This window comes from Callorhinus ursinus, unplaced genomic scaffold (assembly GCF_003265705.2).
Source record: "Callorhinus ursinus isolate GAN/ISIS: 27379988/994484 unplaced genomic scaffold, GSC_fseal_2.0 scaffold2, whole genome shotgun sequence".
NCBI classification, from domain to species: Eukaryota; Metazoa; Chordata; class Mammalia; order Carnivora; family Otariidae; genus Callorhinus; species Callorhinus ursinus.
This window is the reverse complement of record NW_027397064.1, coordinates 77227449-77299537: the sequence shown is the minus strand read 5'-3', so window position 1 is coordinate 77299537 and position 72089 is coordinate 77227449. Positions and strand designations below refer to the sequence as shown.

At 39.4% G+C, this 72089-nt stretch overlaps 1 protein-coding gene and 1 pseudogene across 1 annotated transcript; one reads left to right on the top strand and one right to left on the bottom strand.

Moving 5' to 3' along the window:
* The first annotated feature begins 7095 nt into the window (after positions 1-7095).
* LOC112811767 (actin-related protein 2/3 complex subunit 3 pseudogene) lies at positions 7096-7804 on the top strand (annotated as a pseudogene).
* Positions 7805-30157: 22353 nt separating this feature from the next.
* RND3 (Rho family GTPase 3) lies at positions 30158-49882 on the bottom strand. Its single transcript, XM_025856068.2, has 5 exons — positions 49474-49882; positions 48905-48992; positions 37393-37502; positions 33602-33736; positions 30158-32186 (listed from the first exon to the last, which is right to left on the bottom strand). Exons 1-5 carry the CDS (start codon positions 49621-49623, stop codon positions 31935-31937), a joined length of 735 nt encoding a protein of 244 aa, XP_025711853.1. The 5' UTR covers positions 49624-49882; the 3' UTR covers positions 30158-31934.
* Positions 49883-72089: the final 22207 nt, after the last annotated feature.

Here is a 72089-nt window from a genome sequence, read left to right as displayed (position 1 = left end):
AACAATCCTCTCTTACCAGTTCAAATTACACCTCCAGATATCCTCCCCACCCCACCACCTCCCGTCCCACAGAGACAGCCCCTTGATCAGACTTCCTTGCAGAATCAGAATCAATGCCTCAGGTTTTGCCATATTTTGCCTTCTAACCTATTTCTAGCAACACAATATTAATATTTGGGAATGTTTTCTTTCAGTTTATTCAAGAGGTTTTGTTCATGGTGTTTTTCCAGCTGACTGATTCCAAGTATCCCCTAGCTGTAATTTTTGTAGATGTACCCTACTTTCTCTACTCCATCCTCTGTCCAGCAACTTTGGGCTATAGTGGGTATTATTATTCTTATAGGAGTAAAAAATTATGCTTTGTTCCTGCTCCTCCTCCCTATTTTCAAGATCTGCCAACAGTCTGTGCTGCTAACTATAAAACACGACTCAAGATATTTGCATTTTATACCCAAGGACTTGAGCAGTAGGGCTTTTCCACAGCGAACATGGACAGTCACCAAGTTCTCTAAGACATCCTTATTCACGACTTTATTAAAGTCACCATTGTGTCCAAATCAATTATTTGTAAGAAAGTGGACAATTTTTTAAAGAATGGCACTTTAAAGAACTCCAATATTGTTTTCTTAAAAATAATTTACTACACATCTATCACTGAGAGTAACACCAAATCGATTTTTTAGCATTATCTGAACTACAGTATACTGATGATTGTACCATACTGGTGTAAGAATGCCCTAATCAGGAAGAGCATTGAGAGTTAATACATTACTATGCTCCAGAATTTGGAGCCATATTTGGCCTGGCTCCAGTGATTAGTCTTAACCACCACTCTTGTGGGTTCTCTGGCTTATAAAAAAATGTCAAAGCACGATACAACTTTAATAAGACAGTGTGGGCAGCCATATTAATAGACAAATACATCAGTGGACTAGAAAGTAGATTCCAAAAGGACATTAATGTCTCTGAGCAAATTTGTGTATAATAATGGAAAGGAAAAAATGAAGTATTCAATAAATAAGGTTGGGAGAACAGAATGCTTTGGAGGGAGAATAAATTGTAAATAAGTAAAAAAATCTCACTTCAAATAATATACAAAGATAATTTTTGGATGAATTAAAAAAAACTAAGTGTAAAACACCAAAACTATAAAAAAGCAATAGAAATAATGCAGAATTATTAAAATACGATTGTACTTTCATTTACATTTTATACACTATTATTCAAGCATGAAAAATAAGGTTTATCTATGTGTGCTAATATGGAAAGACATCTATATTAATTAAAAATAATTTTCTGATAATATAAACAAGTATTAATTCCGTTTATGTAATGTATGTGTGAATATATCAACACATACACACACACACACATTCATGCACACACACACACACACACACACACACACAGAAATAGGTGAGGAAGGATAAATAACCATCACTGCTAACACGAGACCGGTGAGGAAAGAGTTTGTGGGTGAATGGGAAATTATCTCTTTTTCATTTATATTTTCCTCTATTGCCTATTTTGTATTATTTTGTTTTTAAAGATTACGCTGAAACTTCAAGTCTTTACCCCTTCAAATAAAAAATATGATATTTGATAGTTTTATGCTGATGAAATGAGACAAGGATAACGTCATCAATTACTTCCAAAAGTCCCTCCTGTGTCATTAGGTGAACAATCATTTCTGCCCTGCCTTTGAGCAAAACCTACTAATTCGTCTCCTCCTGCAGTGCAGTGCCCATTACTCCCTCCAATCAGTCCTCACAGAGAAGACACGTGGAGATCAAGCACTCCAACCCCACGCTGGGTCACCTTCCATGTCACTTCTGCCGATTCCCCTATCTAAATTGCTGTCATGTTTTAAAACACTCTGTGGTTTCTCTAGTATCACATAGCACACTTCATTTACTATCTGCTTCACTACTCTGTTAGCATCATGAGGACAGGGGCCAGGTCTGTTTTGTTCCATACAAAAACTTCATCATCTAGCACAACGCCTGGCATGAAGTTGGTAACTAGATAATAAGTTAAATATTGAATGCATGAATGAATGAATTGCAAGAATGAGTGAATTGCCTGAATAAGCAAATATGAATTACATGAACGAATGAACAGACTATTCAAGACAGATACCATGAATTACAAAGTAGATCCACCAAGGAGAAAATAGAAGCCATTAATATCATTTTCACACAACCAGAAGGGGATTTAAACACACGTGCCCAGAGAAGAAGCAGTCAATGAATAAACACAATCTCCTGATTTTCTTAGAGTCTATTTGAACAAGAAGCATGCCAAGAAGTGCTAAATGACGAAGGTCAGATTTGTTATTTACAAAGCTGCCTTCATTTTCCAGCTGTATTTCAGGTCAGGACTGGCAAGATAACAGAATACCCAGAGGAGATCTTCTTTGATTCCATAAATGAATGTTCTAAAAGAAACATACTGGTGAAAGACACAGCCCTTCAGAACCTGGAAGGAGCATAATGCAGGGCTGGCCTGAGGGAGGGAAAAAATCAATAGCTTTAACAGTGAATGAGACCAGCTTCTTTATAGCTAATGTTGGCAAAGGGGAAACCCTAGGGGGTACTGATATTGGCACTGTCTCCATTAATTTCCTCTGGCTCTGCTTGATAGCAGATACCAGCAGGGTCGGGGATGCAGCAGGGTTAGCCAAGCCGGAGAGGGGTAAGAGGGGAAGCCCAGCTGGCTTGCAGAGATGATTTCCCCCTGCATCGTTCCCTCTGCTCAGCCACTGGAAGCCCATGGGGCATCCACCAGGCAAGAGCCTGACCCTGGGAACATTAATTATATTCCTGAATCGAAATTAGGCCTTGAGTCATAAGCTTTCTCTTCACCAGCCGTTGTATTCTAGCCACAGAATGGAAAAGAAATCACAAGGTTTTTAAAATTAAGATTTTACCATGGAGGCTCAATCTTCTCAAACCGTGGAAAGAACGCCTAGGCATGGCCCTTTTCAATCTGATTGGTTAATGATAGATGAAGGTTTTAAAACTAAACTTCTACCCTATCACAGGGGTCTGTGTTCTCAAGAAAAGGAGAATGGTTTCCCATGACAGTATCCATTCATCAAAATCAATAGCCATAAAGGCAATTTTTTGTTTTGTTTTGGTTTTAAGTTAAGGGTGGAGAAACCATCTGGAAAGAGAAATTTGACTCTTCAGAAAGGAAAAATCCTCAGCCCAGGATCCAAACGAAATAATCCCTTTACAGGGAAAGGAAAATCTTTTTCTAAAAAAAAAAAAAAACGAAAACAAGAAAATAATATCATCTAACCCTTTAGCCTCTGGTATAGTCTTACTATTTGGGGTTTGTGTGTTTGTCTGTTTGTTTGTTTGTTAAATATAGACAATTACTTTAGATCCCATGCTCTCCTTTCTAACTTTAATTATGGCACTGTTCTAAAATCACATAGTTGAGAATGGTGCTCTGATCCATCTCTTCTTGGTCCTCCTTCTGTAAATAAAAAATGTCTATGACCATGCCTTTCTCATCATTCTAAAAATAACTACTTTGCCCCAATTTAGAGTATAGTCTGAATATGACATTTATTGATTCACCTATAGATTTTAGTATTTATTTTGTATATGCTAGAAGCAAACTACAATTACAGAAAATTAACTTAGAGTAAGTTTAACTATACCCTTGTAGTATTTAAACATAATTTAAGATGAGAGGAAATAAGATTACCTTGACATGAGAGAGGAAATACCCTGTTTTCTCATTTTCTAGCATATAATAGGAAATATAAGATCTAATTACAAATCAGCATTCCCTCATTTTACTATTTATAGAACAAAAATTATGACTATTCATGCTACTTCAGTATGGTTCTGTGCCAACATCTCCTATGGTTTCTCCGATTTTTTGCAGTCACTTGTAGAGGACAAAGTGAAACTTGGGAAATCGGCCTGGTCTCAGTCCCCAGAACCACAGACACCTGCCTCACCAAAGCTGAGAATCCTTGAGCTGCAGTTCTCCGCCTGTGATCGCTGCTGATGGCAAGGGACTTTGAGCTCTACCTGGCTTAGGGGAAGTAATTGCAAAAATCAGTCAAATAATTCCCATTCATTTATCATTCCCTCACAACTGCATTCTATCATTTTTTGTTAAAGTGCAGAGCAAAAGCTCACATGGCCTGAGAGGAGGCAGGATAGTGCGGTCTTGAAACTGCTTGGCAATCGAGCAGGTTCAGTTCAAATACCAAGTTCACAACACATTAGCTGAAAAACTTTGTACAAGGTATTTCTCTTCTTTGAGCCTCCCCATCAGTCTTTTCTTCTTTGAGCTTCCCCTTCTGGAATCTAATTTAAAGGGTTGAAATAATGTATATAAAGCATTTGGCACATACATACAATGATGGTTATTTTTAACATGTTTGTTTTTTAAAGTACCATGAAAGATAGAAACAATAAATATTTTCTAACAACAAAAAAATAAAAATCCCTTTCATTTTCTTATGAATGGAGTTGGCCAGATGACCATTGGTTGGTTAATCTAGACATTAAATGGAAGCATTAGCACATTTTTTCCTAAGGCATTTGTGGTTGATTGGTAATGACTGGTTTAAATAATTCTTTCTAATAAAATAATCTGTGACTCTATGTTATAGAATTTGAAGAAATTACCCTTCATTCATGTGATAAAACTGGTAAGACCTGCATCTTCAGAAAAAGTCTAGTCTAAACTATAGGTTTTTTCTACCCATCTCTATAAGGAGATAGGTCATCATCCATCCAGATACCTTCAGATTCTCATTCCTTGATTCATAAATGCTTGTATGCATTCATTCAGTAAATATTTGTACTTTCATGAGAGAAAAGATCCTCAAATTTCCTGAAATACAAGTAACATAAAAAAACTTGAGAGAAGTGGTATCTAAGGGTAATTATCTTACTGTTGTTTCAAGAATTCGTATTTATTTTTCCTTCATTGCACAATAAAAACATATTTGTTGAAGGGCACATTAGAAATAGCAAAATTTTAAGGTCATTCATCCTACTGTCCAAATTTAACTACTATTAAGGATTAATAGCAACCATTGACTTTAGTCACTATGTATAATATGTATGCCTGTATTGGTTTCTTAAATGATATCATATAGTTTGGAAACTCATTTTCCTTAAGAAATATAAATCATTAAGACTCCTTCAGTCACAAATGACAGGATACTTAATGCCATCTGACTTAAAAGAGGAAAGTTATTGGCTTTTGTACTAAAAGGTTGATAGATTGAGACATGGCTTAATCTAGTGTAATCATTTGACACTTTAGACATCTCTGTGAGGTATATCGGCATACCTTGTTTTGGTGAGCTTTCCTTTATTCCACTTCGCAGATACTATGTTTTTTACAGATTGTGGCGACCCTCCATCAAGCAAGTATGTCAGTGTCATTTTTCCAACAGCATTTGCTAACTTTATGTCTTTGTGTCACATTTTGGTAATTCTCACAATATTTCAATTTTTTTCATTATTTATTTGTTATGGTGATCTTTGATAAATGACCTTTGATGTACTATCATAATTGTTTGGGGCCCCCCTGAGCCATGCCCATATAAGACAGTGAACTTAATTGATAAATGTGTGTATTCTGAGTGCTCCACTGACTGGCCATTCCCTCATCTCTCTCCCTCTCCTTGGGCCTCCCTATTCCCTGAGACACAATAGTATTGAAATTAGACCAATTAATAACCCCACAATGGCCCCTTTCACTGTTCAAGTGAAAGGAAGAGTTGTGTATCTTTCACACTAAGTTAAAAGCGAAAGATGATGAAGCTTAGTGAAGAAGGCATGTTGAAAGCCAAGACAGGCTGAAAGCTAGGCCTTTTATGTCAGTTAGCCAAGTTGTGACTGCGAAGGAAAAGTTCTTGGAGGAAATTAAAAGTGCTACTCCGGTGAACACACTAATAATAAGAAAGGGAAATAGCCTCATCGCTGATATGAAGAAAGTTTTAGTGGTCTAGCTAGATCAAACCAGAGACTACATTCCCTTAAGCTGAAGCCTAATCCAGAGCAAAACCTCAACTTTCTTCAGTTCTATGAAGGCTGAGAAAGGTGAAGAAGCTGCAGAAGAAATTTTGAAGCTAGCGGAGGTTGGTTCATGAGGTTTAAGGAAAGCAGCGCCTCCATACCATGAAAGTAAAAGGTGAAGCAGCAAGTGTTGATATCAAAGCTGCCTCAAGTTCTCCAGAAGTTCTAGCTAAAATAATCCGTGAACGTGGCTACAATAAACAACAGGTTTTCACTGTAGATGAAATAGCCTTATATTGGGAAAAGATGCCATCTAGGACTTTCATACCTAGAGAGGAGAAGTCAGTGCCTGGCTTCAAAGGACAGGCTGACTCTTGTTCGGGGCTAATGCCGCTAGTGACTTTAAGTTGAATCCAGTGCTCACTGACCATTCTGAAAATCTAGGGCCCCTATGACTTATGCTAACTCTTGCCTATGCTCTAAAATTGTACGAATAAAGCCAGGATGACAACACATCTGTTTATAATATGGTTTACTGAATACTTTAAGCCCATTGTTGAGATCAACTGCTCAGAAAAAAAAGATTCCTCTCAAAATATTACTGCTCATTGACGATGGTCACCCACGAGTGCTAATGGAGATGTACAACAAGATTAATGTTGTTTTCATGACTGCTAACATGACTTACATTCTGCAGCACATGGATCAAGGGGTAATTTCTACTTTCAAGTCTCATTTTTCACGAAATATATTTGGTAAGGCTATAGCTGCCATAGATAGTGATTCGTCTGGTGGAACTGGGCAAAGTAAATTGAAAACCTTCTGGAAAGAATTCACCATTCTAGATGCCGTTGAGAACATTTGTGATTCATGGGAAGAGGTCAAAATATCAACATGAATAGGAGCTTGGAAGAAGTGGATTCCAGCCCTCATGGATGACGTTGAGGGGTTTGAGACCTTGGTGAAGGAAGTAACTGCAGATGGCTTGGAAATAGCAAGAGAACCAGAAATAGAAGTGGAGCCTGAAGATATGACTGAATGGCTGTGATCTCATGATAAAAACTTAACAAAATGAGAAGTTGCCTCTTGAACCCCAACCTCCTCGTCTGGCTTGAAACACTGGCGCCGCCAAGATGCCGGCTTACCACTCTTCTCTCATGGACCCTGACACCAAACTCATTGGAAACATGGCACTGTTGCCTATCAGAAGTCAGTTCAAAGGACCTGCCCCTAGAGAGACAAAAGATACAGATATTGTGGATGAAGCCATCTATTACTTTAAGGCCAATGTCTTCTTCAAAAACTATGAGATTAAGAATGAAGCTGATAGAACCTTGATATATATAACTCTGTACATTTCTGAGTGTCTAAAGAAACTCCAAAAGTGCAATTCCAAAAGCCAAGGTGAAAAAGAAACGTATACACTGGGAATCACTAATTTTCCCATTCCTGGAGAGCCTGGTTTTCCACTTACTGCAATTTATGCCAAACCTGCAAACAAACAGGAAGATGAGGTGATGAGGGCCTACTTACAGCAGCTGAGACAAGAGACTGGACTGAGACTTTGTGAGAAAGTTTTTGACCCTCAGAATGATAAACCTAGCAAGTGGTGGACTTGCTTTGTGAAGAGACAGTTCATGAACAAGAGTCTTTCAGGACCTGGACAGTGAAAGGAGCCTGAGCAGACACTTTCCACAGCCGTGGGCAGCATTTTACAGCAAGGTGTACACAGTTATTTGCCTTTATTTGATAAAGTTTTATACAGAAGAGAGAAGAGAGCATGTCTTCATTTGAAGAGCTCTTTTACCAAGAATTTGGGGTGGGGAGGGAAGAATGGGTGATTTGAAATTTTCTGCAGTATTAAGCTGGTGCTTAATAAAAATAAGTAAGAATAAAGAAATTTCTAACATTCCATGTCAAAAAAAAAAAAAGAAGTTGCCTCTTATGGATACACAAAGAAAGGGTTTTTTTTTTTTTTAAAGATTTTATTTATTTATTCATGAGAGACACAGAGAGAGAGAGAGCGAGAGAGAGGCAGAGGGAGAAGCAGGCTCCCAAGGAGCAAGGAGCCCGATGCGGGACTCGATCCCAGGACTCTGGGATCATGACCTGAGCCGAGGGCAGACGCTTAACCATCTGAGCCACCCAGGCGCCCAAGAAAGGGTTTGTTTTTGTTTTTATTTTTGTTTTGTTGTTTCTGAGATGGAATCTACTCCTAGTGAAAATATTGTGAAGACTGTTAAAAATGACAACAAAAGCTTTAGAATATTACATCCACTTGGTTGATAAAGTAGTGGCAGGATTTGAGAGGACTGACTCCAATTTTGAAAGAAGTTCTGCTATAGGTAAACGGCTATCAAACAGTCACATGCTACAGAGAAATCATTTGTGAAAGGAAGAATCAATGAATGAAGCAAACTTCATTTTCTTATTTTAAGAAATTGCCCCAACCACCTCAGCCCTCTGCAACCACCACCCTGATCAGTCAGAAGCTGTCATCATCGAGGCCAAGACCTTCCACCAGCAAAAAGGATTATGACTCTCTAAAAACTCAGACGGTGGTTAGTATTTTTTAACAATAAAGTATTTTTAAACTAAGGTATGTATATATATTTTTAGACATCATACTATTGTACACTTATAGACTATGGTCTAGTGTAAACATAACTTTCATATGCAATGGTAAAACAAAACATTCACTTGAGTTTATTGCAGTGGTCTGGAACTGAACCCACAATATCTCCAAGGTGAATGTTTTGTTTTACCAGTGCATATGAAGATATCCAGTGCATATGAAGATATCCACTATGTAATACAAGTACATATGTTCATGTGTGATTAAAATAGATATCGTTATGTATCAAAAAATGTGCTTTTATAACTTTTGGGGGGGAAGTACTCTATTTTTAGATATTTCATGATTTATTTAATCAATTTCCTATTGTTGAATGTATGCAGTAAGTATAAAATAGTGATTACAAAGACCAACTCAAAAACTAGCTGGTTCACTTTGGACAAGTTATCTAACTTCAGTGATCTCATCTGTAAAATGAATATAATAATGGAATCAATGTAATGAAGTTATTTTAAGTTTGAAGTGAATAAATTCATGTAAATTATTCAGAGCAGTTCCTGGCATGTAGTAAGTATTTAATAAAGGGTGATGATATTACTACTACTACTATTACTTCTTGATGTCAAAGTAAAGAATATATTTCCATATAGGAGATAAGAACTTGAGCACATTGTTCCTATCTTCTTTTCCTCTTTATGTATAGAAGCCTAGATTTAGAATCTATAATACTGTTAATAGATTTGCAATCTATATTAGTGTTATTATGGTTTTAATCTTTATCTTACAATTCGTTCACATACTTTGAAAATATTTTGACATTTGCAATTTGTTTTGTAGCTAAACCTACAGCTATGTGTGTTTAGAATGCTTCAGTGTTGACAACCAGCACTACTTTATACCATAATCTCTCAGCCGCTCATTTTATTTTCTTTCTCAATGTATATATTTAAGAAATGTTTTTCAAGATATATAGGTGTTACATGTTCTGTGCCTACTCATATTTGAGTATGCATTTCTGATTTTGTTACACATAAAAAAACAAGTTGACTGAGTATGGAATTCTTAAAATTATTTCCTTTCAAAGTCTTGTGGATTTAACTCTATCTCTATTAGTGTTGTTGTTATTGCTTTGGCATTCTATTATGCATGTCAAGACCACTTTTTGTTTTATTTGTAAGTAAACTGTCTTCCCTGAACCCTGTTTGGTTTTGCTTTATACTTTGCCAGGATGCATTTAGGCGTAAGCCTTTTTCATTAGTATTGCCTACAGCATGTTGATCTCCTTCAATGGAAGGAGAAATTTTCTTCTCCTAAGGAAAATTTTCTTCTAGGATATTTTTCATTGCTTTCCTATTCCATTTGTGGGTTTTCTGGTTCTTGTTTTTGTCTTTGCCACACAGTTACACATAAGCTAGTTTTCTGCCCTTCTCCTCGTGTGTAATTCACTAGTTGGATAGTCTCCATTTGCCCCACAGATCTATTCTCCATCCTTCTCCACCACGTTCTATGCTCTGGGAGTTTGACCTCTGTGACCGTATAACTGGTTTTCCTGGCCTTCTGCCTTCCGGTTGTCTCTGGCCAATGAGAGATGTTTCCAGAATACAGGAGGGCAAGAAAGTTGGGTCCTTTTCCCTCAGCTCCAAACTTGCTGGGTCAAGGCTAGGCTGTGCATCAGCCACAGTGTCAGCAGAACTTCCACTGCCTTCTCTCGGTTCCATTACTTGCTGCTGGCTCAGCCCTTCTGACCCTGGGGGGGAGGTAACTGGTCTACATTATTGCTAGTTCTAGATGCTTCATCAATCTTTATTGGTTTCCCTTAGCCCTACCCATACCATTGCATAGTTCTTTCATTCACCCTCAAGTATTCTACTCAATTATCTATTTATTTCCTGCAAGAATGTTTTCTTGTTTATTAATATAACGTTTTTTCTCTAATTTTCCTCATATTTTTGTCCTTTTCTTTGTTCTGTGAAAGTTTCTTAGTTTGCCTGTGATAATGGCTCTTTAATGTCCTCAGTTGAGGTATTAATTCTACTCTATGCGTGTATAGATATACTATATATAGATACCTAGATATAGATAGTACACTTGATTTACTTACTTACCCAGTTTCTTTTCACTTCATTTAGATACTTTTTATCTCAATCTTTTTTCTTTTAATAATTGTCAGTTCTTGCTTTGTAAGAGATATGTTTTTCCTTGCTATTTTGCTAGGTTGCCAAATATTTACTGAAATTTTTCCTTAAGGCTATAGACCATTTTCAAGGACAAAATCTTCTGGATCTTCTTGTTACCATTCTCTTCTTTTTAGAGTAGCTTTCCCCGTCTTGCTGCAGGATCCAGTTTTTTGTTTTGTTTTGTTTTTTCTGTAAGTATCCTGGACTGAGGTGAAAGCTTTACAGTCATACTTGACCCAGATGAGCTCTTTCCCCTCTTTCTTCCAAGTATTTCCTGGGTTGTATGTTATTTACATACATGCAAAAAGATACTGGACAGTGGGGATGATGCACCCTGGAAAAGTACCTGGGGATGGAGCGTGATGGTTGCCCCGCTCTTCACTCTTACAGGTCTCATGTTAAAGTAATGAAGATATATTAGGACAGTTGTAAAGGGTTTGCCTACTTTTTTCAGGTGACTCCTTTTTTCATGAGACAAAACTATGATATACCAAGAAACAGTGTGTTATGATGACTAAGAATGTTCTAGGCTTCACTGTCAACATCATCATTTACTAGCTTTATGTGAGTCCCTTCACTTCTCTGTGCTTCTGTTTTTCTCAGATGAAAAATAGAAAAAATAATAGTAACTGAACTCATAGGATTATTGTGAAGAGGACATGATGATGAGAACAAGTAAAGTCTTAGAACAATGCCAGGCATATAGTAAATATGCCAGTTATGTATCACATAACTGTTTGCCATTATTGCTGTGAGTTGCAGCCTGCGGAGGTTTTCCCTTAATCTGACTCCTTTATAATTAGTGTCAATTATCCAAGATCTCAGTTGTGAGTCAGTTGTCAGTTACAGTTTCTGATGTTGCAAGTTTTTTGTTTCTTCTCTGTTTTCCCATGTACTTTATGAAAAAGGCAGTGAGAAGTTCAGGGATGACTTTTAGATCTCTTTGGAATACACTGGACCACCAGTAAGCTGCGATTCTGAGCCATCCTTTCTGGACACTGCAAAATTGCTTTCATTAAAATGAGTTTGGGAGTAATTTGCTAGCCTTTTTAGATTGAGGCTGAAAAGCCTAATTTATATAAGTCAACATTGCAATTTAGAATTTTGGAGATGTTTTATCCTGAGGAAAAAAGAAGAAATATCTTGTAGGAAATATATACTGCATTATCAGAGAAAGAGACACTACTAAGATGTGCTTCAGTAGAACACATCTCTAGACAGTCTGAAGCCAAGCTTCAAGCCCTACCTGGCTGCCTCCCTCTGTTTAAAACTACTCCAATGAGCCCCACACTTCCCAGAGGAAATTGTAAAGGCAAAGATTATATTTGCTTTGGAAATGCTTGAACAAGTAAGAATTCCTTCCCCCCTCTATCTCCCTCAGTTTGCACAGGCTTATGCAGAATGATTGAAAGAAAAGGAAAACAGATGAAAAATGGCCTTGAACTTCAACTATTAATATTATCCATGTTTTTTATCCATGTTTTTATTGTGGAGTTTCTAACATGTTTTGGCTCATTTGAAGTTCCCACAAAAAGACATTAATTACATAATAAAAAATGGGAAGCAATTGGGAACAATATTAAAATCTGAAGCAGCTCAATAAATAATAATTTGTCTACTAAGGTATCCAAATCCATGTTTGCTGCCTTTGACTTTTTGAGCCCAACTTTTAAATTTCGTGCCCTTTCTATAGGTACAGATTTGTAAGGTGACTTATGATTTAAATTACCTGGAACTACTAAAAATTACTATCAAAGCAACTATTGAACTCTTCAATTAGTCTTTACCAAACTAATATCTTATACTATCAGTATGGTTGTATTTTAAATAGGGTCAACAATGTAAATGAGCCAGAGAATTGATTGAATATGAATTATATAGGTCCAAAATACAACAGGGAAATAAATTGTTTCTACAGTAGCATTTTATTTAAGTTATGTGATAATTATCTCCACTCTAAACCAGGCATGCTGAGTATTCTACCAAAACAAATCAATGATAGAAATTTAGGACGCCATAGTGTGTACGTGCTAAACCTGATAGACCTACCTAACACATAGTGAAGTAAAGATTTGCCCATTGTCTACTTGTGTAATCTAATATGGAGAAACAAAATGAGAAGTTTTTTATTTTTTTTAAGATTTATTTATTTATTTTTGAAGATTTTTTTTTTTTTATTTGAGAGAGAGAGAGAGCACACGAAAGGGAGAAGGGTCAGAGGGAGAAGCAAACTCCCCGCTGAGCAGGGACTCCAATGCGGGACTCCATCCCGGGACTCCAGGATCATGACCTGAGCCGAAGGCAGTCGCTTAACCAACTGAGCCACCCAGGAGCCCCCAAAATGAGAAGTTTTAATTAACCAGAAAATTAACAAATCTCTGCTTGATTATGGCTGTGTAGATGAAAGCTCAGGGACCTCTCTGAGCAGTGTTTCGTTTTTAATGGCATGCTTCTTGAGTCTTTGCAAAGAATCAGTCTCAATAACGTACACAGAATGTGGGTTATACATGTGTGCATTTTTCCTCAAGTGAAAAATATAAATACTATATTAAACTGTGGAAAAGAGAGGACCACACATGTGAATGAAAGAAACTTCAGAGACTAAAATAAAACTAATTGCGGACTTAGAGCTCTTTCTGGCAATATGTGCTTTGGTGAGGATGTTGGGGGAGTCAGGAACCTTCATGTGTGAGAAGCTGCAGGATAATCATGTCTTCAGCCAAAAGGCATGCAGAAGCTATGCTGCAAGTTTTGCTTCCAAATCAGTGGAGGGGCAGGTTTTATGTTCTAGAGTTTACCCATACAGGAAGCAATTGAGTTTCTGAAAATGAAAGCCTGTAAAAGGTCCTGGGAACTAGCCAACAACGGCTAATATCACTGACAGGATATAATGGATGATTTAAAAGAATATGTGAGGAATAGAGATATAATCTCTGGGTTACTTGATTGATCTTTCATAAAGAAAGATTTGATATATACTTAAATATATAAAAACTTAAGTATTTTAATCTAAGAATAAAGTTCTGTTTTCAGTGCTATTTTCCTATTCTCTGATTTTACCTAATAAGAGAACAATATGAACCACTCAAAAGTGTAATTATATTTAAAGTGTTACTTTTTTTCAAAGATTTTATTTGTTTTATTTGAGAGAGAGAGCGAGAGAGAGTGAGCATGAGTGGGGGTGAGGGGCAGAGGGAGAAGCAGGCTCCCCGCTGAGCAGGGATCCCCATGTGGGGCTCGATCCCAGGACTTTGGGATCATGACCTGAGCTCAAGGCAGACACTTAAGGAGCTGAGGTACCCAGGTGCCCCTAAAGTGTTATTTTTAAATAAAAGTGACAAATTCTAGGTATGGATCTCAAATTGATTGGAGCATTTTGTGTAGAAAATGGAGTCCCATGTTGTCATTTACACTACTTTCATACATATATTTTAGCAATGGTGTTGCATGACTTTTGTAAAAACAGAAATTCTAACTTTCTATGTGCCATAATTTTATAAAAATCTTCTTTGTAAATTTAGAAAAAACAGAAGTTCTGACATTCTCTTTGTCATTATTTTACAAAATCTTATTTCTAAAACTAAGTCTCAACAATTGAAAACACAAAGTGAGTAAAATTTATGATCAATTTTCCTTCCCCTCGTGTTTCATGGGTCTTTAAACACCCCAACTTCCTGACTTTGCTCTAATGAGATATTCCTTTCTGCCTTTCTTTTTCAGAATGTATCCCCCTTCTTTCCCTGTGAAAACAACCATCTTGGACTAATTTCTTACTTAGTAGGCTTTGCTAGAAAACTAAGAAAATGATTCAACCTAAATCAAATGGTGGTAACAGGGTTTTGTTGTGTTTTGGTTTTTTGTTTTTATGTCACTTTCCCAGCAAGAAAGAGAAAAGCAGTCCCTGACAACCAGTCTCTGTGATTGCTGGCTGGCAATCACAGCTAGGTCTTGGTGTTCTCCTGTTAAACACAACAATCTCACAGAACATCAACACGAGATGAGGGTAACTCTGGGATCATGACGGATCAAGGCAAAAACAAGACTACTCTGGAATAAGGCCTGAAAATAACAAAACATGAACATTGTCCCTGTCACAACATACCAAAGACCCCTCTGTCCAGATAATATGAATCACTGTTTCATATTTACCAATGACAGCTTTAGTGACCCTCTATTCTTTCGTTTTCTCTACTTAAAATTCATTAAGCTACTCAACTATAGAATTAACCCCATTTGCTGACAGCACTCAATCCACTGTGAATTTTCTCCTCCTTGAATCCTTCCCCAAATCACCTAAGACAAGATCAGATCCTATAAGAAGTCATTCCTAACTCTTTCTCTATGATTCTCTCATTGCAATGAGAAATAAATCCAATCCAATTTTATTTGCTTATAGGTGTGTTCTTGGTGGTCTTTTGTGTGGATGACATTGAAGCCAGGTAAACAACCAAAGTATAGCTTCCAAAATTCAAACTAGTGACAGAAGTGCTGATTTTCAAAAAATAAATGGGCAATGCTGAGATTCTATTGGTCAGATAAGCTCTCTCTCCAAGATGTAAGAGAATATCGCTTAAGTTCTTACATCCATTTTCATTTACTCAATCCTTCCTTTACATTGTTTCAGTAAACAAATATTTACTGAGTTTATTTACTTGATCAAGGCACTGTGGTAGGATCAAGGAATAAAAACAAAAACAAACAAACAAACAAAACCCCAAAGTTCCTGTACTCATTAAGCTTACAGGTTAGGCCAGATATTAGAAAATAATTATCTATGGCACCTGGGTGGCTCAGTTAGTTGGTTGAGCGACTGCCTTCGGCTCAGGTCATGATCCCGGAGTCCCAGGATTGAGTCCCACATCGGGCTTCCTGCTCAGTGGGGGGTCTGCTTCTCCCTCTGACCCTCTTCCCCCTCGTGCTCTCTGTCTCTCATTCTCTCTCTCAAATAAATAAATAAAATCTTTTTAAAAAAAAAAAAGAAAAGAATTATCTACAAGTGCAAAGAATGAAGAGATATTTGTCTTATTCACTTGGATATTTCCTCTTTCATCACAAAATTAAAACGGCTCTAATCAGATAGGTATTCCTATGTTGTGCCATTTATTCAACACATGGGGAATAAATGATCAATTTATACACTACTGTGTTAAAGGATCTACAAGAAAAAGGCTCTCCTTGCTACCATAACTGAGATTTTGGAATAAATAGTAAATATTAACTATGATTCAAGGTATAATTTTTTAAAAGTTTTTTTTTTCCTAAAAATTTATTTATTTATTTGAGAGAGAGAGAGCACGCACATGAGCAGGGAGAGGCGACAGAGGGAGAGGGAGAGAAATCCTCAAGCAGACTCCCTGTTGAGCACAGAGCCTGACACGGGGCTCCACACAAGGCTTGATCCCAGGACCCTGAGATCATGACCTGAACCAAAAGCAAGAGTCAGTGGCCCAACCAACTGAGCCACCCACGCGCCCCAAAGGCTTTTCTGATTTGATTATCTAACCCTAGGTACCAAGAGTTTAAGTTCCTTTCCTTACCAATGGGAAGCAAGATGAATCTCTTAATGATTTTAGTATTATAAGATATGGAGGGGGATAAAGAGTAGCTTAAATTACAGCCTTAACACTTTGCAAAGTTTTTAGTGAGTGAATTTCTAGATACATAGATGAGCTATTGATAATGATGTTTTCCCACGGTAACAATGGGAGAAGTTTCTTGGCCAAGGATATGACATCACTCCAGAGGCCATGCATTGAGCTAAGTATGTAACATGTTATATCTCTTAACCTTTATTCATGCCTATCTTCATTCCTTCAATTATTCATTTATCAACCTAAATTTGTTGAGTATCAATAGGTTCCAATAGGTTCTAATACTGGTCTAGGTCCTGGGGACACACATTAATCAGAAAATCACAGACATATATATAAGGTTACAGCTGTGATAAATGCTAAGGAGGAGGGACACATGGTGCTCTGAGAGCATCTGATGCGGAAAGCAAAGTGACACTATTGGATGGATCGGGAGGATCTTTCCCGGGATGGTGTTAATTATGCTAAGATTTAGAAGAAATGAAGATGTCCACAGCAAAGTTGTCATATGTATTATCATAACTACATCTTAGAAGACAGAATAGAGTCCCAGATATATCTAGCAATGGAAAAGTGGGTGAGCCAAGATTTGAACCCCTGTCTACAATTTTTACAATCCAACATGTATCCACCACACTGAGTGACTCTGCACATCCACCTCTTAGGACATTGCTGCTGGAATTATGTGAACACACCTGTCTTCCCAATTAAACAGAGATATTCTAGAGGACAGAAACTGTAGCCTAACTGACACACAGTTCCAGATACATAGTGTCACTCTCTGAAGGTTGACTAGATGATAAATAATCAATATATTCAATGCAATTTTGTTCATTTTAGAGATCGTTTTTAGGGAGAAGGGAGTTTGGAGAATTTATGTATCTTTAAAAAAATGTCTATGGAAGTTTCGATTGTTGCTGTTTCTTTCTTTTCTCTCAATTACAGAGGTATTTGTCCAAAATCTTTCTACTGAAAGTAGGACTCAACTTAGAACTACACTTTTTTTAAATGGCCTTTGTGGTCTATCACTGTTCGAAGGCTTCCCTCTTTGATTTCCTACAAAAATCAAAGCCAAACCGTGGTTCATTTTAAAGCAATTGCATAGTTATGTAATATAGGTCTTGATTCAAATTATTTTTCTTTCCTCAAATTTTGTGTATCTATTTTATTATCTTGTTCTGTGTATGTTTTACAAGTCACCTCTAATCCTTCTTGGAATATGGCAAGATATAAATGAATAAACAAATATTATTTTAAAAGGCTTCACAAAAGAATTTAAGATTTAGAGAATGAACTTCCATTAAATCTAGTTCCATTATTCTTCTCCTGGTTTTTTTTTTTTTTTTTTTTTAGTTTAATCTCTGTATCAGGGGAAAATTAAGAAAAGCTCTTCAAGTGCAAAGAAAGCAGAAAAGGGACCTAAAGGGGATGGGTGAAGATGAAGTTATAGAAGCAGTTAAGTCATTGTATCTTGATGATGATGATGGTTGTGGTGACGGTGATGAAGGAGGCGTAGGGGATAATTGTGCGGATATTTGCCACAGGACCTTCGTACTAACAGTAAATGGTTCTGTCATCTGTTTCTGATTCACTGCCAAGTGCCAAAATTTAGTGGGTAAATAAAAGTAATAAAAAGTGAAGGATACGGATATTAAGACCAGTGAATGAGCAAAGTAAAACGGGGAAAAAAGCAAAGCTAGGGTGAGGTTGAGTGGAAGAAAGGATGGGTGTTTTATGGAGCTGGTGTTATAGAGGATTTTGTTTTCTTTGTCTTATTTTCCTAGAACAAGAATACGTTCATGGATTACATATGTAATTAATTTATTTCGAGAGCAGCTGCCTACAGAGCAAGCTCTGTGCCTGGGATTTCCACATTTTAAAAGTTCACCTATATCACAATCACTACATAAGCAGCAATCTAGGGAGAGCCCAAAACTTATTTTTTCCAAAGTCCTTAGGTCCTTTCAATCTTAAACTGATTATCATTAAGTTTCAAAACTGTGTTAACCTGAAGTCTCTTATAGAGATAAATAACTAGGTCTTCTAAAACTGAAGGACACTTAGTAAAAAACCTAATCTAAGGTTAGTTTTTAAAGCAGATGCTATTTTGGTCAAACTCTTCTGTAAAGGGAAGACTTAAATAGACGATTTGTTGTTAACACAAAGGAATTTTCAGAATCACCAAAAACGTGAGAGTTGTACCAGTTTGATACAGAGAAAAGAACCCAAGTTTCGGGAAATTATGACGTCTGAGCTAATTTCACTGTCTAGTTTTATACAGAGCTCTGGACCCCTGAAAAGAAGAAAAAGGACTTTTTCCAGTAGTATTTTATGTTAACGTGTGCGCAAACACCAACACTATGGAAGATTTGGCTATAACAAAACCATATGGAACTCTAACAAGCCCATATGGAACCATTCCCTTAAAGGGGAAATGTCAGCTAATGGTTTTCACCAAATCATGCTGCTCATAAAAGTGGAAGGATCAAGAAGGTAGAACAGAAAACAGTGGGTAAATTAATTCAGGGAAACTCTTGTACATTATTTGTTCGAGCAACCAGGACACCAATAGTTAGTGAACATGTATGAAAGATGCCAAGGAGGAATAAAAAGAATATGACTCAGTCCTTACTCATCAAGAGATATCAATCAGTACTCTCTCTAGACTTTAATTTTTGTAATGGCTTTAACAATTTTAATAATAATTTAAAACCTGCAAGTTGCTATATACATTGCTTCTATTCTTGAGAGAAGTGTATTTTTTTTTTTGCCTTTCTGCGCCACTCTACTTTGATCGACATGAGGAGATTCAGAATTCCCTTCCATCTTTAAAATATTATACTACACTATACTACAATATAATTTGATGATTCTACTTCATACAGGGCATAAGTAAGTCCATTTTTAATTCTATCCAAGTGTATTTCATTGCAATCATATACCTTGTATAAAGAAGGCTCGTGTTTTCAGTATATAATAAATTTTTAGTGTTTATTTAACAAAAACTTATTATATAATCATACACTAGATAATGTGTTAGAAGCTGGGATAGAATTCCTAGACTCACGGATCTCACAATGCAGTGATCTTTATCACAGTAATACACAGGACAAAGATTTAAAAAACTACTTTCTCAAGAATCTGCTTCCATTTTTCTTTAAAAATTTTTAGGGGCACCTGGGTGGCTCAGTCGTTAAGCGTCTGCCTTCGGCTCAGGTCATGATCCCAGGGTCCTGGGATCGAGCCCCGCATCGGGCTCCCTGCTCGGCGGGAAGCCTGCTTCTCCCTCTCCCACTCCCCCTGCTTGTGTTCCCTCTCTTGCTGTGTCTCTCTCTGTCAAATAAATAAATAAAATCTTTAATAAATAAATAAATAAATAAATAAATAAATAAATAAATAAATAAAAATTCTTTAACTTTGTCGGAAGGAATCCATGATCTTTATTTGGCCTCAGCAGCACACTAAGGTGCTCTGGGAATATTATCAGGAGAAGTAAAACTATGGTGGGTGACACACAGTAACACAAGCGGTTCTAATGGGTTAAAAGAACAAGAACCATGAGACAGTGAGAAAAAAGCAGGGAGGATGAAAAATTATAGATAAGCGAGCCAGAAAAAAAGTCTACTACTGTGTAATTATCTGTTACTTAAGGATGTGGTCCCTGTGGTTTCGGATAGACTTGTTTGAGGCATGTTTGTCTGCAGGGTTGGCGGGGTTATAGGCAGGGATCGGAGGACAAACAAAGATAAATCTTGTTGGGGAACAAACACGGAAGGAACTGCACTATGAAGTCTTCCAGCTTCTGAACATTCCCAAATATCTCCTGGATTAGCTTGTTGGTAGCTATAGAAATTACATGTGTTTCTGAAGAAGCAAGCAAGCAAAGAAATTAACTGAAAAAGTCCTGATGACATTTTCCCATGAGAACAAGGGAAATTTTACTAGCGAAGGGTATGGCAGCATCTAAGAGGCAAGGCACTGAGCTAAGGATGTGCCATTTTATGTCTCTTCATCTTTTTATTAATCCTAATCTTTATTCAGGTATATCTTCATTTTTTAAATGATCCGTTCATCAATCTAAATTTATTGAGCACCTACTAGGTTCCAAATGCTAGACTAGGAACCAGGGACACACAGTAATCAAAGACTCACATAAGTATCAGATTCCAGCTGTGATAGTGCCAAAAAGGCGGGGTACACAGAGCAATAAGACTGTCTGATGAGGAAAGTGACACCATTAGATGGGGGTAAGAAGAGCCTTCCTGGGATCATGCCAAGATCTAAAAGAAGTAGAGGAATGAGCTTTAGAGATCTACTGTACAACATTGTAACAACTATAGTCAAAATATGATATACTGCACTTAAAAATTAGTTAAGGACGTAGATCTGATGTTAAGTATTCTTTCCACAATAAAATAAGAGAGGAAGGAAGGAAAAAAGGAAAGAAGGGAGAGAAGGAAGGGAGGGAGGGAGGAAGGAAAAATAAAATGTTCATAGCAAACCTATGTTTAGGTATTATTATCCTTATTATCCTTCCATCTCTTAGAAGAAAGCAGGAAGTCTCAGTTATATCTAGCAATGGAGAAGTGGAAGAGCCAGGATTTGAACCTGTGTCTCCATGCTTATCTATCACATTGAGGTACGGTGCATACCATGAGCTCATGACACCATTAATCATGATGCTAGGGCCAGAAGGGGCCATGCTTTGGGAAAGCATCATCAACCTCACCTCCAGACAGGTGGAGGTGTATTCTAAGACTTCAGGGCTTGCTTCAGTATCCTTTCTGACACTTAGAGCTTCTCAGTGGTAAGTTCTTCCTTAGAGCAAATTGTATTCTGATTGCATTTTCTGTTAGCTTCTATTTCTTATTTCCTAAGCAAAAATGAAAAATGTTGACCATACTCTCTCATAGATGAATGATGACAACAGAGCCATAAAGCCAAATTCCATGAGCCACCTTTGAAAAGCAAGTCTTGTTACTTCATTTTCTTATCTTGAAATAACATGGATTGCTTGAAAGAAATAACGACGTTGCTTTTCATATTTAGAAAAGTCTGTTTTTTGAAGTTTGTTTTATAATGAGGTCTACTCTGTACCCTCCCAATCCCTCTTTTGTTTTGGAGGCCTGACTCTAGTGTCACAATTCGCATTGACTAAGTCCCTCTGAAATTTCAGTGGAAGGTTAGGCCCAGGTTTCCTGAAGACTTTCTTCTGTATTGTTACCCCTCACTCCAAGACTGATTCTATTTTCTTAAACATAATTGCTTACTTTTTCTCATGTATTCACTTGGACTCATATTAAAAATGTCCTAGACCCTTTTCCTATTTCCTCAAATGTTGTTCATTATGTCTCATCTTCTATTTTTATGGTTTTTCCATCCTCCTTCCCCATCTCCACTCGGCACATGTTCTTGGCACATGAGTTTCAGTCTCCTGGCTTCAGATGAGCGTAGCCCTGGTTTGCTTTCTTCCTTTCTGCGGGAGTGGGCTAGTATTGGCAGGGAAAATGAAAGAAGAATATTAACTTTGCTGTTCCTTCAATAAACACATATTTATTGAGAGCCTAGTGTGTGTGCCAGAAACCAGATCAGATGTTTGGTTGTAATGATGCAAAAGGCAGATATGTCTCCTCATACTGTGACACATCCTGCAATATGGGAAGTCCCTTAGATCCAGAAAACAGGAACATCTAACCCAACTTGTAAGGTCAGTGGGAATATACCTAGATCAATGTTACCTGAGTTGAGATTTAAAGGACCAGAGCAAGTTTGCCAGATAACCAAGGTCAACCATGGGAAGAGAGAAGAATATTTCTGGCAGAAGCAATAGCATATGTGACAGAGAATATAATGACAGTAGTCATTTTCCTAGTTTTCATGCAGACTAAGGAATGCAGAAGAACATATATTAATATTTTATTCTTTTAGTTGGGACCGGGGTAAAAGCTTACATCCTATATTTAGTATTATATAAATAATTCCCTTATAAGCAATTGCCTCTACACTTTGGGATCAGATTATTACCTATGTGGGGGGACTAGTGGTCCATGGACTGTAAGAGTTATAGATTTAAAAGAACTTAAAGAAGCTCCTCAAGGCTGGAGCAGACCACAGGAGGGGAGAAAACCAGTGTCTGGGAAGAGGGAAAATGTGGTAAGAGATGAGTCTCAACTGGCGAACAAGGAACAGAGGGGGCTGTACCTCAGAATCCATGCAAAGATAGAACATGACCATAAAAGTAATGGGAAGCCAGTTTTAAGCCAATTTCTGTTGTTTCACAAGGAAAGGTAGAAGGCATTGTATTTTATCCATCCCCTTTCCTCCTTATGACTGACTTCCTTTGCTCTCCATTAAGCTACAAATAACAGCAATAAAGATGAATTGAAATGATACTGTCTTCTATCCCAGTTTTTTTTTTTAAGATTTTATTTATTTATTTGACAGAGAGAGAGATAGCGAGAGCAAGAACACAGCAGGGAGAGTGGGAGAGGGAGAAGTAGGCTTCCCGCTGAGCAGGGGGCCCGATGCGGGGCTCGATCCCAGGACCCTGGGATCATGACCTGAGACGAAGGCAGCCGCTTAACCGACTGAGCCACCCAGGCGCCCCTCCTATCCCAGTTTTATGAGAAATAACCCCATTGATCATTCTAGGGTGGTTTGATTAGAATAAACCCAGATTCAAATTATCACCAAAAACACTTTCTTACCATCTCATCGTGGACAGCACTTAAAGGAGTAACAATGTGAAAAAAATGTAGAGATCTGGGGTCTGCTGTCTAAAAGCTTCTCGTTCACCATTCTGCTTGTGTTCTCCCGCGAACTCTCACCATTCCTCCATCACTCCTCAACCTTTTTGTGTCATTAGCGAACAGTACATCCAATCCAATCTTTCTCTTGAGTGATACCAAGAGATGCCAAGGAATTTGGCAGCATTCTATCTGAAAGATATTTTCTTCCCACCCCAGCAGGACATCAGAGAGTGACAAAAGTAGCCATGATATGAAACCCAACGAGGTTTGGTTTCTCTTGGCTGACAGCTTCATTTCAGGACCACACTTTGCCAACACACCCAGACTTATGCAGCTGGAAGGTTTATTTCCATAAATCTAGATGACTCTTTAAAAATAGAAGCAATCTGTTCCTTCTTCTCCAGACACCCATTTCTTTATAATTAAGTCAGTATTAAGGGGATTTCCCACCGACTTTTATCTAAAGCTGCAGAGAGGATGACTCATTGCTGCCTAAGGTGGGTTTAACAGATCCTGGGTAAGCAGTATGAAAGTCTCACAAAATAAAAAATGGCTTAGTATGAGAAGAAAAGACGCCACTCACACTGTCCCTCGTTAAGGTTTGGGATTTGAACTGCTGAATTCTGTTCTTTAGGACAGCTCAGCTGTGACTGATGCTTTGCTCTGGAAGGTAATTGGTCTTACCGTATAGATCAGTGTCCTCTTTTCTCCAGCAACACGCACTCACGCTATGGTGCTTATGTCTTTATTGAGACATCATGTCACTCCTTTTATTATTGATTATGAAAAGTAATACCCTCCTGCTCCTGTACATGGGATCAGGAGAACACCTGTGCCTTCTCTCTTTTAATCCCAGGAAAAGTATGAGCTTGCATTTGGAAGACAAATGATCACTTTTTTTTTCATTGACAGAATTGGACTAGTCCTAGTTCTCAACATAGTTACAAAGGGGGGTGGGGGGGAGTACCCGCAATTGTAATCTGATTTTATTTTATTTTTTTGGTCTTCTAATTCTTCTAAGAATCTGTCTTTGGAATATAGGACAGGAGCAGAATACATCACCAACAGTAATAGTAACAGAGACAGGAGAGAACTGTTTATACTTTCCCAATGTTACTTAACGCTCTGAATTCTGGTTTTATTTTTATTTGTCTTTCTCAGCATTAGACTGGCATCCATAAGGACAAGGGCAGGGTCAGATTTATCTCTCTCTATGCCCAGCACAGAACACAGTGTCTGACACAAAGAAAGTACTCAAAAAGCATTTGTTGGCTATGGAAATGACTAGGTCCCCCAAAGCATAAGACATCACCCAAACAATGATTTCTATTATATTATTTTTCACTCTCAGGAAAGTTCTGTTGCATTTGCCTGCGGTACCACATCTGGATTTAGAAGAAACCACGTATTCCTTCACCATTAAAAGGCAAATGCACAGTGACTAGGCCTCCTCATGCAGTAGGCTGCTCATCGGTCAAGGTCTGGGAAAACAGTGACTCAGGAATTCCAAAGCCTAGGTTTTGTCTCTGCCAGTACCTTACTTCTAGCGACCTCCAGCAAGTCCCCAAATGTGACTGGGCCTCCATTCTCCTGTTTGCATAATAGAGAAGTTGTACAGAGGAATTTCTAGCTTGGGGAGCTTAGATTTATGGGTGAATATCAAAGCAATCCTGGGAACTTCCTGAAATTGTGTGTAAAATGTTATGGTTACATGGATAAATGCATATATGTATTTTCTGGGAGGAGAAAGGGGGTGTTTATACTTTTCATCAAGTTTTTTTTTTTTTAAGAAAAGTAACTTAAAAAATAAAGGTGAAGAAAATCCTGAATAGATAACCTCTGATGTCCCTTTCTCCTATAAAATGTCTACACTTCTAAGAAAACATCTAAAACTTCCTCAGCCACAATACTTTTTTTCCTCTGATTGTCCTTTCTGCCCCTGATCTTTCACTGCCTCATGATACTTTAACTACATGTATGTCCTGCTTAAACTCCATCTACATTATTAAGTGTGGAACTAAGCCTTTCACTTCTCCAAAGGCCCACACAAATTTTTGTAGATGTTTTATCCCAGAACACTGACTATTTTCCTGCAAATACTCTGTCTTCCAGGATCAGGGCTATAAATATTATTGACCCAAAAAGAGCTCGGGAGATAGCAGAAGGAAAAAGCAGAAAAGGAATTCTTACAGCTAAGCATGAACAAGTGGTAAGAAAAGAGGGAAAGAACTATGTGTTTGGAGCAGAAGGAAACCCAAAGTTTTTAACAAGTGGTCAGTTGCCTCTGGGGAACATAAAGGATGAAGGAGTCCCCCCTCCCCAGCAATTTATCACATACCCCACTTCTAGACTATTTATGTTGGAGGATTTTCAAGTAATAATATAATATTATATATTGCAAATTATTATAATACATTAGCTGTGTGTTACAACTAAGTGAATTAATAATGTTCTGTGACATTCTCATAGGTTGATATTTTCCTGGCAGTAGAGATGTGTTGCAGTGGAGAAGGGGGCAAATGTGGGGTTGGGGTAATACTGGGGTGAGAACATTCCAGATGACCACCGGTACACAAAGATTTCCTGCATAGTCTTGTCCTCCCCCTGTAATTCCAGACCCAGCAAGCTTCTTAGGGGCTGAGACAATCCTGAGAACTCTGCTTAACCCAGATTGTTAGACATGATTCAAATCAGGCCTTAGCAACCCAAAGAGCACCCTTTCATTTGGTAGTTCAAGTTGTGAATTAATTAGTTAACCTGCTACCTACTGTTGCAAATGATGAGTATACATTGGTACATAAAACACAGTCCCTTCCTTGCAGAGCGAAAAGTCAAATGCATCTCAAGACACCCTGGAGGTTCTGCTATCTCAGAAGGAGGAGACCTAGAGGTCCACACTCACAGACTGGGGAAAATCTGGGCACAAAGTGACCAAGAAAGTCCAGATCTTTTCAGACTGTCTGATGATGTTAAAAAAGATCATAAAGGTCATATTGGCTGATTGCCTTTGGCCTTCCTTCCACAGGATATGTTTGGAGAAAGATGAACAAATGATTAGAAATGACCACTTGGCCCAGTTGGACAATGAGTGGATGAAAGGCAAGGCCTGAGAAGGTTGGGAACTAGATAAACAAGAAGAGAATGACAAACCTCTTTTCCAGAAGTGTATAATGGCACTTAAAAAAGAGGAAACCTTACCACACGATCCTGATGACAGGTGCATGCAGCATTTCTCTCAGCTCTGTTATGGTTAGTTAATTCCCCCTGGTGATGATCGGTCAAATGGAAATCACTGCCTTGTTTGAATTGAGTCAAGTTTTCTCTGTCCATCTCTGTTCTCTAGAACTATGTCAGCTCCCTGTGAAGGAAAGTAAGTTTTAGCTATCCTTCAATATCCTTACACAGCAATTGACTGGGGGTGCACCCTTGGGAAACCGAAAGTGAATAAGAGTAGCTTCCCCTCTAATTGGCTTTCTTGGATTTTGAAACGCCTTATGTATCAACTATCCGTGGGTCCTGCTGTGGACTGAATTGTGTCCCCCCAAATTCATATGTTGAAGCCCTAATTCCCGAAGTGACTATATCTGGAGGTAAGGCTTTTAGGAGGTAATTAAAGTTAAAGGAGATCATAAATGTTGGGGTCCTAATGCAGTAGGATTGGTGGCTTTTTAAGAAGAGGAAGATATCTCCCCCCTCCCACCCACTCTGAAGAAAGGCCATGTGAGCACACAGCGAGCAGGTGGCCATTTATAATCTAAGACAGGTCTCACCGGGAACACAATGGGGTGGCACCTTGATCTTCTACTTCCTTTCTCCAGAACTGTAACAAACAAATGTCTGTTATGTAGGCCACCCAGTCTGTGGTATTTTGTTACGGCAGACTAAGACAGGTCCTTTCGGCAGACTAAGACAGGTCCTTTCGTTGTCTCTCAACGATGCTCTCACCACCCAAGAAGCAGGGCAAACATGCATAGAAGTAAAGGCAGAGGTGAAAGAGGGAATAGGAGTGTGAGGAGAGTCAGGAGGTAGCTGGGATCATGGGAAGGACTAGTAAGGGTGCAGACCTGGGGAGATCGGGGTGGATGTAGTTACCACTCTGGCTCAGCAAGCAGATGCATGGCCATGACGTTCAGCTTTCATGCACCTGGGAAACACACACCATCCACATGAAGTTTTTGTTATGGCGAGATAGTGTCATGGTAAAGAGCCTGGGATTGCAGAGCCAGACTGCCCTGCCTGAGTTCTAATCTTGCGTCTTCCATGTGATCCTAAAGAAAATACCTGGTTCCTGAGCTGAAAAAAGGGAACTTGATGGGACTTAACCTACTGAATATACGTGTGATGGGGAATGAGTTATTATATAAACCACTTAGAACCATGGCACATAATGTGTGTAATTTCAGTGGTAACTATGACTTTGCCGGTAGGGTTGACCATATACTGATCTGGTTTTCATTTCCACTGTGGAATGCCTTTGAAAAATTTTATTTCAGTGTTCATGAAGAAAGGCACTAATGATTCCCCTCAAAAGAGGGGAAACAAAATCTGAACAGAAAACAAACAATCCCAAAGAGTGGATTGGTTTTGCCAATCCTGAATTTTTTTGGTTTAGGGTTCATTAGAGTTCGTTTCCTGTGTTCCCAAGGGGGTCAGAGACAAAGAGTTTTAGAATTCACTGTTAGCAAATACTTTCAAAAAGATTTTTTAGACTCCAAATAAATACCTATTTTCAACATTAGATAAATAATGGGTTCTACATCTTCACTCAAAGTACTATCATAAATACCTCCTAATTTTGTAATCTCCCGAGAGTTCGTTTCATTTCGTAATTTTTTTTGTTTATTTCATTTCACTTTCACTTTTCCAGTATGTTCAACAAATGAAGACTTCACAGAAAGAAAGTACAAATCTCTAACAATGCCAGCACATTTTATAACAAACAGATTGGGGGCCATTCAGGTTCAGATGGGAAGGATATTCTCCCCTCCTGGCCTTCTAACCATCCACAGAAATCTAAGTCATTATACAAAAACTAAAATGATGACTGGCAACCATCATTCACATTGCTCTTCCTGGATCGCCATAAATGGACTCCAGCTGTTAGGATCACTTGCAAATTCCTTTTGCACCATTGTTATTATACATAGAAATGCTGTGGAATATCGGTGGCTCTTGCATTGGTGTACCTGGCTACGTGTCGGAATGTTTACCACCAACCCAGCACTTCCGGCTCAGTTAATATTGATGGAAATCACACCCAGACATTGTGCATCCTGTCTCCCTCTACTAGATTGTAAACTCTCGGGACAAAGATTTTTTTTAGTTGTGATTATGTTCCAAGCCTAAAAAATGCTAGGCACATAGTAAGTACTCAAAAATATGTGGTCAATGAAAGAATGACATAAATAAAAATTGGGGCAATTTAAAAGAGAATGCTAATGTCAAAATAATCCATCAAAAAGAGGATATGAAGCTTTCAGAGTTTCAGGAGTCTTAAGGGAATGAGGTGGCTTTTTTTATTCCTTTTAATAAAAAATAATTCCCTGGGTTATTCTAAATTTGCACTTAAGGCACATTTTCTAAGAGCCCAGAATCTTCCAAGCAGCTATTCCTGGAAAAGATTAACAGAAGTGAGAGAGCCACAATTAAAGTCTTACTCAAAGTTTGAAAATCACCTTTTAGTATTTAAAGAGGCATTAATCATGATCATTAATCAATAGAAAGGAATGTTCACAGAATGCTTAAAATAAATGTTTGCAGAAGCAAAAAGTCAGGAGAAAAGGAAGGCATACATGCCCAGGGCTGAAGACAAACTTTTTTTCTTTTTGGTTTAACAAATTAAAGCCACTGGAAAAGAACAATTCACTAGAGGGAAACATTACTGTACAATCTATAAAATACTGCCAAGGTCAGCAGAACCTCAGCTCTGAGTGTGTGTGTGTGGGGGGTGGTGTGTATGTTTCTGTGCCTGGCACTGTTGAGAAACGAGTTTCTTGCAAGCCTGATTTAGATATTAAGCCCAGAAGTTACTCAACACCAAGGATTAGGAAAGTACTTTTATTTCCTTTACTGCTTCCTGACAAGAATGAGCTACATTTTTGGTAATTCTTCGTGCTTTCTAGATTTTTTTACGAAGGCGATCCTATTATGTCTGTGCTCTTTGATTTGTTCACTCATGCCAGCTCTTCTGGTTTTCCCCTTGGTTTGTGCTTCTGAGAATTATTTCCAAGCAAGTAACAATACCTCAAAGATTGCTAAAGGCATTTTTTTAAAAAGCCACAAGGATGCAGTTTTTGTAGGAAATGACTTAGCTATATAGAAAGAATAGCTGAGATTTGAAGTCCTACTTGGAGTATCTTTGGACATTTATGTGGAACTTATGTGTAAGAGTTTTAGCTAAAGACCGTGAACCAACTGGGTTTATGGGGACCAAGGCCAGTCTGGGTTCTAAGTTATTCCATGCTTTTATCTTTCAGGTCACTGGAGAAGCTTATATTGTCTTCCTGTGTTTAGAGATGCTGCTATCATAAACAAGGCCATTTTTTCTTGTGCCTTTTTTTTCCTTCCCTATAATTGTAGGTCCTGGGTCAGCTACACAGTTGGCCTCTGTGAACAAGAACATGCAATCCAAGGTGGATGGCTTGGGAGGCTGGGGGGGGGGGGGGGAGGGGGACCAAGGGCAGGAAAGCAAACCAGGCCTGAGACTGCATCAAACCGTCTCACGACCAAAGAGTTCAAGGAATTTCCTTATTTTTTACAATTTTAAAATTCTTTCCTTATTTTTTAATCTTATGCAGTATCCTAGCTCTTTTTGTCTGTGATCAAATCACTTAGTCTGATAATACTCCATTTTCTTCTTGTGATCTGAAATCAACATGAAAACCTCTTATCTGTGCAGATTTATCATTTCCCAAGAAACTTTCACTACTGGCAAGAGTCAAAAAATTTCAAAGCCAACTACTTCAAGAAAACGTGAGGCCGGATGCTCTCATCATCTCTATTAAACAAAACCAAACAGCTAAATCAGGAAGTAGATAATAAAGGACAAATCACATTTAGACAAAGACATGGTTACTTTTTTATTTGAAGGAAAAAAAAAAGTTATGTTTTAATAAATACTGCGGAAACATTGACCAAACAAACATACAAAGTGACTTCAACATTTAAAAAAAATGCAACGAAAGTTCTGCTTTATAACAGTTATAACTTATTTTCTCTTTACAATATTTAAATACAGAAAGCACTTGCCAGCTATTTTGTAACACTGCCCAAAGCATAATGCTGCATCAATCAAAGCATATTATGTTGGTAAAACGTCTGTATTTCGTGGGAAATGACTGGAATGGTATTTTCTTGCAGAGACAAAACAAAAGTGCTTGTAAGACAAAGAACTGAGTGTTGTAATTACCTTAATCTCCTCTCCTGCCACAATTTAATGGGAGCACAGCTTCAACACTTCAAAAATGAAGCTTTTATCATTGGAAAGAAAGCTCGTTTTCAACAAGCGCCAACAATAAACAGGTCAGATCTGGTTTCTTCTCTGAAAGAAGCTCTAAAAGGAACTGGTCAAAAAATATCTGTAAACTATTTTAAATGCTGATTATTTTATGTAACAACAGCAATCAAGTATTGAACACGGGCCTTGGCTGAATCTGGGTAAGTGAGGTTTAGCAATCACTCTCTGGAAATGCCCTAGTATAGCATCGGGACTGACATCACAGACTTTTCCTCTAAGGATTCTCTAAAGCTTAGGTAAGAGGGTCCTTCTCTTATAGCTGTTCTTTTAAAGAAAGTGAAATAAACCAAGAGATCATCAGATGCTGTCAACTTCCGAAGCTTCATCCCAAAATAATAGGCCTTTTGCTTTGTAGTTTTGGTAACTGAATTCCAGACAGCTTTACTCACAAACTGTGCTTTCTGCTACTATTCCTTCATTATCTCTTCAGGCGAAAATAGTACCTACATTATTTTCCCCCCTTGGATCACTTTAGGACGTCAAACCAAGACACCTCTTATTTGACTTTGCATTTTCATCAATGATGGCAAAAGAAATCACACACCCTCTTTTCTAAACAGCGCACAAAAATATTACATTGAGCAATTTACCACTTTTTCATGACAATCACAATGATGAACAGAACCATCAGACTGAATAAAAACGGACATCTTTTTTCTAGTTGATCTATTTGATCTTTGTAGTGCTGGTCTGCATATCTTGCAAGACCCCAAAAGCCTTTCTCCAGAACCATCTTGCTCGGTTATCTTCAGGAAGGCAAGATTTCGAAAAGCCTCACCAACTTTTCCTCCCGATATCCCATGGGTCCTGATACAATTTCCATTTTAATGATGAGCTAGGAGGAAATTAGATCACATCCTCTAGAAAACTAAACGCTAAGGTCACAGTGCCAGTTCCCCAGTGAGGACGGTATATTAATATATACTTTTTTTGCAAAGGAGACTAAAACATTTAAAAATCAAATCAAAGTAGAGATCCATGAATAGATTGTAACAAAGAAAACGAAAACGCAAGCACCATTCAGAGCGTGATTCTTTTTCGGGGAGGTCGTCGTATTCCTCCTTATCTAGCCCATGTGAATCTCTCTTTTTTTGGCATATTTTTCAAGTCACACTTCCAAACGCTTCAATGTGTTCACGTCACCACCTGTTCTACATGCCAAACCTAAGGACAGGATTCCAAAAAGATGAGCATCTTTTCAAACACCTCCTAAGCCTCCAAAATACGTGACTTCGGCTGTGCACTTCATTCAGATTTCACCTTTTTGTTTTGTGGTCCGTGTTCTTTACAGGAGACTTCCTTGTCCTCCTTAAAGAGAACGGAGGGTTCACATCACAGTGCAACTCTTCGCTTTGTCCTTTCGTAAGTCCGTAGCAACCGCAGAGAGTTCCGGTCTGCTGGGCATGTGTGAGATCCGCTTTGTGGCCCTCTGTGATTTGTTCCGCTTAACGTTTTTATTTGTCTTGTTTACACACGCCAAAGTGGCAACGTGAAAAATGTCTCTGACGCTGTTTTCTGACTGTAAAGCTGAGCATTCGATGTAAGTGGCTGCCCCAATCTGTTTGGCCATGTTTGCCCCCTGAGAAGCAAAAGAATGCATCGTAATCAGCAATAAGGCTTGGGGGAAAGTGATAAAAGTGTCTTCCCAATACCACAAAATAATAATGCAGCGCAAAGCGTTTCTAATATGTGAACTGTATTTTCCAAGGGTTGCTGCAAAAAAAAAAACAAAACCTGCCTGGTTTTGAAAATTTAATTATTTCATAATACATTTTAATAATAAATTATTCCATAAATATCTGCAGTCAAGACTCAGTCCTAAGATGTTCGATTATCATCACTCAATAGATAGTGCTTGACTTCCCAGAGGTGCGAAAGTCTGATTTTTCTTGAGTGTAAATGGTGCTCAAGACCAGTCAATAGACTGTATAAAAAACAGGGGTATGGGATGGGATTTAGAATCAATTTTGAAATGTATGGCCAAAATAAAATGAGGAAAGGAATAACACTGTTGTGGCATCTATAACTTTGGGAAACACAAAATACGGACTTTCTAAACCAGTGTAGACAGGAATAAGCACATGTGCATCAAAATGGCTTATTCCAGTAACTAGGTTTTTATTAGTTAGACATGTAAGACAAAGATGACTGCAGTATTTAAAATGATGAATACAAAGGAAAATTCTAGCTAATTCAACTTGAACGCTTTAGAATCTGGTGTTAAGTTTTAGGAGCAGGAACATCTGAAACCGATCCTCCTCGCTTCTAGTTGGGGGAAAACCCTACAGAAATGATGACTCTCTAAAAGACGGTTGTATGGAGTGTTCTACTTTACTGGCAGTGTTCTTCTTAAGTATTTTATTGTACTGCTGAGTGTAAAATAAGATTAACTCTCTCAAAGAGTATTACCAATTTGACCACATTCTCTCTTAGATCTGTTTAACTTTAAACCCAGTGAGAGCTGCAGAGATATACAAAGTGTAGAATATGATCCACTGTTTATATACTCAGTAATCAAATATCATGTGATTACCCTACTGAATGACAGAGCATTTCACATTTTAAAAGATGTTTCCCAAACTTGTCTTAATTTATGCATACATATATATCCTTATATAACCCTTATGAAGTAAACTGCTAAAAAAATATTGGAAAGCTTTTTGAAAGAGTCAGGCATCAAAGCACCATCAAAATCTCAGCCAAACCCCTACCTGCCCCAGATCGCTTTGCAGTCTTCACCATATGAGCTATGGGCTGTCACGAAGGGCTTAGATGCTCAGTGTAAAGGCACGGGCACAAAATTGCCAGCCCCTTCCTCCAGATGTCACCATCTCAACACGTGGTGCTCATTCTGCATCGTACTCAAGAGTCTTCAACCTGGAGCTGACCACTGGTTGAGCCTTTAGAAAAGCGGCTACTTTTATTTTATTATGAGTGATATTCTACCTCTGTCACTCTTTCTGAAAACCACATTTGCACCCTGACAATACATACCTGATCATAGGACACTGGTGTCTGTCTGTGATTTGAGAGCTCTACTAATGTACTAACATCTGTCCGAAGGTCAGATTTGCAGCCAACCAAGAGCATTTTGGTGTTGGGGCAAAACTCCTGGATTTCACCTTTCCACTATGGGGGCAGAGAGAGAGAAGAAAGATGAAAAATTAACAAAGTGCAGGCATCTATATATTGGTAAACAATTCCTCCACTGGCAGACACTGGGAATGGGACTCAAAAAGAACATTTAAAAGAAAGTGTCACTTCAGATGAAGAAGCAAATTTGCATTTATCTTTCAGTATCTTTCAGATACTAAGTTTCACCACTTTTTTTAAAAAGATTTATTTATTGGGGCGCCTGGGTGGCTCAGTCGTTAAGCGTCTGCCTTCGGCTCAGGTCATGATCCCAGGGTCCTGGGATCGAGCCCCGCACCAGGCTCCCTGCTCAACGGGAAGTCTGCTTCTCCCTCTCCCTTGGCCTCTGCTTGTGTTCCCTTTCTCACTGTGTCTCTCTCTGTCAAATAAATAAATAAAATCTTTAAAAAAAAAAAGATTTATTTATTTATTTATTTATTTATTTATTATTTATTTATTTATCAGAGAGAGAGAGCGCGCACGCGCTTGAGCACACAAGCAGGGGAAATGACAGGCAGAGGGAGAAGGAGACTCCCTGCTGAGCAGGGAGCCCGACACAGGGCTCAATCCCAGGACCCTGAGATTATGACCCGAGCCGAAGGCAGATGCTTAACTGACTGAGCCACCCAGGCATCCCAAGTTTTACTACTTTTTTAAAAAAAATTTACTTATTTGAGAGAGAGAGCGTGAACGCATGTGTACGAGTGGGGAGGTGAGGGGCAGAGTGGGGTGAGAGGTAGAGGCAGAGGGAGAAGGAGAAGCAGACTCCCCACAGAGCAGGGAACCTGACATGGGGCTCGATCCTAGGACCCTGGGATCGTGACCTGAGCTGAAGGCAGATGCTTAACCGAATGAGCCACCCAGGTGCCCCAAAGTTTTACCACTTTTTAAAGCGGACCCATGGGGGAACACTTCTCTATTTTATTGTCTACTCTCCTTCTCTGTGACCCATTATCTGTCCCTACTGCAAGAGACTTGTTGGGTGTTGTCAGAAGGTAGCTTCAATAATTTCTTAATTATTGGGGTATCTCTGAAAGATAAACGTGCTTTAGGAATAATTATATATTCTAACAACTGACTATCTCCTCAGATATGTTGAGCTAGAACTTCCCAGCATGGAAGGCTGGGAATAAGGCAGAGCCAACACAAGCACAGGTATGCACCCACGAATCCCATCAAGAAAGACTGAACACTACATCAAAAACTAATGATGTAATGTATGGTGAGTAACATAACATAATAATAAAAACAAATAAAGAAAGACTGAACAGCCACCACGGGCTGAAATTTCTAATGAGATTTCAGGGACGGGAGACAATGTTAATAAACAGAATGCCCTGCCCTTAAGGAACCTCTACTCAAGTGACTGAATCAACACAGACCCTGACATTTACAAAGGCCCACCTTTTGGGCTCTCGGGAAGGCATCTGGTCCTATAGCTCATACGCCCTTAAGTTAGTTTTAAATTACAGAAGTTGTTCAATGTTTCAATTTAGTCCAACTTGGCTAGCTATCACGTGACCTAACGAGAACTATTAGAACCTGCAGAAATGCCTAGCAGGGAATTCCAACTGTCCTCTTAAAGAGCAAAAGGCTGACTTTTCGTAGTTTCATTTCCTCAAGCTTGAAATGACCATCAGGATGGGAGTCAGGAGTTCGTAGTATTCCCAGGAGAGTCTGGCTCCTGGGGAGGGAGGATTGGAGGGCCAAGGTCAGGACCCAGGCTGGCTCTTGCAGCCCACACGCACAAATATGCAGTAAGTGCTCTACTAGGTACTGTGGTCATTACAAAGATGATTAAGACACAGCTGTGGAATTCACAGAGGAGCGAGGGTGATGAAGCCATGAATATAATACTAATAAGAGGGACATCCTGCAGGAGTCATTTAAAAGACCACTAGAAGGGACATCTCCAGATCTAGAGGTGTACTTTGGGCAGACTGAAGGAAGTAATACACTTTCCACGAGAGCCTAATTTATCCACCAACTACCTCCCTTCCTTCCTTTCCTCCAGAGTTATTTAGAAGCATCTCCCATTTGCTAGATGGCACTGGAGTAGCAACTGGAAGATGAACCAGAAAAAAAAAAGAAAAAGATCTATCCTGCTTTATGTCACTCTAAACTCTTTGATATTCGAGGACTTAAAGAGTCAATTAATCAAGACAAACCATAGCACAGGTTATCATGAGCCTTAAACTTCACACAGATGTAAAACACATTCATTAATATCTCTAAGGCCAAAGTCACTATTCATTAGGTCTCAGAAGACAAAAGCAAAATAAAACAAGAGCAAGGCTTTTCATCATAAATTATGCATAACCTGATACTACACATCCAGTGAAAACCAGTACATAAGCAATCTCTTTTATCTACAGACAAGCAGTAGACATGTTGTTATGTTGTTCTTCAGCTGTGTAATGACTCTGGCCTCCTCTGCATGTCTAGCAATTGCTCACAAGCCTTGAAGACAGGAAAGCTGTATTCCTGCCGGAGTCTGACAAACATTAGCATTATTTGTGTTAGATAACACCTTACTGAAAATTGAACGGAGTTAAAAAGAGCCTTTGATCTTTTAAGAAATTCATATTTCATTGAGCTAACTGTGTTTGTCATGTTTGGTAAGGAGACAGGGGTGAGGGGAGAATAAATCGCCTTCAAATCCTAATTTCATAGTGACACCTAAGACAAGCAGTCAAGTATAATAGGGAAATGTAAACTAATAAAAACACGCAAGATAATGAAAACACTACCTTGCTCTCAACCACATCCTCTGCCTTAGTGCATGGAGAAGAGCGGGTGCTCTATAGAAGGGTCTGATTCTGAAACCTCACAGCACTCAGGCCAGGACTGAGAAAACAGCTAGTGGCTAATACATGCTGATTCATGGACACACATGCCTTCTGTGACTACCAGGAGGTTTAGTCCTAGGTTGGCAGAGGCCCAGGAACACTCCTCCCTCCCACTGGCCTCCCCAGGACCTGTGACCCAGCCTGCAACAGGCTCCCTTCCTCCTGACCTCCCCCTGGTTCCAGCCTGAGCTTGCTCAGGGCCCTTCTCCACCTACTGAACCTCATGAACCCCCAGAAACTAGGTGTGTTATCTACCTCATGTTTACAACTAGTGTTTTTATTACTTTGTGCTATCTCTCTGATCACAATTCACTCCTCTCCTCCTGTAATAGTTCTATTTCTAATAAATAACATCACTGCCGAAGCACAGTTTCTTTATTAAAATGGCAATTACTGCCATTCATCTCACTATCTAAATTGACGCCAAATGTAAACCTGTAAACTAAGGCACAAACTATAGGGGAAATGAAGGATGAAAAAAGAAAACACATGCTTGAGAGTAATCAAATATAATTATTTTTAGCTGCACCATTTCTGCCCAAAGGATAAACACAGAGGCTCTTTAGAGGGTATTTTGTTTTTTAAAATGAAAGAAACTCTTAAGCAGGTTCATCATCAAAACTTGTGACATGTATGTGTGGAAATGCTGTTATGGTATGCGAGCGTTTTTTTTTTTTTCCAATGTTTTAATTACAAAATACATAGCACAGTATTAAGTAGAGTGTTGGGGCTCCCCAGCCAACCCCCCGTGTCTGTTTTACCCATGGGCCGGGACTGAACTGGGCCCTCATCCCCAGCACTTGCCTTTTTTAGGACGCTGTCCAGAGTCTCTGGCCTACTGATGTCAAAGCAAATCAGCACAGCATCTGAATCCGGGTAAGAGAGGGGCCGGACGTTGTCATAGTAAGGAGAACCTGAGAAGAAACAAAGATACACACATTTTCAGATAAAAATTCCATGTATCCATCATAGATGAACTCCGCCCTTCTGAATTAGATCCCTTGAATATCACATGGCCCCATTCCCACCTCTTCTAGTTCTTAGAAAAGAATGCAAACCAGCAAAAGCCCAGTGGTAATATATTCAATTTCCACCAGAAGACAACGAAGACTCACTGGTATCTGTCTCAAATTCAAGGGGAGGAGCCAGGACCTTAAGTTGAAATCTGCACAGTCCAGAGTCCCTAAAGGCACCTGGGTGATGGGCAGAGCGGAAGCATCAGAAGTCAGGTGGCTTGGGGCGCAAATCCATCTCCACCCCTGAAGTCAGGGGCCAAGGTAGATTTAGGACTCTGTGTCTCTGATTCTTAATTCTAAAATGAAGATGACAACAGTACTACCCAGGATTAAATGAACCCGGGCAGTGACTGGCACTTAGTAAGGGACTGATAAGTATTAACTCTGGTTATGGTTGTGATGTTGCTATTATAAGCAGAGTGGTAACAAGCACCATAAAGGGAGCTACTTCTTGGGAAAGAGCCCAGAACTCCGGATCTCTCTGATAATAGGATGGGATGAGTGGGCGAGGGAGGAAAGGGCCAGCTCTGCAAAGAGAACCCCAGCAAGCACAGAGCCACCCTATGGCACAAAGTTACAAGTTTAGATAAGCCATTGACCTTTGAGCTTGCTTACTGAAACTTACCCCCAAACCCTGTATGGACTCTCTTCCTGTTACAACCAAAGAATGTAATAAATGCCATATTGGATGATGTCCCCTTTTTACACAGTTCCATCTCGGGAGAGGGAAGGATCTCAGCCTGAGTTAAATCCAGGGTACCCAAGAGGTTCAAGTTACCAGCCAATTAATACAACCCCAGAACCATCTCATCGTTTAGAAAATTTCTTCTATTCCTTTAAGAATCCCAAAGGATGGGCAATTACATGAAGTCAATTGTTATAAAATGCTGTGACTATAAAATTAAACCCAGCTTGCCAATGTTATTTGTTCTTTAAGAAAATCATTTTCCATATTCCATATACTGACGTTTCACAGGCCATCACATGAAACTCGTTTCACATGCATACATATTTGAGTCCAGAAGAGGGAAAGAAAATCTAAGCTACCAACTGTTTTGAAACCCAATTTCATTTTGACATCACCTTCCATTTCCAGCAGAAAAACATGACATGTTGTCCCCGGAGAAATCAAAACCCCCATAGTCAAAGTCAGGAGGAGAGAAAGACTGAAGAAGCTTTTAAAATAATCCCTTACAATTCTATCAAAACAACATTTTTCAGGAGGCTGCTCTGAGACCTCTAAGTTACTATAGTCAGGGTGCATCGTCCCTATTTACAGTATATCTCCGGTCCCCAGCATTCACGACATGACCCCATGAACACGGTGGCCTTTTCACTAGCTGCTTTCAGGATGGATGTGACAACTTCAAGCTGGCTGTGTCTACAAGCAAGGAAGACAGGAATGTTCTAGGAACCAGAAAGAAATCTAAGCCAGAATTTTTCACGAGCTACAGTAGCTCCCTACACACATCTGGAATCAGGACTCTGGTGTAACAGCGACTGACAACTGAAAGACACTTTCCAAAAGCTTAAAGGTTTAGAGTTAAAAAAAAAAAAAAACCAAGTCGTTTTAAATATTAAGGCATACTGGAATGAAGCCGTCTCTGAAAATGACAAGTTGCGACTGCTTTTTCAGCCACCTGAAGAAATCTGAGGTCAAGAGAATAATTCACAAACAGCTCACTAATTTAAGCATTTTTGAGAGGTCTCAGACATGAGATGGCTTATCACTATATCTGGGTATTATGGTTCTTTCTGTATTTGTTCTGTGAAGTTCCATTGCAACCTCTCTCGCTCTGGGTCCAAAGTCTAACTTTAACACAGCTTCTTCTGTAAACATTTAGAAAGTCTCTTGCCAAACAGAGTCAGAAAATTCCAGATTGTAGAGAGGAAGTCCAAATACCAGACACGTGCACGAGGACTTCCTCTGCTCTTCCAAGTTGGCAAGATAGGACATGACCCCAAGTCCATAAAGTACAGCTCTCCAACAATTCCAGTGGTCAGGAGCCCAACAAGGCCTCAGAGATCTTTCTTGGAAATCACTCACATTACAAAACACAACTAACTCACGGTGGCTACTTTCCAGCCTCTATCAGACCTGAACTTTGGAGAAAAGGCAACTCCAGGTGCTCTCAGGACAGGAGGACTAAGACTGGATGAGAGCACTCACCACTGGTCTTGGATCTAAGAGCACTCTACATAACAATGGAGACCATCTTTGCTCAATACAAAATTTAGGAAAGACACCTGGGGAATTACCAAGGTGCTAAAATAGAATAATTAACACTGGGACTACCAGTAAAATCCGGGAATGGTTTCAGCACTCAGGTCACCACGTGGCTGCAGAGAATACCCCTCCCTCCCTTTGTAGACTGGGCTTCCTTCCCCCACCCAGTTTATGGCCACAAAGAGGATCTGGCTTTGTCTTCAGGCCTCAGTCAAGGCTGAAGACTCCAGCTTACTACTTACAAATGAGCTGCCTTCTGTGCTTAGTAGGTATACCCATATATCTGCAAAATGTAGACACTGGGCTGACTTGAAAATGAAAACAGTTTGCAACCGAAACCAAATTCCTATGGAGGTTTGTTTCTGCCTTTGTTTTTATTTTGTTTAATATTTTGAATGAAAATACATTTGTAGGTAAAGGTTCCTGAGAAGGAAGCCACCTTTCCTGGTGAGGTAGAGAGGTAATTTTAAAGAGCTTTAACAAGATCTAATTAGGAATGACACTTTGATCCTGTCTTACTACTTTTGCTAATGAATGGCACTTTCAGATCAACAAGTGTCCCAACAGGGTAATAAAACTGATCTCCACATTTATTAGTTATAAGCATAATTTGTCTAACCACCAACTACAAGAGTAATTTGTCATTAAAAATAAAAAGGCCATTTGTTCATTTTATTTTTTGATAGGGTTAAGAGGAAAACTTTTTTTGGATTGAAAAATCTGTCTCTATTGTTTTGTAGTAAAGAAAAAAGAGACAATATAGAATTATAGAGAACTGTTCTACCAGGAAAAACTCGGTAACAATTCATCAGCTAAGCAGGGCCTTCAGTTAAAAAAAAAAAAAAATCCTGTGTAATTTGACAGAGTCCACTCTGTGCTTAAGCACTTTGATTTCTTCCCTATTCTTCCCATAAAGCCTGTGCTACTGCACAGAGGAAGTAAGAAAAGCAAAGCTGGAGAGTGCAGGGTGTGATCACTGGCATGCCTGGGACAACTCACCAGCCAAGGGAAAATGAAGAGGAATTCCAGGAATGCCCCTGGGAAGTGACAAGCAATGTGGGGAGCCAGAAGAGACACCAAAGAGGAGCCCGGAAGTAAGCCGACCAAACAGACAATGTCTGCCTCTAACTTCTACATCCCTCCAGAAAAGTCTGCAAACATTCCATGTAGCCAAACAGCAAAACACTTCTATGGATTTAAGAGATGCACGTGAAAAGCTTCCAAGGTAAGTGTAGGACTGAACCCAACACAAGGAAGGGCGCCCCACATTCTGTAAGTAAGGAAGTACATATGGCCGGTACTCTAGCACCCAGCAATGTGCTAGGGCCTAATTTAGGTAGTCCAGGTGCTGAGCTTTGCTCAAGTCAAGTACAACTCTTTCTCAGCATGTGGGACTGGCTCCATGCCTATGGGAATTCCCAGGTGCTGCATTTCTGTTCCACCCCACAAAACTCTAGGCACACAGCACTATTCCAAAGTCCTTTCTAATTCACCTATCAGACCATCAAAGGGAAAAGTCTCGGAAACTCTATATTGTAAAGACACAGCTACAGCACATATGTAAAGTGTGTCCATCCCCTGCCCAATTCAGTCAAAAAGTTTTGTTCTGAGTAGACCAGAAGCAGTAGGCATTTGGGGTTCTCAAGAGTTCTCTCAAGCTTGGCAAACATCAGCAAAGTTCTAAAAGGCTTTTGAAATTTCAGGTCTAACCATCTTTGTCTTCAAGATCATTAATTCTGGGTGACAGCAATTATTTCCAGCCCAAGAATAGTCACAAAGTGCCTCACCCAGAAACTAATTCTGCAGACACATAGCTGCTTGCTTCAGTCATCCTTCCACAAAGATAGAACACACCATATATGTCCATAATTAAATGTATATGTAAGAAGATTCATGCCCAAAAGGGATGCTTTCTGGAACCTTTTGCAAAACCAGTTCAAACACTGAGGCTTTACAGGAGCTTGAGAGCTGCAAACCCTTCTAGTTGAGTATTTCATAAACATAACTTCCTTCTCTTGAACGTAAAACTGAAAAACTTCCCCATCCCGCATTAAGAAATTCCTACCAAGAACAATAAAATTGGGACTACTGTATAATTTTGGCAAAGAAAATATATTAACCTTTGGTATTTTTAGTGGCCAACAAGAGAACATGTGCACTGAACAGCAGCTAACATGTGAGCCTGTATGCGCTGCCCAGTTATTAGCAGATTCCATTTCCTCATGCCATCTCTACTGAGAGTGAAAACTTCAAATCAGCAATAATCTCAAAAATGTGAATCAAGCCTGGGCAGAACTTTTGTGTCTGGCTTAGTACAAGACTCTGTTGTATTATTTTTCCCAAGTAGTCTGCACTATGAGCGCCATGCCCATAAAAATGCAACAAACATTCCCACGGAGGCAATTTCCTTTGTTTCTTCAGAAGTTCAAATTAATAGGAATTATAAACAGATTTTATGAAAATTTGAGGGCACTGCTGTGTTGCTATAAAAACACAATCAATATTTTCAATTTCTGAGGGCAATGCAGGTCCATAGTTGGAGAGAAAGTCAAAGAGGCAGAAATGATTGCTATTTTTGAGCTTTAAATAAAACTTTGGATTTAAATGCCTAATCTTATTTTGATACTTAAAAAAGTAGAAGACTCAAAATATTTTACTTAAAGTAGAACCATGGTAGGTCACAGAACATTAGGGATAAGTACAGACGGGTATTTTCAAAATTACATTATCATTCCGTAATAGATTGAAGATTTTGTCTTTTATATACTAAAAGCATCTGATCCCTTGGAGGAGAGTCCCATGAGTGAATTCACCTTGCCACATGCTGTCTTGTGTCATCAGGCTCATTTTTCAAAACGAATGTGTACAACACCTGATAAAACTTCTGAGGCAGCTTACATTCCATGCCAGTGAAATTTCTATTTTGTCAAGGGGGTCTCTGAGTAAAGTTGCCAGTACATAGTAACCGAGATGTTTAAAGGGCCTCAGGAAATGGCTAAGGCACAACTAATTCATTTGGCACAGCCCACCAAGCACCATGAGCTATTTGGAGAAACCATTGGTCCTTGGTGTCATATCTATGTGCAGGAACTGTATCGATGAGGAAACATCTGGTTATTTCACATGGTATCTGAATAACCAATCTGGACACCTCACTGAAATGCGCAACTTAGCAAGAAACCAGACGGGGGGTGCGGAACGTGACTAAATGAGATTTTTAAAAAGGTCTAGAGATAGATATGGACTTAGAAAGGGAATTTATACTTTTTTTTTAATGCATGGTGGACAAATCTCCAAGTATAGTTTTATATATGGCTTATTGAAAATCACCATGCAAATTCAGAGGTCTGTTTTGCCTTAATCTGCATCTCTTACAGAGTTTCAGGGTGAACACTGAGTTGAGCCTGGTTTTGAAAGTCTAAGCTGCTAGGGATCATTACCACCTTAAAATCTAACTGGTTTTCTGCAATTTTGCCCTTGATATTCACATCACAAGTTTTCCTGCTTCTCTGGCTTCTTTGTAAATCCTTGCCCTCTTCCTTTCTCAAATGAGATTAATTTAAGTGAGAATTCTTCAACTTTCAGAATCTTGTTTTCACTGAGAGCCATTAAATGTAGGCATGTTTTCAAGAGCGAGGGATGTTAAAGACTTCTTAAGAACTGAGTCAACTTCAAGAGATAAGGAAGGAATTATGGTTTCATTGAGAATGAGTCACCAGTCAGGGGGTGGGCTGGACCTGTGGCCTTCAACTCTTCTTTGGCTTTTCTTTCTGTGGGGTGAATCTGGCTTTAGAATCTCTGGACTCACCCTCCTATAAACAAGGACTAAGGTACCAAAGGGGCGGCGGTGGGGAGCAATGAGTACCTTGAGGGCAGGAACTGCTTTGCCCCTCCCCCCCTCCCCTGCTCCCACAGCACCTAGCAGAATTCCTGCACACAGAGTACCTTAAAAAACACGTCCTGGCTTCCTAATCATTTCCATAGGTCTTGCCTTGATATGTTAATTTACATGTTCAATTACAAAAAAAGGGACAGGGAACTCTTTTGAAGCTGCTTTTCTGGATTAATTACACACTAATCCCCAACACTGCTGAAACACTTCTATCCCTGTTAAGAAATATTTCACTTCAGTGCTTGTCAGGAGGACCATTCTTCAAATGTTACGGATAAGGTACAAATATAATGTGCATTGACTTCTGTTTGTATAGGAGTTTGTCCTCAAAGACGGGCCAAGGGTAATTGAGATTTTTCTTTTTTCCCTTTTCCTTTAAGTATAAGATTTAAAGAATACTACGTTCTCTGTTAATTATGCTAAAAACCAACACAGGAAGTGCTAACTTTAGCATCCATGGACTAAAAGCTTGTACCATGACAAGATTCAAAAGAGTGTTCATGAGGCGATAGCATAGTTATTGTGGGGGAATTTTAGCAGCTGAATTGAGTATTTTATAACTAATAATATGCTTTAAATAAAATGTGCATTAACTTGCACTGGTTAAAAGCTGGCATGAATGATTATTACTCCCTAAATCACATGTGCTGAAATTACACCGCAATCAAATCACTTGGGAAAAGATATGGCGATCCTTAAGTGACTAAGTTCCTATTATTAGTAGGCATGTGGCTTCATGCTATAAATTGCTTCTGTGCTTGGCAAATGTGGCACATTCTGAAACACAAGATATTAGAACTACTTTGGTCTCACTTATCACTTCAAAATGTTGAAACCATTACCCATTGCTTTGCAGGAACTCACTGAGTGAATCTGAAAGTCATTAGGAGCATTTCTGCAACTAGAAATAAAATGCTCACCTTATCAATGAAAAGGCAGTATTTCTCATTAAAGCCCAGAATATGATGGTTCTGCATCCCAAAACTACCTTTAAATATCCCCGCTTTTAGAGGATTTACTGCGGCATTATTTAAAAGAAGGTTTTGTTTACTTTGGGGGGGTGGCTGGAATAACTTCAAGAAGCTATAAGAAATTAGGTGGCAAATTGCCATTTGTGGTTGCTTTAATTGGTGTGTGCCTTGAGGGTGGGAAGGAGGAAGTGTTTCCTACCTGAGGAGGATCTAAAGGAGGCATCAGCACTAGGGACTCCTGACTAGGGAAATACACTGTAACCAGGTGGAACAAGGGCCTTAGGTAAAAGAACCGGACAAAATGAGCTCAACATAGGTTGAACAGCAGCTACACTAGGCAGGGAGAGCTTCTTTCTCCCCACTCCCTGCCCCATCAGGGCTATATGACTCTTAGGGACAAGACTATAAATTAACACTGCATCTCTAAGGCCTGGCAGAGGGCCTGTTCATAGTAGATGTGAAAAGAAAGGAGGGAGAGAGAGAAAGAGAGAGAGTGGAAAGAACTGTGAAGTACTATGCCTCAAAAAGTGGGGAATGAATTCTCTTCTCTTGGTACAAAGAGGCCCCACATACCCTAATTCCACTTGATGTGCTTTCCTATACCCAAAGTAGCAATTTTGCCTATGCATCATTGCGTGACTGCTGGAGGGAAAAGGAGACCCCTGATGAGAAGCTGTCCAAGCACAGAAGCCACACAAGACAACTACTTCTGTCTCCTAAATGCCCCTCTGCTAGGTGGCTAGACAGGATGTGAATACCATGCAAAGAACAACGTTTATGCCATCTCTCTTCCTACCTAAGGGAAGTGAGGCATGCCTCATTTTTCTTATTAATCGTTAACTTTCACAGAGTTCTAAAAGGGGGGAAAACCCTGACATTTAGGACTTTAAAGACTTTGGCTGGAATGTTCTCTCCAGAGTTAAACTGACAGCAGTTGGAAAAAATAAACGTATCAAGAGTCATCAGGCATATGCAATTATTTTCACAACCTGAACTAAACAAATGTCTTAGTGGGCAAAGAAAATGTCAAATATTTGTCAAAAAATAATGCTGTTCAGAAATCTGTTATGAAAACCTTGAGATGAAGTAGGAAAATGTTCAGTACTTGATATGATTATCATATCTGCATCAGAGCTGATGCAATGGCTCTTACTAGGTGTTTTTCACTCATGGATGATAAACCATTTTTGGTGGAAACAATCTATTCTTAGAATTTAACAAGTGCTTGGTGACCGTGCTTAATTAACTAATATTTCACCTCACAAACAGCATAATAGGATTCTAAATTCCCTTATGCCTTTTCCCCCCATTTGTATAAATCTAAATTCCAACTAAGATTTCATTACCAGATAATTCTGCAGTGTGATGTTTTCTTAATCACGGTTTTTTCAAACCTTTATATTTTAGTTAAACATGAATAGGTTTTGTTTCATTAAATAAAAATACCAGTGATTATTTCACTACAGACTTCATTTCAGGTGATTATCTATAATCTGATGAAAGGCAGTGTTTATAACGTTGCCATTCTTTGTGCACAGGTAATTCAGTGGTAATAAATGTCAGGGAATCTTATCTCCTTGGAAACTATGCATATGATTATTCATTTGTTCATTTAACAGATTTTACTCGGTGACTACTGTGTGCAAGGCATGATGTTACGTGTGCAGGGACTACAAACTCTCCGGCATGGATTAAATATTTGAGAATATCTGAAGTGCTTTTATCTGCACACGTGAAGCATAGCCTCCAACTGTAAACTGACCACATTTTGTTTTTCTAGCCTTTGAAAAAACAACGTGCCTCTTCTCTCCTAAAAAAAGTCAATTTAGCCCTTTGGTCGCTGAATCTAAAATCTCCATTGGTGGTCCTGTGACTCATGAAGCAGGACACAGGGGAGGCATAACCCAGCATTCCTGTAAGCCCAGCCATGCCCCCTCCCTACCCAACTGAGTCTCCTTCCTAAATCCACCAGGCAAGGGTGGCACTGTTCAGAACCTGGCTTGGGGGTAGTGGTGAAAACCCCAGCATGGGATGAGAGATCCACTGGGACTCAGAGCTGAAGCCCACAGAGGTCCTGGGAAACAAAAGGACTTGCCTGCCTGGTGTACTAAGGCCAAGAAGCATGGAGCTGGGAGAGATCCTGCACATTGTCTAGCTCTGTATCTTTTTTTCAGATGATGAAATGAGACTCAGGGAGGTAGGGATTTGCACACAGAAATCCCTGGTAACCAGTAGTTAAGATCGAAACACGGGTTTTTATCAACACTGGATCAGAATTACAGACCCCATGCCTACATAATTCTTATCATGCATTAGGTCCAAACAGGCTGGGGGAGGGTTAAGTACTGACGCTAATTATTGGTACCATACCAGCTGTCCTGCACTCCAGGTATAACAAATATCATGATGTGTCTGGGAATTAGGGCCCATTAAGTACTAGGCTGTGTAACAATTCCGATAACAGAAACTACTGAAATAAGAAAACACTTCCATTCTGTCTATCCACATCTTCCCTGTAGTCGTGAGACTGTGCGTGCACAGCCCGGTACAAAACACCGTGAGGTTCTGGTTCTGCTAACCCCTGGTCAAGCTTGAGGAAGAGCCTCACTCTCTAGAGGGAAACAAAATCAGCGCCTCCCACTGCAACACTATGAGCATCTGGCACCGGCCGTGGAGAGGCGCTCGTGCGAGACTTCTCGTTTGCCTTTGTGCAGGGACTGCCTCTGGCGACCCTGTCAGTCTGGTCCCTTCCTTATGCTCTCTAATCCCCTATGTCCCCCAGGGGCTCCGAAGGTTAAAACCAAGGGCTGCGGGAAGCTCGCACAGTCCAAAAGCACCTCCACGAGGCCACTCCCAGCTGGGCGCAGGTCCACCGCGGGGGCCTCCCTGCCTGACAGCAACGCCTGCGTGTTGGCACTTGCGCGCTCCTCCTTGCTAGTTTCACCCGAGATTTGGCTCGGTTCACCCGCAGCAGCCCAACTCCCTGCTACGCTCCCAGACCGAAGCGCAGGGGCCTTCACCGGGCCTTCCCGGTGGCTCCTCCTCCTCCAGAGGCGACACCCTTCTGGGAAACGGGATTCTTCCCGTCCCCGCTCCGACCCTCCCAGCACCGCAGGGGGTGTGCGTGTGGGGGTGGGGGCTGGGGGACGGGTACCAGCCCGAAATTCCAGGGAGCCTCCCGCCCTCACGGCGCCTGACCCAGCCCAGATCCCTAATAGCCGCATGCTGGGAGCCTCCCCCGCGGGGTACCGGTCCGCTCTACCACCGCAGGCCAGGTAGGTGGGTGGGCGTAGAGAAGGCGATAACCCGGCCTTGAACCCCAGACCCTGGAAAATAATTCACCACGACGCCAATAATTAAACTGGGCAGGAAGGTCAAAGGCGAAGAGCGCTGCCCGCGGCCTTGTAGGCTGGCGGAGGGTGATGCAGTGGGGGGTCAGGAGGGAACGGCGAGGGCCCGGGTGGGGGGGGGGTTGCGGCGTGATCACTTGGGGCTGGCGAGGGGTGTCGCATCTGCAGATCCGCACCGAGGCTGCGCGGGCGGCCGGCGGCAGAAGACGAGCGCCGGCGACCGCTCTGCCGGGTGCTGCCCGCGCCACCAGCGCATTCCTGGCTGTAGGCGTCACGGGCGCCGCGGCAGCTTGCGCTCACATGGCTCTCCCCCAAGCGCTGAATACACACGTAACTGCATCGCTTCGGGGATTTTCTCCCACCTCCCACCACTCCCGCTGCGCTCCCCGACTCTCCGACAATCATCAGGTTAGCTCCTGGAGGGGCGCCCGCCGCGAGCAAGGTAGTTCTGAGGCGGCGCATGCATTCCCCCCCTCCACATCCGGCCGCCTCGGCCGCCCACAGGCGACTCGGGAACGACCCTCCCTCCCCCCGGGCCAGCCGCTCCCCGGCCACCTGGCTGCAAGCGGTTCCTCTGCGGGGTCATCCGGCGGGCACACAGCGCCCTTCTCCCCCCACTCCCATTACCCCCTACCCATCATCGTCCCCCACCCCCACCCATCAGGGACAAAATGTTCACCCAGCAGGGACCGCGGGAATCCCTCGGAAGAGGCAAAGTTAACCCAGGGGCGCCGGGTGCGCTGGTGGTGCGCGGTTGGGTGCTTGGGAGCGTGCCACGCGCTGGGTCCCGAGACCCGCCACGCACCCTTGTGGTGCTGGAAACCCGCCCCAAGCGCCACGCGGTCCGACGACTCTCTTACCCGAAGTGTCCCACAGGCTCAACTCTATTCTTTGTGTGTCGATTTCAAAACTGGCTGTGTAATTCTCAAACACTGTAGGGACGTAATTCTGGACAAACAAAATGGAAAGAGGAAGGAAAGAGGGCAAAAAGGTTATCTAAAATGAACGACACCCGCACAACACCCTCTGAAAATCGCTTCCTCACTCCCCAATTAAAAAACAAAAAAACAAACAAACAAAAAAAAAAAAAACGCACACACCAGACACGCGGACCCTTTCCGAAACCCGGGACTCAACACCCGTACCACCCTGCTCTCCAAGACCTGAGGATCCAAACCTCCCAACCCGGGGTTCCGCACACAGGACCGAACAAGTTTCAAGAGGCTAACAGCAGAATGTACAGACGCGTCCCCTGAACGCTTCCAGCTCACTTTCCCTTTCCGGGCAGTCTCACCAGGGGGAAAGTAGTAAGAAAGACTGCTTAGAAAATCGGGTAAAGGGGGAAAGCGAGGAGAAGCCCAACCCGAGACGGGGGGATTCCCGCAGGCCGACCCCCTCCCTCGTCCGAGCCCCGGCCGGCCACACTCACCTCGGGGAAGCAGTCTTTGGCGAAGACATGCAGCAGCGCGGTTTTCCCACACTGACTGTCTCCCACTACTACTATCTTGCATTTCACGTTCTGATTAGGATCCATGATAGATTTACTAGATAATTTCTGGCTGGCTCTTCTCTCCTTCATTGATCTTGCCTTATTTTCTCTTGGAACAGAAATTTTCTCTTAAGAGGAAAAAATATATATTTCTTTTTCTATAAAAAGCAGATATAAAAATACAACGCAAAGCGGGTGGGAACTCCTGGAGCGCAGCACAGCCGAGGGGCTAGAGGAGCCAGGCTCGTTACTCCCCTCCAAGTTTTATGCCTGACTCCACACCGCGCTTCCCAAGTCCAATTCCGATCCGACTGCTTTGTTCCACGCTCTCTGCGCGGCTTTATACGCCCGGCCTTCCAATCCTCTCTCTCAATGAGAGAAGGAAACTGATCCGCCTCCTCCCCTTTTATGGAGCCTGGGAGCAAGCGCGGTCTCCTTACTTGCCGAAAATGTAAACAGTGCGCCCTCTAGGGTGACCGTGTGGGATCTATTTCCAGACTAAGTCTCTGGGACAACTTGAACACCCCAACTATGCTTTGCTGATAGGATGGGACTGTACAAGTCCAGGAGGAGGTGGGAAACGGAATGTCTGTGCATATTGATTTTTATTAGGATTCCTTTAAAAACCTTTTAATAGGGGCTGATTTACATAATCCTCATGAACATTTGTAAAAGCAAAAACATTTCTCACCCAAGTTGAAACATAGTTAAAAAAAAACAGGAAGTAAATCTTGGATTGGGTAGAGTTAAGTGGTTGTATTATAGGAAGCAAATCTTGGGTTGGGAAGGGTTAAGTTGTTGTATTTATTTATTTTATTTATTTATTTTATTTTTTTTTTTTAGAAAGAAATGGTTTGTATCAAGTATATAGGCCATGGAACAATAGCTAAGCCAGGCTATTTCAGATGCGGGATCTGGCTTGTCTGGGTCACAGCAACACACTGGCTTCTGAAACCTGTCAGTTTCAGTCACTCAGGAGGAGGCAGAAAGGTTTTGAGGAGTGGGTACAGGAGGTGGGAGCAGAGAAAAAAGAAAAGCAGAAGATGCTTATAACTGAGTGCAAAACCCATTGTAAACTCAGCCCTATTGCACTAGGAACCCAAACACACAAGGCAGCCATTCCCCCTTGTTGCAATGAGATGGGTAGGAGGGTATCTGATCCTGCCCTGGTTTCTTCTCTCTGTAGCCTCCCCTTCCCAAGAATCAGAGATGTACCCAGAAAACACAAATATGCTTAGTTGGAAAATGCAGGCACAACTCTGCTCCCTCTCCCCCTCATTTTTACACCCATCCCCCTTCCCACCCACCCCAAAAATCTAAAAGAGGAGCAAAATGGCCATGTGTTTGTTCTTTTTTCCTTATCAGAAGTCCTTCTTTTCCCATTTTCATCTCCTATGTTTCAAATGGAAAGGTTTCAACTATTAAAATGTAGTAAGGACATTGGCCAAAAATCTTATAGGTACCCTTATGGTGACTTCTAGGCTTGTAAATGAGAAGGTGAGGTGAAAACCCAGAATGTTCAGGGCGCCTGCATGGCTCAGTCAATTAAGCGTCTGTCTATGGCTCAGGTCATAATCCCGGGGTCCTGGGACGGAGCCTGGTGTTGGTCTCCCTGTTCGTAGGGAGTCGGCTTCTCCCTCTCCCGCTGCCCCTCCCCCTCCCCCCGCTTGTGCTCTCTCTCACTCTCTGTCTCTCTCAAATAAACAAAATTTAAAAAAAGAAAGAAAACCCGGAACATTCAGTATGGGGAATGAAAAGGCACCGAAAGGGGTTAAAAGCACAGATGTTAAGTATTGGATGCTAAGACCACGAAGCCTTGTGGATCCAAGGATGGTCTTATCTCCCTTTCAGAGCTGAGAAAACTGGAGCCCCGCCCCCAAAGGAAAACCCTGCCTCAGACCCAGTGTGTGGGTCTGTGTTTACATGCATGCAGGGCTGACCCACAGAGAAAGGGATAGCTGGCCCTAATCAAATTCCCAAAGCAACATTGGCCAAAGTGTTCTCTGGAGAACGTTAGTCCTCCTCACAAAAAGTGTCCTGTGTCCCAATGAATGATGGAGACACTGTGCCCATATCACCATTTGAAGATGCACCAAGCACTTTGACATGTTACAGACACAAAAAAGTTCTAAGGAAAAGTAGCCTACCTAACATAGTTTGACCTGGCATGCCCTGCTTAAGCACAGGAAGCTTTTATCAAATTATTTGTTCTTTCATTTGAGAAGCAGTGGGCACAATGGTTGGGGACAGGAGATCACCAAGAAGTGTATCTGTATGACCTTGGATGGATGAGTTCTTCAACCTCTCTGAGCCTCAACTTCATCATCTGTAAAATAGGAATCATAATAGCAATGATGAGGAAGTGCAAATGAACTTTGCAGAATAGTTTCTGGCACAATAAAGAATCTCTGCTCTATTTTACATTTTGCATGTAACTTCTATTTATACTTCTTAGAATTATTGAACATATCTTGGGAAATACTGGTCCAATTAGTGGACTCACTAATTGGAACTGGGAGAACAGATGCACCCTTTTTTTCCCTCCGATTTTTAACTTAGAAAGTTGCCCTTTTCTAGAGATATGATGTGACCTTCCACAATACTTAATTGACATAGCCTATGTGGGTAAGCCACTCTAACTAGCAATAATTATGAATTATTAGTATTTGGCTGACAGTGAAGAGGTATGTAATTTGTCATATAAACTGGGCACTTTTGAGAGCAAAAAAAGGTACTACTAATGATTATGTCAGAACAGCAGTTGTAAACAGGGTCTATCCCAGGCAAAATGAGAGGCAAAATTACTTTACCAATGAATAATCTGAAATCATAGTGGATGACTATTTTTGGAAATCAGGTGACCTGAATCTCCAGGAATCTGCCAGTTGTTGAGTGAAATTTAATGGCTGTATAATAGAGTAGAAAACCAACTGCCTGAAGTTACTAGTCTCTGAGTCTCGTTAGAGCAAGAATTCTTTCCTTTTCTTCTTTGGATCGCTAGTGCTCAGTGTCTCATAGATATTCAATATTTTTAAAAATTCATTTAGTATTTAGTTCAATAGATAGTTATTAAGCACCTACTATATGCCAGGCACATTTCTAGGAACTGTACAGGTAACAGTAAACAAGCCAGTCCTGTTTGCTGCTCTCACAGAGGTACATATTCCAGACCAGAGAGAGACAATAAGGAAGTAAGTACATAAATAAGAATGAATGTGCTGGGCGCCTGGGTGGCTCAGTTGGTTAAGCGACTGCCTTCAGCTCAGGTCGTGATCCTGGAGTCCCTGGATGGAGTCCCGCATCGGGCTCCCTGCTCAGCAGGGAGTCTGCTTCTCCCTCTGACCCTCCCCCCTTCTCATGTGCTTTCTCTCTCTCTCATTCTCTCTCTCTCAAATAAATAAAATCTTTAAAAAAAAAAAAGAATGTGCTAAGCTCTATGGAGAAAAAAATGGGATAGCTTGATAAACTATAGTTTATCTGGATTAGACCCAGTGGCCTGGCAATGCCTCTCTAAGGAGCCTGAGTCTATAATGCTGAGCAAATGAGAGCAATAAGAGCAAATTGGCAATAAGAAGGTCCCCTGGAAGGCAAGGGAATGGAGAGTAAAAAGGTCCCATGCAGGGAAAGAGTTTGGTGGGTATCATGAACAGGAGGAGGGCCAGAAGGATTGGGGACCCCAAAGGGGGGAGAAAATGGGTAGCAGAGCAGAAGGGAGCAGATAGGAACTAAATAATTGGGCCTTGGAGATGTGATCATAGAATTTGGATTTTTTTTAATATTTTATTTACTTATTTGAGAGAGAGAGCATGAGTGGAGAGAGGGGCAGAGGGGGAGGGAGAGAATCTCAAGCAGACTCCATGCTGAGCTCAGAGCCCATTGTGGGACTCGATCTCATGACCCCGAGACCATGACCTGAGCCGAACTTGTATGCTTAACCAACTCAGCCTCCAGGCGCCCTGGATTTTATTCCAAGGGTAATATGCCGTCAGACATAGAAGGGCTTACAGCTGGGTAATAACATGATTACTTGACTGAATGAATGAATGAATGAATGGTTCCAAGTTTACGTCTGCACCTGTCACTTCACTAACTGTAAAACTCTGATGTAACTTCTCATCTTCAATGAGATTTTCAAATCTAAATGATATCTAAAGTCCTAGAAAAGACTAAACTGTTAGACTGCAATGAAAGTTTTTCCCTTAAGAAAACCATTCATTTGGAAGATGTGAAACCCCATCCAGGGAGCATACATTACCTAATGTTCTTCTTTTTCTTATTCTTCCTGTTTGTCTTCCTATTACTCTATCCTTTCTCTACTTAACCCCTAAGTTCAAGAGAGAGAAAAAAATAGCAAACATTTCAAAATGGATGGGCTAATAAACCATGTGTATTCAGCATTCAGTTGCCCTAAGAGGTTTGAGCTGACGAATTCTTTCCTTTGTGGTTAACCCTTTGCTTATTAGGGGGAAGCCACCCCTCCCACAGAAACTACATTTCATCTGACACAAAAAAAGGTTGGTGCCAGGCCTGGAGAGAAGGCTGAGAGAGAATAGCCATCGAAGGGTAGCATCAAAGGATACACAACAACAGCTCTGTGTTCTTTCTGTAAGCACTGGACTACAAGTCGGGAAATTTGGGTTTTGGTCCAGGTTATACTAATGCACTGTCTGACCTTGGGCAAACACTGACTGAATCATTTCCTTTAGTCTCATCCTTACAAAAGGATGATAACATCTGCCTCCTTCACGTTGCAAAATAAGGCTACTTAGAAAATCACGTGCCCTATACTTTCAGACATTTAGAAACACACTACAGACACCCCCCCTTTCAGGTTCCATGGATTTCTAGAGCTCTGGGCTCACGGGGGAATATTGTAGGGCATACTCCTAATTATTTATTCACAGTTGCTGCCTCTCTTCAGACTCCATCCAGCAGAAGCGTTTGAAGGAGCAAGTGCACCGTGAAGAGAAAGCACAGGTCTCTCACGGACATCAACAGCGGAGCAGGATGACAGAGAAACAAGAACATGGGCAGGATGCCTTCATAGACGTCATGTCAGAAAATAGGGATCTGAGTCACGGGCATTCTCTTTGAGAATTTAATTAAGATGATGGGTATGCAATAGCTTCAAATACATGAGGTTCAATATGAAAATAAGGGCAGATGCGTACTCTGTTCTGAAGTTGTCTCTTCTCTCGAGAGTCCCTCAGCTGGCCTTATGTAACATCAACAAAATGGGAGGGGTTTTTTTTTGTTGTTTTTTTTTTGGAGACAGAGGAAGGGAGGAAAGGTTCATAAAACTCAGTGGATTGAACTTGTTATCTGGGAAGAATTTGTTCTCTTGGAAGGCAATCTTTATCTGTATTTCCTCTTAGAATTATGGCTGATTGCCCTGTCAAGGGCATTGCAGTAAGCTATGTATTCTGTTTGGTAAGGGTACTCCATTCAGGTTGCAGAATTTGGTCTTGTTTTTGCTCATTAATGCTGACTGCTAATGTGATTTACTGCTGCTGTGTAGACTTAGCTCTCACCCTTTAGCCAACAGGAAATGGCACAGCTGTGTGAGTGTTGAATAATAAGTGATTACCCAGTTGATCATACTTTTCTCGCTTATAGCAAATTTGACAAAGAAATTGCATTCTTCAGAGACCAGGACCACATAATTTTGGTTCTGTATATGATTGGGCACCCTTAACCCTTCCCAACTGTTCCTTCCAAACTTCAGTGTCCTTGACTCCTGATGGCATTTCTTAGGGGAAACAAAAAGATAAACACATAAAGGATTAATACAGGATTATAAGACTCATTGATTAGTTAATATACCAAATACCCATATACACTTTATATCAGTTTGTCAGTGCAATACGAAAAAACATTTAAGGAACTTCCCTAAGAAAATATTTTAAAAATGAGTGCTTTATAACTTGTTATCTTTGAAAAGCATATAGTATATTCAAAAGATACACCTTTTTCAGGATTCTAGGAGTAGTCAAAGAAAAGCAATTATTGCTGAGCACAGAACAGGCCATCTTTCAGATACTGCCAGAGCTTCATTGCTAATCTGATGTTATTTACAGAGCCAAGTTACTTATGGCTCTTGCATGGTCAAGTGGCATTCAATATTTTGATCCAAGACTTAAAAGATGGAATCAGAAATGTCCTGTCAAGTTTCTGGAAAAATCCTTTGTGGAAATTCTTATCCCTTATGATGAAATGCTAAAAATAAGTGGAGGGGAATGTGAAAATTTAGTTGAGGTTGCTGTTTGTTTAAAGAAAAGGCAGTAATTGTTAGATCAAACTTAAAAACAAAAACACCCAGTAACCACTATGTTATTATTCCTGAACTCAATATAAGGAAACAAAATAATTGGCCAGGTTGAACTGAAAGGATTCATTAGCTTAGGCAAAGACAAAGACAATAGGTTTCAAAGCTTAAATTTAACGTTAAATTGCAGATATTGCTCTGTAGCAGTAGCTTTAGACATATGATCGGGCAGAGGGGCTACTACTTTCATAAAAAACAAACAAACAAAAACAACCAACCCACCAACCAAGAAAAAAGTCCGCAGATGTTCTCTGGGAGGCTACATCCAGAATTAGAGGTCAAATTGCAATCATTTTGATAATAAGCCTCTAAAGAGATGTCTAGGTCAGTCTGTACTATTTATTTAAAAGTTGAGTACCTTAGATGAGTTATTTTAGAACTTGAATGGCGCATGATGCATGAACAATGGATCACTAGTGATTCCAGACCTAGGATTTGAGAATTGCTGCTCTAAACCAGATTTTAGAGGGGGAACATGTCTTTTTTGACACTACCATTTCGACTGCAGCAGAGAGGATGCAGTACTTTAGATCATATTCTCTTCTGGAGGGGTAGGACTTAGAGTTTTTGGCTTACCTGTTAAAGACTATAGAATATATGACAATATCAATTCTTTCTTCCTTTTTGCTGCAGAAATGGGAGCAAAATTATTTTCTTTGCTTTCAGTGAATTATTCAAAATAGTTTATGTTCTTACCCTAAAAGATCCTTCCAGTTAAATTTTCTTTATATCTGGCTATAAATTAAAACCCCAAATCTTATTCTTTCCTTTGAAGGACACCTGTTTAAAGGAAGAGGGCATTATGGAAAATATACCCCAAATGCTCAAAATAATACTCAAGAATATCTAAGGTAATGCAGGTCCAGATAAGATCTTGCAACCACTGATTTTTTAAAGCATTTATGTGGGAAAGAAAATTACTCTCTTATCCCTGGCCAGCAAGAATCTTCTCTTCTATAAACATCTTCTAGTCTTGTGGGTCCTCTGGACACTCCTTCTCCACTCCAGTCTCCAAGGAACCCTCTCTGAAAGGCACTGCTTTTCCTAATGCCGGCCCTTACTGAGTGTTGCTGAATGTGATTATGAACTAACTGTTAGCGCCTTAAAACAGGCCACCTAAATAGAGGTCAAATGACTCACCACAATCTGATCGTGGCCCTTATCCAAGACGTTTCTGTAGGTCATATCACTGTCACCAAACCACAACAGACTGGCCATAAGTTAAATGCATATGTAAGCGTTATGATGCAATGTCTGGTAACTAACAAGATGTGTTAAGTCATATGGAAAAAAGAAAACAAAAAAACCTGTCTTGTGCTTTAAAAGCAGAGAGGAGGTCCTAATACATCAATTATACAATTCATCTTAATTTTAATTCCAAACAGAAAGCTACCATCAGCACATTGTTTGTAGCCATTGATCTTAATAAATATTTACTGAGGGTTTCTGCCAGTACACATTGTTTGGGCTTATAGCCTCAACGGTGCCTCAGAAAATGCCTCCTGGTGCTCTCACATTGTCCCAGCAAGGTTATGGGGTCAGTCAAGTGACTGCTTTTAGGAGTCCCCCGTGTCATCCAGTCCACATAGAGAAGTCTAGCTTTGTGTTAGACAGGCTCACTAAAGGCTCCTAACATGTTGGCACCAGGGCATTTACGGCAGTTCATATACAATTAAAACAGACATTGGAAACCAAATTTTATAGTACGTCAGAAATCTTGGCGTGGTGTGAAAGAAAAAAAAATAAGGTGAATATGAATGTGTTTATTTTTATTAAAAAGCCGGAATTATAAAGAAAGACTAATATTAGCATGCTAAAGAGAGGCTTATTTATTATAATGTACAATGGAAGTCATTCAACTTTGATTCATTTTCCCAAAAAGCTAACTAGCTTTTGCCCAATTAATACATCTTAGAAGTTTTCCCCAAATGGTGCTTTCCACATATATAAATTCATAGTTTTATTTCTCCCCAGAGTTCTCAGTTTGCATTTTCAAACAGCCTTGTTGAGTGCTACCGGGCCTATGCTTCTCAGTCAGAGGGGCTGGAAAGTCAGGTCAAAAGAGTTGGAGAAAAGAGAATCAGGAGCCTCTGCAGCTCCCTGGACCTCACTTACTAGGGCACTCCGAGGACTGTAAGACTTCCGCAGGCCTCTCAAACTGACTGACGTTGGTAGAACTTACCACAGGGCCCTTAAACAGTCTCAGGTGAATGAGGAGAAGACTCTAGGAGCAGCAATTCTAATTGTGCAAGTGTCTTTCTGGGGCTAGTAAGCCCCAAATGTCGGGGTGCAAGTGTAACAGGAGAAGTCCTTTACAAAGGAGGGGCAAATTGGATAATTCCAGGCCCCTGATATCCACTGTCCCTCCAACACAAGTCCCCAAGGGCTTTCACTACTATGAGGAAAATCAGTTTGTATTAAAATATAAACAGCACGTTAGACTGCAAACCCTATCTCCAAAGGAAAGCTGGGCTGCAAGCATGATCTCTAGGTTTTCTAAAATTTCACAGGAGTAAAAACAATGAAATTACCATTTGGAGAGCAACACTTTGCTTAGATCTTGAAAATATAAATGATCCTTATGTCATTTTAAAAAGCCCAAAAAATTACCGTTTAAAATTAAATGCAAATGAACAGTTGTGTTCACCTTGCAGAACAGAGGCAGGTTCAGTTCAATGATGCATTGCACTCCCCTGTCTGATCTTAAAACGTCTACAGAAAAGCTGCAGTAAGAAATTGAGATGTAGGTCCTTGCAATGAAACCCTTTCTCAGTCATGAGCCAGCCCTAGAGGCTTATGGGCTCAGGCAAACACCATTAGTTACTCACTCTTTCCTCTCCCATCTAAATCTGGTTCAAATATCTCTCAAAGAAAGACTTAAATGGACGGTGGGAAACTCAAAAGGCAATGTTTCTACTGAAGAGTGTATGCACTGGTGGTCTACTCACTTTTACTTTGAAAATCATGGGTCATTTTATGTATGAGAGGCATCCATACATAATGGCTTCCCATACTGTTGGGAGTATGGTTATTTTGATTACCACTAACTAGTTGTGTGATGTTGAGCAAATATTTAACATCTCTGAGTGTCAAGTTCTCTACCTGTAAAATTAGAAGGCTTACGACCCACATGACCTGTTAGATTTTGTACAACTCTGATATGCCATGATTTAAGACTTGGATTGTTGTTTATTTTTATTTATTTATTTATTTATTTATTTAAAGATTTTATTTATTTATTTGAGAGAGAGAGAGAGTGCACAAGCGGGGTATGGGGCAGAGGGAGAAGCAGAATCCCCGCCGAGCAGGGAGCCCGATGCGGGACTCAATCCCAGGACCCTGGAATCATGACCTGAGCCAAAGGCAGACGCTTAACTGACTGAGGCACCCAGGCACCCCTGGATTGTGTTTGAGATCAATAGGAAGAACTACAACCTCCATGCCTACTTTCTATCAGACTACAGCATCTGGCTCACAAATGTATGGCTTTGGGCACTTTATACCACTTTTCTGGGCTTGGATCCTCCACAGGCACTTTTATATTTTGACTCAGGAATCCAACTACATGTGTTGAGGTCATTGGCCTATAAGGCATTTAATTTCTGTCTCGTCGAAATAGTATCTTTTATAAGGCATTAAGAAAAATCCGTTCACATCCACTTCAGAAGAGCAGATTGCCACATGGTCAAATGAACTGGTCTCTTCAGATGCACACATGCAAACATAACTATAGATTATGTCATATCATACATGCCCCTAATGACATGTATCATACAGATTTGCGGGTTGGGGGACTTTTTTCTTTATTTTATTGAAGTATGATTACATACAGTAGTTAAGTATAGACTTTGAGTGTACGGATGAGTGAATCTTGACAAATGTATATGCTCATGTTATCAATGTCCCAAGAAAGATGTAAAACACTGCCTTTGAAATTTTCCTTAGCTTTTTTCCCAATTTCTCTTGTGAAAGGAACAACTATGGTTTTGATTTTATCCCCATAGATTAGTTTTGCCTATTCCTGGACCATGTGTTGTTTATGATTGTTTAGATTGATCTATGTGATTGCATGTATTTGCAATTTGTTCCTTTTCCTTACTGCATAATATTCCATCGTGTGAATACACCACAATTTATCTATACTTCTGTTAATAGACAAGTTGGCTTGATTCCAATTTTTCGCTCTAATGAATAAGGTTACAGTGAACATTCCTGTACATGGCTTCTTGGGGACTTACATTTTCTTTGGCAGGGGAGGGGTGTGTGTATATTAATACCTAGGAGGGAATTGCTGGGTCAAAGGTGAAGGAGATATTTAACTTAATGAGAAATTGCCAAACAGCTTTCCAGTGCTGATGTACTATTTTACTATCCCATCGGCAATGTGAGTAATTCCATTGCCCTACATTTTTTCTGACATTTGGTATTTTTACTTGTAGCCATCCTAATGGATGTATAATGATATCTTTTTGTGGTTTTAATTTGCATTTCCCTTATGTATTTCCCATATTTTCATATGTCTATTGGGAATTTATATATTCTCTTTTATGAAGTATCTGTGCAAAACTTTTGCCCATTTTTATTGAGTATTATCTTTTTACTGTTGATTTGTAGTTTTAAAAACTATTCTCCTATGTAAGTTATTTGTCAGGTGTATGTACTGGGGAAATTATATCCCAGGCCGTGGTTTACTTTTTCATTTCTGTAACAGTATCTTTTGAATTTTGGTAAGTTTTGTTTATCAATTTTTTTCCCTTTTTGCCTTCTGTTTATAAATATTTTCCTACCCCAACTTCACAAAGATACTCTCCAGCTGTTTTCTTTATAGGCCTAGTTTTTAGTTTCTGTCTTAGGTCTGTAATCTTTTTACAGTTAATTTTTGTGTATAGTGTAAAAAATATATATGAATATCCAGTTTATCTAGCACGTTACATTGGGGAAAATTATTTTACTATTAAATTTCATTGACATCTTTGTAAAACAAATTTTGACCATAAATATACAACCTATTTCTGTACTCTCTATATCGTTCCATGAGTCTATTATCTATCCTTACACAAAAATCACATTTCTCAATTATAAGCTTACATGAACTCTTGATCATACAGTGAAAATTTTCCAAATTTATTCTTCTTTTGGAACCTTGTTTTAGTAATTGAAGGCCCTTTACATTTTATTTTTTATTTTTTTATTATGTTAATCACCATACATCATTAGTTTTTGATGTAGTGTTCCATGATTCATTGTCTGCGTGTAACACCCAGTGCTCCATGCAGTACGTGCCCTCCTTAATACCTATCACTGGGCTAACCCATCCCCCGACCCCCCTCCCCTCTAGAAACCTCAGTTTGTATTCCAGAGTCCATAGTCTCCCATGGTTCGTTTCCTGCTCCGATTTCCCCTGCTTCATTTTTCCCTTCCTGCTATCTTCTTTCTTTTTTTTTTTTAATATATAACATATTATTTGTTTCAGAGGTACAGGTCTCTGATTCAACAGTCTTACACAATTCACAGCACTCACCATAGCACATACCCTCCCCAATGACTATCACCCAGCCACCCCATCCCTCCCACGCCCCACCACTCCAGCAACCCTCAGTTTGTTTCCAGAGATTAAGAATTCCTCATATCAGTGAGATCATATGATACATGTCTTTCTCTAATTGACTTATTTCGCTCAGCAGAATACCCTCCAGTTCCATCCACGTCCTTGCAAATGGCAAGATTTCATTCCTTTTGATGGCTGCATAATATTCCATTGTATATATATACCAAATCTTTTTTACCCATTCATCTGTCGATGGACATCTTGGCTCTTTCCACAGTTTGGCTATTGTGGACATTGCTGCTATAAACATCGGGGTGCACATACCCCTTCAGATCCTTATATTTTTATCTTTGGGGTAAATACCCAATAGTGCAATTGGGGGATCGTATGGTAGCTCTATTTTGAACTTTTTGAGGAACCTCCATACTGTTTTCCAGAGTGGCTGCACCAACTTGCTTTCCCACCAACAGCGTAGGAGGGTTCCCTTCTCTCTGCATCCCCATCAACATCTGTCGTTTCCTGACTTGTTAATTTTAGCCATTCTGACTGGTGTGAGGTGGTATCTCATTGAGGTTTTGATTTGGATTTCCCTGATGCCAAGCGATGTTGAGCACTTTTTCATGTGTCTGTTGGCCATTTGGATGTCTTCTTTGGAAAAATGTCTGCTCATGTCTTCTGCCCATTTCTTGATTGGATCATTTGTTCTTTGGGTGTTGAGTTTGATAAGTTCTTTATAGATTTTGGATACTAGCCCTTTATCTGATATGTCATTTGCAAATATCTTCTCCCATTCTGTCGGTTGTCTTTTGGTTTTGTGGACTGTTTCTTTTGCTGTGCAAAAGCTTTTTATCTTGATGAAGTCCCAAGTGTTCATTTTTGCCCTTGCTTCCCTTGCCTTTGGTGATGTTTCTAGGAAGAAGTTGCTGAGGCTGAGGTCGAAGAGGTTGCTGCCTGTGTTCTCCTTTAGGATTTTGATGGACTGTCTCACATTTAGGTCTTTCAACCATTTTGAGTCTATTTTTGTGTGTGGTGTAAGGAAATGGTCCAGTTTCATTCTTCTGCATGTGGCTGTCCAATTTTCCCATTTGTTGAAGAGACTGTCTTTTTTCCATTGGACATTCTTTCCTGCTTTGTCGAAGATTAGTTGACCATAGAATTGAGGGTCCATTTCTGGGCTCTCTATTCTGTTCCATTGATCTATGTGTCTGTTTTTGTGCCAGTGTCTTGATGATTACAGCTTTGTAATAGAGCTTGAAGTCCAGAATTGTGACGCCACCAGCTTTGCTTTTCTTTTTCAACATTCCTCTGGCTATTTGGGGTCTTTTCTGGTTCCATACAAATTTTAGGATTATTTGTTCCATTTCTTTGAAAAAAGTGGGTGGTATTTTGATAGAGATTGCATTGAATGTGTAGATTGCTCTAGGTAGCTTTAACATCTTCACAATATTTGTTCTTCCAATCCATGAGCATGGAACGTTTTTCCATTTCTTTTTGTCTTCCTCAATTTCTTTCATGAGTATTTTATAGTTTTCTGAGTACAGATTCTTTGCCTCTTTGATTAGATTTACTCCTAGGTATCTTATGGTTTTGGGCGCAATTGTAAATAGGATTGACTCCTTAAATTCTCTTTCTTCTGTCTTGTTGTTGGTGTATAGGAATGCCACTGATTTCTGTGCATTGATTTTTATATCCTGCCACTTTACTGAATTTCTGTATGAGTTCTAGCAGTTTTGGGGTGGAGTCTTTTGGGTTTTCCACATAAAGTATCATATCATCTGCAAAGAGTGAGAGTTTGACTTCTTCTTGCTGATTCGGATGCCTTTTATTTATTTTTGTTGTCTGATTGCTGTGGCTAGGACTTCTAATACTATGTTGAACAGGGGTGATAGTGGATATCCCTGCCATGTTCCTGGCCTTAGGGGGAAAGCTCTCAGTTTTTCCCCATTGAGAATGATATTCACTGTGGGTTTTTCATAGATGGCTTTTATGATATTGAGGTATGTACCCTCCATCCCTATACTCTGAAGAGTTTTGATCAAGAAAGGATGCTGTACTTTGTCAAATGCTTTTTCTGCATCTATTGAGAGGATCATATGGTTCTTGTTCTTTCTTTTATTAATGTATTGTATCACATTGATTGATTTGCGGATGTTGAACCAACCTTGCAGCCCAGGAATAAATCCCACTTGGTCGTGGTGAATAATACTTTTAATGTACTGTTGGATCCTATTGGCTAGTATTTTGGTGAGAATTTTTGCATCCATGTTCATCACAAACCTTTCTCAAGAAACAAGAAAGGTCTCAAATACACAACCTAACCCTACACCTAAAGGAGCTGGAGAAAGAACAACAAATAAAGCCTAAAACCCAGCAGAAGAGAAATAATAAAGATCAGAGCAGAAATCAATGAAATAGAAACCAAAAGAACAGTAGTACAGATCAACAAAAGTACAACCAACTAGGAGCTGGTTCTTTGAAAGAATTAACAAGATTGATAAACCCCTGGCCAGACTTATCAAAAAGAAAAGAGAAATGACCCAAATAAATAAAATCATGAATGAAAGAGGAGAGATCACAACCAACACCGTTTACATTTTCAATATCAATTTTAGTTTCAGCTTGTCAGGAAAAAAAAAAAAAGACTTGCTGGGTATGTCATTGGAATTGCATTCAATCTATAAATGAATATGGGGAGAATTGGGATCTTAGCAATATTCAGTCTTCTGACACAGAATCTGGCTCACCTCTCCATTTTTTTTTTTTTGGTGTTTAACTTTCTCATAAGTATTTTGTATTTTTCAAAGTACAGGTCTTGCACATGTATGTTAAATGTATTCCTAAGTATGTCATGTATTTTTGCCATCATTTTGAAATGTTTATTTCTGACTATTTATTGCTAGTATATAGAAACAGAATTGATTTTTTTGTATAGAAATCTTAAATCTTGTGACCTTGTTGAAATCACATAATCATTTATTGTTTTTAATAGGTTTTTTGGTTTTTGTTTTGGGGGTTGTTTTTGTTTTTTTGCTAAATTCTTTAGGATTCTCTTCATACAAAATCCTGTTGTCTGAAATAAAGACTGTTTAAATTTTTCTTAGAATCAATACAATGTTGGTTAGGATTGGTGAAAGCAAACATCCTTAGCTTGATGTTTGCCTTAGTGGAAAGTGTTCACTATTTCTCCATTAAGTGTGATATTAGCTACAGGTTTTTCATAAATATCCTTTATCATATTAAGGAAGTTTCCTACTGTTTCTGGTTTGCTGAGAGTTTGTTGGGTGTTGTCAAATGCTTTTTCTATATCTATTAAAATTTTGGGGTGAGTTTCTCATTTATTTTAATACAGTGATTTCAATTGGTAAATGTTTAAATATTAAACCAATATTGCAGTCTTCAGATGAATGCTATTTGCTTATAATGTATTATCTTTTTAATATATTGTTGAGTTTTGTTAAGGTTTTTGTGGGTATGTGTGTTCATGAGGAATATTGGTCTGTTATTTCTTTTCTTATAGTGTCATCTTCAAATTTCAGTGGTAAGATTATTCTGGCCTCATAAAATATATTGGGATGAATCCCTTCCCCCTTATTTTCCAAAAAGTTTTGTATAAGATGTTTTTTCTTTTAAATGTTTGATAGAATTTACCCTGAGCCAAGTGTCTGAGCCAGGAATTTTCTCTGAGGAAATTTTTAATTACAAATTCAATTTCTTTAACATAGATACTTTTATTCAGTTAATACAGCTTTTATTCAGGTTATATATCTTCTTGTATCCATTTTGGAAATAATATTTCTCAAAGAATTTTTCCACTTCATCTATGTTGTCAAAATTGTTGGCATAGAGCTGTTCATAGAGTTCTTATTTTCTTTCTGAGGATCTGTAGTGATAGTCCCTCTTTCATTCTTGCTTTTGGCATTTGTAAAAAATTTTTTACTAGTTTTGATAGAGGTTTATCAATCCAAATAATATTTTAGAAAAACCAAATTTTGATGCTTCCAAGTGTGTTGATATTCTTACTATTTAAGATTTCTTCATTGATTTTTGTTCTTACATTTACTATTTCCTTTCTTCCACTTACTTGGGGCTTAATTTCCTTTTCTCTTACTATAATTTTTTTTTTTTTTTGAAAGAGAGAGAGAAAGAGAAGGAGTGCAAATGGGGGGGTGGGAGGCAGGGGGAGAAAGAGAATCCCAAGCAGATTCCCTGAGGACCAAACCCCATGTGGGGCTTGACCTCACAACCCTGAAATCATGACCTGAGCCAAAATCAAGAGTCAGATGTCTAAATGGCTGAGCCACCCAGGTGCCCCTTTCTCTATAATTTTAAAATGCAATTAACTTTAGACTTTTATTGTTTTTCTAATATAAGTATTTAAAGCTATAAATTTCCCTTTAAACACTCTTAGCTACATGATACAAATTTCAGTATTTGTGTTTTTTATTGTTCGATTCAAAATATTTTCTAATTTCTCTTCTGATTTTTTCTTTGACTAAAAGGTCATTTAGAAATATGTTCTTTAATATTCAAATACTTGGAGGAATTTATTGATTTTTTGTTTGTTTGTTTGTTAAGGATTTCTAATGTAATCCTGTTGAGGTCAGATAAAATACACTGTGATTTCAATCCTTTAAAATTTACTGAGGGTTTTTAATAGACTAGCATATTGGTTTTTTGTTTAACATTCCATGTGTGCTTGAAGAGAATGTGTTTTCTGCAGCTGTCAGATGTAGTGTTCTATAAAAGTCTGTTAGGTCACTGGTTGGTAGTGCTATTCAAATCTTATTTTTCTATTGAGTTCTGAAAAATCTCTTTGTTCTATCAATTTATGAGAGTTGCCTCTTAAAGTTTCTAGTGATGATTGTGAATTTATCTCTTTTCCCCATTTAGATTTGTCAGTTTTTTTTTATGGACTTCAAAGCTCTGTTATTAGGTGTATTATGTTCAGAATTGTCATGTCTGTTGATACATTCAATGTTTTATCATTATAAAATATCCCTCTTTATCTTGGACAATACTTCTTGTTTGAAGCCTACTTTGTCTGACAGAAATGCAATTACACCAGCTTTCTTATGATTTGCGTTTGGATGGTGTATATTTTTTCTATCTTTTTACTTTTAAACTCTTTGTGATTCTATATTTAAAGTGTGTATTCATATTGGCAACATACAGTCTTATTATTCATTCTGATAATCTCTGTTTTTAATTGGAAATTTTAATCCAATCACATTTAATATAGAAATTAATATAGTTCAGTTGGCTATAATATTTCTGTTGTTTTTTCTTTTTCCTTCCATGCTAAGTTTCCTTCTATTATCTAAATAGGTTCCTAGGTGTCACCCTCTTGCCTTAGGCTGCTTCTCTATCTCTCAAGAAAAGTAGATCAATACAGCATATATGCACTAAATATAATCAAATAAATAGGTAAATGGAAAATAAGTCTATTGGGAACATAGTCTAGGGTGGATCACATAACTCATGGTCATTTTGCAGAGAAGACTTTATCAGAGGATCAGTGTCAACATTAGTGGTACTACTCTGGGGCCAACACCAGCCCTGATACTGCTAAATATTTTCTTTGGTGATTTGTGAGAATAGTAATTAAGGAAGTAAATGATAACTGCCAGGTGGAAAGGTTGACTAGTCCATGGTTGCCCAGATTATAAAAATAAAATAATATGTTGGAGAAATAATCAGTAGCAAACAAAATGAATGTTAATTAGATATGTCTTTAGCTGATACACTTAAAAACAAAGCTAAAAAATAATTTAAAGCTAGTAAGGATGAGAAGATTAGCAGGAAAATAGTCTTGAGGTCAACGTGGATAATAAAATGATTCTTTCACCACTTACATCCAATAATTTTAAAATATTATGAGACCAGGATTCAGAAGTAGTAATATTATGAGACCAGGATTCAGAAGGAGTAATACAACATGTCCTGGTGATGACCTAACTTCTGTACTTAGCACCAGCATGCTGTGTCCACCTGTAGCTTCCCTAATTAAGGTGGAAGAACTAGACAGATTTCAGGGAAGCATCAGAAATTTGGTTTTAGAGATAGATGAATAGTTAGAGATGATTGTGTCCAAACTCCACATTTCACTGGTGACAAAGCCCAGAAAGTTGAAGTATTTTATTCAACGGCATACAGTTAATTTGTGGTAGAACTATGACTAGAAACTTAACTCTTAATTCCTTATCTGTTCCTTCCATTCTCAGAGTGATCTAGGGATTTTGAAATGAGAGAAGATGCGGAAAGATGCAGGGAAGTGAGATTATTCATTGTAGAGAAGAATATATATACACTACCTATTATCAAGACTCTGAAAATTTCTTAAAGTTTGGTGACTAGACACTCTTCATCTCCATTAACAAGGAACTTCATTTTTTTTTAAAGATTTTATTTATTTATTTATTTGACAGAGAGAGAGAGAGAGAGAGAGAGAGACAGCGAGAGAGGGAACACAAGCAGGGGGAGTGGTAGAGGGAGAAGCAGGCTTCCCACCGAGCAGAGAGCCCGATGTGGGGCTCGATCCCGGGACCCTGGGATCATGACCTGAGCTGAAGGCAGACGCTTAACAACTGAGACACCCAGGCACCCCAAGGAACTTCATTTTTCACAGAGGACTAAATGGGAGGAAATGCACAATAAAGTGCAACAAGGGGAATTTAAGAAACACATAAGGGAACTATTTCATGCAGCAAGAATCATTACTTATTAATGTGGTAACTTATAATATCTGTTATGGTCCAACACCATTCCCAGAGTGAGCTGACTCCCCGTTGAGCCTTTATGATTTTAGTTTTCATCTTCTACTATGAACTACAGGGTTGTGGTGTTAGGTGAGACAATTTACCTAAGCACTCTCTTGGCTGGCCAAGATCTATTGGAGAATATGACACTCCCTATCAGCAGCAAATGGAATTTTTCTTGATAAATGCTATAGCAAAATTTTAAATTGCCACGTTGTGAATTGTTCAAAATAATAATTTGTGACCAGTTTATTGAGGAAATTAAAGAAAAAAAACCTAGATACTACAAACTACATGAAAAACTACAATTAGAAGTCATTACCTGTGGTGGATTTTGCTTCTAAGACAGAGTTTTTAAATAGAAAGCAAGTTCAATTAACACTAAAATCTGTTATTACATAAGTTCAGACATATAAATTTGGAGCAACCTTAAGGCTCTGAGAAATTCAGATTGCTTTTTGTTGTTATTGGTCTTCTTCCCAAAAGATTCTGTGCTACAAATAAAACAGTTTTCCCCCTTTTTTCCTTTCTTTTCTTTTTATTGTATTTATATGCGATGACAGATGTTAGCTGAACCTATTGTGGTTATTATTTCACTTATGTGTAAGTCAAACCATCATACTGTATGTCTTAAACTTATACAGTAATGTATGTCAATTATTTCTCAATAAAACTGGAAAAAAAACCAATATAGCATCCTTGATAGTTGAAAATTAATTGAAATTCTTTTTGAGGCAAGTACTTTCAGTCAAGAAAAATAACTGTTTTAGTTTATTTCAAGGTTGATTCTTTTCCATTATGGAAGAATGTTTACAAATGATTTTGACAAAGATCGCATAACCAAATCATTATTTTTCTTTCAAGAATGTACCTCTATAAGAGATAACAAAATAAGAACCAGCCAAGGAAAGTAAATAAGTTTGTTGACTTCCTCTGAATATATGTGAGGACCATTTGACTTGTCCACATCCTGGATAATTTATAAAGGAAGGGAAACAGTTACACTATAAGATGCAGATGTTTGAAATGGCTTCAGTGTTAAAAAGTATCTCGTATTTCAGGTTGTTTTCCATCAAGCAACATGCACCCATTATACGATGTTATAAAGCATTGTGTTATGCCATGGAATCTGTGGCACACATCTTGTATGCCCCGTCATATTCTTCATGTAGAGAGAGGAGTTATGTGTCGTGGATGGGTAAGAGCGTGGACAATGCAAGTCGAGAGACTTGGTTTCCGATTTTGACTATTTATTTCCTGTGAATGAGCACTGTGGGCAAGTCACTTAACCTTTAGCTTCTCTGTGCTTGTGGATAATGACTCAATTACATTCTTTTGTTTCTAGTAATCGTCTCTGACTTCTGTAATGTTTTCTGTTTGTCTCTATGCTTACCTGCATGAAAGAAGGCAGAACAATGTCACAGATCCAGGAAAGCTGGTCAAGACAATGTCTTAGCTTTACCGGCTCCCCACAGTGTTCTCCCCTGAGGGAGCAGCTCTCCCTCTCTCCATCTTGGGCAAAATGAATCTTTAGGGATTCTCTTGAGTGTTTGTGAATAGACAGACTTCACCATTGTTTAGTTTAAAATGACGCATTTGGTTTACATTCCCGGAATATTAATTCCACGAAGTTTTATGGGAATTAGAGCTATACCAGGGTTAGAACTTCCTTCTGACCACCCAATAAAGTGATTTTTTAGAGTTACATGTCATGATTTCCAAACAGCCAAGATTCTAGACAGAACAACATGACAGCTATTCTGAAGACCACACCCCCCCTGCAACTTTATGGCATATTTTATTCATTTCTATGCACTTTTAATATGCAGCTTGGGCTGCCATAACAAAATACCACAGACTATATGACTTAAACAGCAGGAATTTATTTTCTTGTAGCTCTGGAGACCGGAAAGTCTAAGGTCAAGTTCTGACAGGGTTCTGTTTCTGATGAAGCCTCTCTTCCTAGTTTGTAGGTGGCCATCTTCTCGCTGCATCCTCACGTGGCCTTTCCTCTGCACAGAGAGACGGAAATGGAGAGACAGAGAAAGAGGTCTCTTTCTCCTCTTCTAAGGCTATCAGTCCCATCTGATTAGGGCTCCACTCTTATGACGTCATTTAATGTCATTACCTCCTTAAGATCCTATCTCCAAATACAGTCACATTGGGGGTTAGGGCTTCGACATATTATTTTGGGGGGCATAATTTAGTCCATAGCTAACAATAAATATGGAGATTTATTGGCATTGTCTCAATTTCTTAATGCATTTTTCTAAAGAAAGGCAATTATTTAAATGTATGATTAAATGTGATTTGATTTTTTTTAATTTTACTAGATTTTTGTAAAATACTTCTATATATTTGCTTGACTTTGCTAGAGTCTTATACTTGTAAAGTATATTTAGATATAAATCTGACAATGACCTTTGTTATATCACCAGCTGTTGGGTTCAAAAAATCACCATAGCTTTATAAAGTGCCTTTAGAAAAACTACATGGGGAGCAAGACACATAACACCATCTTGTAAGGCCAGAGAAACTGAGTTCAGGGCTGCTTGAAAACTGCAAAGCTCGTGAATCTGAGGTCCAAGGAAAATCACAGACAAATAAGTAGCTGAGGCACTTCTGTAAACTTGATCAGCTTTCAGACTTTCACTGAACTTTGCCTTCCTCATTAATTCATTCACAATCCTTCTTTCTCCTAACCACGTTCTTTTAAGGTTGAGAATTAAATGTAAAACTCTTCCATGGAATGCATACAAGGCGTAACCCGAGCCTCTAGTGGAAGAAATTCTTGCGCTGTGAAGCAGTGGCACAATTCTGACCTTATAAATTGATCCAATAAATCTGAATTTCTAAGTAAGTAGAGATTCTTAGGCATTCAATAGGTCACAAGATGACCTTATTTAGAAGAATAAATAATGTAATCATATACAGCCCTGAAGAGAAAGACATCAACTCTGAACTGAAGCAAGTTAGTTAATTGTTGGCATGTTTAACACTCATCAGATGGACCAGAATACTGAGAAAGTATTCTACGGGTTATTTTATAAAATACATTTCTAGCAGTTATCTGATCAACAATTGTTGTTTATTGAGTACCTACTAGGAAACAGTACCAAATAGAAAAAATGGCATAATTGGTCTGCTTTCCAAATTGAGACAACCTTCCAAGTCACTTAAAGTATTTTAAAACTAATATGAAACATACATGCGTTGTCTTATAAACAAAGGATTTCATAAGAAGGGCAAAATAATTAAAATTTTATTTATTTATTTATTTATTTATTAAAGATTTTGTTTATTTATTTGAGATAGGGAGAGTATGAGAGGAAGAGAGAGCATGAGCTGGGGTGGGGGGAGTGGGGGGGTACGGAGAAGCAGACTCCCCACTGAGCAGGGAGCCTGACATGGGACTTGATCCCAGGACCCTGAGATCATGACCCGAGCCGAAGGCAGCCGCCTAACCCACTGAGCCACCCAGGTGCCCCTAAAATTTTAAAATGAAAATCATGGACAGTGAATATTTTATTACATCCCAAATTATTGAGTTCCATTGTAGTGAAAGCCGTCAATTCACTACTCAGAACAGGTCAGACATGGGGGTGAAGAGGTACCAAAGGGAAAGGAAAGAACTCTAAATAAATGCTTGTCCTTGCTAAAGAGTCACTCAGGTCTCTCTTTGGGGTGCTGAAATCCACCTGCCCTCAGCATACTGTTTCACTTAACTTCCATTTTTCTCTTGCCCCAGCCTGAGTGCCTCAGTGAGATAGTGGAGAGAAGTAGCTCTCAGGATCAGCTGGGGTTGTAAAGTACTCTTGCTAATAATAGTGCAGGTAAGCACCTGGTTCAGAGGGGGTTAAATCAAGGGCATGGAGCATTCCTGCTTTGGGTAGCAGAAATCTCAAAGGTGTTACTGAGCTCAAATGTA

Bases quoted from the DNA above. Each gene is read 5' to 3' on its own strand.
- RND3 (XM_025856068.2), bottom strand. From the start codon at position 49,623: ATGAAGGAGAGAAGAGCCAGCCAGAAATTATCTAGTAAATCTATCATG. The intron at 33,737-37,392 runs GCAAGTGCTGGG...CTGCCCCCATAG, and splicing joins TGGACAGCGTCCTAAAAAAG to TGGAAAGGTGAAATCCAGGA. The intron at 32,187-33,601 runs GTATGTATTGTC...TTTGCTTCTCAG, and splicing joins CACCAGTGTCCTATGATCAG to GGGGCAAACATGGCCAAACA.